The sequence below is a fragment of the Sinohyriopsis cumingii genome, chromosome 2, assembly GCF_028554795.1.
Source record: "Sinohyriopsis cumingii isolate HCF-2022 chromosome 2, ASM2855479v2, whole genome shotgun sequence".
In the NCBI taxonomy this organism is placed as follows: domain Eukaryota; kingdom Metazoa; phylum Mollusca; class Bivalvia; order Unionida; family Unionidae; genus Sinohyriopsis; species Sinohyriopsis cumingii.
Genome location: NC_142962.1, coordinates 36,576,856 through 36,648,944, shown reverse-complemented (window position 1 = coordinate 36,648,944; position 72,089 = coordinate 36,576,856). Strand labels below are relative to the sequence as shown.

The window sequence follows — 72,089 nt, the reverse complement described above, 5'->3', positions numbered from 1 at the left end:
TAAATTTCACTATTGTCTTTACGTATATATTAAATCTCTTGTTCTTTTACCACATCTCCGTGGTTCCAGTAACTTTGTAAGTATATTTTTAAAAACAGAATCGTTCAATCGGCACAAATAGATACACACACACACACACACACACACACACACACATATATATATATATATATATATATATATATATATATATATATATATATATATATATATATATATATATATATATATATATATATATATATATATATACATACATAAACACACACACATATACATACATACATACATACATACATACATAAACACACACACATACATACATGCATTATGTATGTGTGTGTATTTATGTGGCTATTTGTGCATATATACACATACACACACATACATACAATATATATATATATATATATTCCCAGGGGAATGTGTGTGAGTTATGTATGTGTTTTATTTTATATAAAATATTTGCTTTTTGTTTAAAACTTATGCTTGGTACGTTTAATCCTCCTTTCTCTAGCTTATATATATATATATATATATATATATATATATATATATATATATATATATATATATATATATATATATATATATATATATATATACACTGCATTGTATTATTCCATATAAAGTCTATAATGCATTATTCCATATAAAGTCTATAATCTTCCCCTCTATGACCTTCATCACTGCTTCAGTTGAGTTGACTTACATGTATGTTTTAGCAACCTGTATGCATACGCTCCATTAGACTTAGTGTTGTGTGTGACCAAATTTCAACCTGCTCTTATTTCTTGATTAGTACATGGTAGTTGAGATGAGTTGAGTTCCTCCCATATAAAATTATAATGCTCTTACATGCATTTTAATTAAATTAGGAGTTGGACTAGGGTGATTACCTCTCCAGTTACATATCAGTAATGTTTCTGTTTTATCATGATTATTGCTGACCCAGCGGCTTTTCCAAATTGTGTGAATTCATATTGTAAACGCTTAAAGAATTCGTCTCTGGTGAAGGTTGTGTAGTGGTCTACATGTAGCATGGTTTTGAATTCTCCCTCTCAAATTAGGTATTTTAATTCCGAGAATAATAATGTTTTATTAATGTTAATATTTAAAGATTCTATTGCTATAATATAGAGTATCGTTGACAAGGGGGCAACCCTGTCTTACTGATCTCTGTATAATAAATTGCTCTGTTGCTGTCCCATTTGTTATTTTAGATGTTATATTTTTGTACATGGCTTTTATCCAATTAATTATATTTATGCCGAAACCACATGATTCCAGTGCCTTAATGATGAAGCCATGCTTTATTCGATCAAAAGCTCTCTTCATCGTATAGAAACAAAACTCCTTCCCTCACTAGTTAATAAGTCAATTTTTGATCCACTCGATAATCTGATATTTAAACCCATCGCCCCACATCTTTGGTTTACATTATTGTATCTATGCAGGTTTTTATCCTGTTGGTAGTAATAATTTGTAGTCAGTATTTAGTAGTGTAATCGGTATCCAGTTTTTAATTTCATTCCTAGCTCTCTTCCCTTTATATATTAATGTAATTATCCCTTCCCTCAACCGTTTTTTGCATCCCCTCCCCTTTAAAAGTATATTATGTAGCAATTCTAGTAAGTCACTTAATTCGTTTTGAAATTTTATATAAAAGTCAGATGTAATCCCATCTGACCCTGGCGAGTTCCCTTTATCCGAACTGTTAATTGCTTTACGAATTTCATTTTCAGTACTAAACTTGTCACGGTGTTCTTTATCTTGTTCTGGTATTTTTTGGTAATTAGTTTTCCCTATGTAGTTGTTTATAATGTTTTTCTATATTTTGGGTCTTATTAATTGTATGCATAATACTCTTTAATGACTTAAAATATTTTCGTTTTTGTATGTTGGATTTTTTATTTTTATTCACTATTTTCTTTTCCCTACCTCTTCAGTTATATCCTTTGGTAAAGTCCTCTACCTTTTTTGTACCCAAATTTTCCCGCCTTTATTTTGATACGTTGAGTGTTATTTTATTCTAATTTGTTCCATTGTTTGATAAGTTTTTCCTCTTGTTTTAGGACCATTTTCCCACTATTTTACCATATTATTTCTCATTTACCGGTTGTTTCTGTATTTCTTAGTTTCTCTGTAATATTTCGAAATTTGTTTTATTCCCTTTTATATAATTTCCCAATTATCCATTATATCCCTATAACATTTTGTAGTGAGTTCTTTCAAGCCTAGATGAACAATGTGCACATACTCGTCGTCAAGCATGTGAACATTGTTCATGTTCTAGTCATTGTCCCCATTTGATTGTAAAATGATTGTTAATTCTAGTATCACTGGTTTATGGTCTCATTTTTCTTCTGTTAAAATCAAGCATGTTGTTACTACATCAACATGCCCTTCAGATATATTAAAAAAATAATCTAAAGGGCTCTCCTTATTGTGAGCATAATTGTATGTATATTCCCGTTTATTTCCATTATAGTATCTAAAAACATGTATTAAATTATTTCTTTTTAAAAGAGTATTGATTTGTGTAATTTTTGTAATATCAGAATTCAATATTCCTTCACTTTTATCTAGGTCGTAAATCCCCAGTTAAAGTCTCCTATGATGCATGTTTTAGTGCATCTATCTATATATCTATCAATCTGTATATATATATATATATATATATATATATATATATATATATATATATATATATATATATATATATATATATATATATATATATATATATATATAAGTTATGAAATTAATTTTCCTGGGGCTTCTTCCCCCAGGTGGAACATATATATTAAGAATATTCCACTCTTTTATATTTATGTGTAATAATCTTCCTTGAAGTTCATTTGATATTTTACAAAGTTCTAGGTTCAATCCCTTAGCGGTGCGTCGCACAATTGTAGCCACCCCAGATTTACTCTGTTGGGTGGTTACTGGTGAAAACTATGGCGTCTAAATCCTCAAGTTTTTTCACTACTTGCGCCGGCATACCCTGTGTCTCTTGCAATAATTATATATCATACTTTTTGAATTGTTCCGTAATTTTGTTAATTTTGTTATGTAAACCTTTGTTGTTCATAGTCGAGGTATTTAGGTTTAATCCCTCCATCTTGGCTATGTCAATGGAAATTTATTGTCTATGATGGGGATTGAGGTTTATTTTTTCCTCTTTTAGTTCTATTTCCGTATCACTGGGGTATAGAGGAACATCTCCCTTTCGCAAAAAGGAAGTAGGATCCTCTCCTCCCGTTTTGCAGACCTAGTATGTCATGCATTTGTCCCTCTCGCTATTACTCGTTGTAATACCTCAGCTGGTTTAGGTCTTTCATTTTCTGCAAATGATGTCTAGAATTTGACAGCCCCATGTCCTGTACGCGGACAGGATTCTCCCTTGATTTGTTTCAGCTAGGGATGTGGGTAAATAAGATTTATCCTTACTCCCCCACCACGCTCATCGTTCCCCTTATTGGAATTGGCCATAATTTTGTAAAAATGTCAAACTTGCAAGATCAAAATGAATATGAAATGTGAAAATATATAAATAGTACTTGTTAGAAGATAAATTGCAATTACCTAATTTAAATAATGGAAATATAAAATGTGATACCTTTCTCATACACAAAAAATAATGTAAACACAGAGTGTAATCCGCTCGTTGACATGACGTTCCGTAATGTGAAGATTTAGTTTTACAGTGAAGCATTTATACACAGACGATGCAGTCATACAGCATCTGTGCGCTGGAAATATTCGGTTTTTCCCATCGAAAGCACTTCGCACGTGCGGCACACGATGAACTGAACATACTGTTTCGAAATATTGCACAATATACATAAATCACCCTCGGGTATCGTTGTACACAAAACACGAAACCCGAGTACATGTATTTAATACATAAAAGAATTTATACCATTCCGTGACATATCCCTGTATAGAATCTACACATCTATAGATGTAAAAAGTAAAAAGTAACAAAACTATTCACAGTGTTAACCGTGTTTATTAGAATACATACAACTACGATATACAACAAGTAACAATGTTATTTTCACCATAAGTGTTGAAAGCTTTTACCCCTCTATAACAAGCACCCAATTACTGGGATAGCAAGGTTACTGCACCTTCCAGGTACGTTCATTTACTTTCAGTCAAACATATTCTAAATGGTGAACAAAAGCATGTCTTAGATGGACTTCTTCCTCTGAAATAAATGGGTTATACATTATTTATGTAAAACTTAGCTCTTACATAAAGGTAATTAGATAAGGATAGGAATGCAAGGCCAATTGTGACTGTGCAAATTCCCAGTCTATTTAAAGCAATGCTGGCTTTTATACTTGTCAGTGAGTCTAGTCAGTTGTGTCAACACCGCTGTATGCGTTTTCTTTATTGTTGCAATTGATCCTTGGTATCTTCGACTACTTGAATCGCTCGTGCTAAGTTATAACCGTCTGCTACACGATTTTCCCGCATGATGGGTTGTTGTGTAATATAAAAGAGTTCAAAATGTTGTCCTTTTGTAATACGTCGTTTGTAATCAATAATTATCTACTTACGTTCATTGTAGATATGGCATCCATTATCTGATAAACTGACCATGTTCATGAACGATAAACAATAAAATACACGTAAGAAACGCAGCTCATTTTATATTTACTTTTCTCCAATATCCCGCCATGTTGAACTACAAGTGGTGATTTTTTATTTTATCTGTTGAATAACACAACGGTGATTAAAAATTTAAATATGGTATTCAAGAACACCAATGTCTAGAATACCAATGTCTAGAACACCAATGTTTAAACACCAATGTCTAGAACACCAATGTCGAGAACACAAAGTATAGAACACCAATGTCTAGAACACCAATGTCAAACCTTGAGTCAAATTGTTTGCGTTGAAAGTTTTATTCAAATGTCACGCTTTTAAGTTGTGTTTGTTGAATAACACAGTCAAAGCTGAAAATTTTTATTTTGTATTTTGCTTTTAGATTTTAATTTGTTATGAACACAATGGTTGTTCAAATGTAAATGTTGTGTGTCGAGAATGCCAATTTCACAATTTGAAATGAATTGTTTGTGCTCGAAGTTCTTTTTCCTACGCCTTGAAATTCACATAAAAATGGAATATATTGTTTTATATGTACTCCTGTATTTATTCTAGCACCTCTTTATTATGTGATGTTGATTACATTTCACATACTTTATAATGCTGTCAGAACCGTCTGCCTAATCAAGGTCTCCTAAGATTTGTATGGTTTTTTAAATTGGGTAACTGTAATCTTTATAATGATACGCGGTTTTCAGGCTTTTGTGGATTTTAATTTTGTTTTGTTCATTTCTTCTTACATTGTTAGTCCCAAAGGAATACAACGTTGCATATAGATGCATCCTCGTAAGTATCACTAATATCAAATAAAATTAGGTTACTGTAATCTTATTTTTACCTTAAAGTACTTGTCTCAATTTATATTTTCGAGTCCATGAGACATAACAGTCATCTTCTGATGCCGGCATCTGCGTTCTCAACAAATAAGTTTTTTTTTATTCAACATTTTATCTAGGTATATTTCCTAAACTCTTTTCTAGAGTCTTGTCTTTCTTGTCATAATTATCACCCTATAATAATTCATTCAATAACATTTTACCAGCCCCTTTTTCTTTGGTTTAAGTTCACAGAAAAACTTAGTTAAAATTTTGGATGGTTTTTCGTTCGCAAATATTTTCAAAACTCCTTAATATATTCTCACCAACGTGGCATTGGACATTATAAAAAAAACAACACGACAATTCATCCTTTGACATGCTTGCTTACCCCTATAACCCTGGAGACTAGGTCACAGTGATATGAGGTTTACAATACGGGTTTGGTTAACATGTTTTCATTTGCCTATATTTTCAAAACTCCTGTAGGATTTCGTTCATCCTTGGAATAAGTCACAATGAAGCTAAGAATTCATTTGTTGACATGCTCACTTGCCCTTTGACCTTAGGGTCATGGTCACCAGTATAGAAAATTTGCATTAAAGCTATTGTTAAAGTTGTCTGTTCGTTTTGGCTTATATTTTCTGAACCACTGGATGAGTTTTATGCATACTTGAGTTAATCATTATGCGACACGCACTGTCACTCATTTGGTCTTTGGGTCACATTCATATAGAAAAGTTTGTTTTTCTGGATTCGGTTTTAGTTCCTAAAGCAATAATGAGGTTTGTTCATACAGCTGTTGAATGAATTATGAAGGTAAGACAATAAATAATGCGGCATGCTCTCTCCACCTTTGAGGATTGTGATCAAGGTTACACATTTTACATCACTGTGTTGGTTGTAGTCTCAACATGCAGACTATAGTTACTATTACTCCTGCTGTTACTACAAAGTATTAGCATTACTAATTCCACATCCAATACGGATGTGTCTGTTTGTGCCCCCAACCTCCCTCCTGCATCCCAATAAATTTGAATTAAAGTAGAGTCATTCCGTTGTACACATAATAACCAAGTTTTTAAAGAAAAATAATGTATCAAGCCGTTCATACATAGAATGAGTCATAACGAAGCTAGGACTTTGTTGTTTGACGTGTTGTTGTTGTTGGCTTGACTTCTCTTGCGAAGATTAGGAAGGGTTATGTCCATATCTATTGCATGCGCGCTGTTGGCTGACGAGCCCCATAAGTGACAGGCACGTCCGTCCACAGAGGCTGCATGGGAATGTCTGGGTTGTGGTGGGTGCTGCCGATGGTTCCCGGTTTTTTCTTCGCCATCGTTTTTCGTCTAAGATGGCCCGTCTGTTTTATTAAAACGTGTCCGCTGCCTGGTGAACTGTACGTCGCCAACTTTCACAGTCAGCAGCTTTTGATGCCCATTGGCGGTGATCGATGCCACAGGTGGTGAGGTTTTTTTTCAAGGAGTCTTTATATCTCTTTCGAGGTTCCCCTTTATCACGGTGGCCAGTTGACAGCTCACCATACAGTGCGATCTTTGGCAGGCGATGATCCTCCATCCTGGACGCGTGCCCTGCCCAGCGAAGCTGTATCATTATGAGCATGGCCTCAAAGCTGGTGATCCCTGCTTGTTTGAGGACTTCAGTGCTGGTGACGAAGTCACCCCAGTGGATGTTGGGGATGGTGTGGAGGCAGCGCTGATTGAAGTGTTCAAGGAGGCGGGGGTGGCGGCTGTAGGTGATCCAGGATTCGGCGCCATATAGGATGGTGGTCAGTACAATAGCTCTGTAGACGCTGATATTTATATCTCTCATCAGACTGGCGTTGTGCCAGACTCGCTTATAGAGTCTGCCGAAGGCGCTGTTTGTATTGGGCAGTCTGTTGTCTATTTATTTTCGATCTTGGCATCAGAGGATATCACACAGCCCAGGTAGGTGAACTTGTGGACTACGTTCAGCTCTGTCTGGTCAATGAAGATGTTTGGTGGTCGGTACTCTTCCTTGGGAGCAGGCTGGTGAAGTATCTCAGTTTTCTTTAGGCTGACTTCAAGACCAAAGAGCTGGCAAGCTTCTACAAAGTAGGATGTTGTCTAATCAGTTTTTCCAAGGTCTTGGTGTGGGTATGAAGAAGCCTTAAGTTGAAGAGGTTGCCATCAGTCCGAAATCGGATATAGATGCCATCTTCGTCATCAAGGTCTTCTGTTGCTTTTTGGAGCATCATGCTTAAGACGATTGAGAACAATGTGGGGGCTAAAACGCAGCCCTGTTTCACGCCATTTGTCATGGGGTGGGTCTGTGACAGGTAGTTATTGTTTCTGACTTGACCAAGCTGGTCTTCGTGTAGTTGGATGACCATGGTAAGAAACTTAGGATGACAGCCGGGCTTTTCAAGGATTTTTCACAGTCCAGTTCTGCTCACCGTATAAAATGCCTTCGACAGGTCCACAAATGTGATGTACAGTCTTTTGTTTTGTTCTCGGCATTTCTCCTGGATTGGTCTCTGGACGAACACCATGTCAGTTGTGCCCCTATTGGCTCTGAAGCCACATTGACTCTCTGGAGCATGTTCTTATGCGATGGTGGGCACCATTCTGTTTAGCAACACTTTAGCAAGAATTTTGCCTGCAATGCAATGGAGAGCAGAGGTATCCCACGGTAGTTTGAGCAGTCAGGCATTTCCCCCTTGTTTTTGTACAAGGTGATGATGAATGTATCTCGGAGGTCTTTTGGAAGTTTCCCTCGCTCCCAGAAGCAAACGAAGAACTTGTGGAGTTTGGTGTGCAATGCTAGGCCTCCTCTCTTCCATATCTCTGTGGGATACCATCTTTTCCTGCAGCCTTTCCAGTCTTCGGCTGTCCTGTTGCTTTTACAGTCGATTGCAGTGTGGGTGCCTCATCAAGTTCCATCTTAGGTGGCTGTAGTAGGATGCGATCAATAGCTGCCTCCTGGACTGTACGGCTAGTGCTGAAGAGGTGTGGAAGTGCTATGACCAATGGTTTAGGATAGATTCTCTGTCAGTGAGTAGCTCTTGGCCATCAGAACTCCGTAGGTGACTCTGTATTTGGAAGGAAGGACCATACACTGCTTTCAGGGCTTCATGGAACCCCTTGTAGTTACCAGTGTCAACGTACAACTTTGTTCTTTTTGCAAGCTTTGTACACCATTCATTTTGTATGTCTCGGAGACTGTACTGGAGGGAGCTGCAAATAAGGCGGAAGGCTGCTTTCTTCTGTGGACAGGACAGTTGTTCGAGATGGGCTTGGTACGCTGATCTCTTTTCGGCAAGCAGTTCTTGGATTTCTTGGTTGTTTTCATTAAACCAGTGTTTGCTTTTCTTAGTGGTGAATCCAAGGATTTCTTCTGAGGTTTGCAGAATGGCAGCCTTGATGTGATTCCACATCTCTTCCAGAGGTAGATCTGGCGGATAATTAAGTTCTTCAAGTCAAGACTGCAGGTTCTCTTGAAAGTCTGCCTTGACGTCTTCAGATAGCAGTTTTTGTTATCTGGAGCTTCCTTTTCGGGGTGCCTCCTTCTTGTCTGGGCCTGGGCTTAAAGTGGAAGTCGAGTTTGCATTGGACAAGACGATGATCTGTGTGGCACTCCTCACTGGGCATCACTCTGGAATGAATGACATCTTTTATGTTCCTCTGGCGTACTATGATGTAATCGATTAGGTGCCAGTGTTTTGATCTAGGATGCATCCAGGTAGTTTTCAGGCTGTCTTTCAGCTGAATACGGTGCTTGTGATTTCGAGCTGTAATTCTGCGCAAAATTCTAGAAACAGGCGCCCATTGTCATTGCAGCCACCCATGCCATGTTTCCCAAGGACGGCTTTCCAGGCTTCTGAGTCTCGGCCCGATCTGTCATTGAAATCTCCGAGGATGATTCTTTTGTCGTCTCTGGGATGCTCTTGATAAGACTGCACAGGTCAGCGTATAATTTATCCTTTTCAGAAGGATCTACTTGGAGTGTTGAACCATATATACTGAAGTGTGCGACGTGTTGTTGGTTCCCTAACGGGAAAGCATGGACATGATGCGGTCGTTGTGACCAGTGGGAAGGTTTGTTAACTTGGTAGCGATTGAGTCCTTCACCATGAAACCGACTCCAGAAAGTCGTTTTTCAGGTTTTGGTTTTCCTGACCAGAACAGGGTGTATCCAGCGCCGAGTTCTCTCAAACTTCCCTTCTCTGAAAGGCGGACTTCGCTAAGTGCAGCAATGTCAACAGAAAGGCGAGAGAATTCGTGTGCGATTAAGACAGAGCGTCATTCTGGTCTGTTGCTGTCGGTTGAGTCAAGCATTGTTCTGATGCTCCAACAAGCCAGTTTTAGTATTTTGGCACGACGTGAATCAGGTGGGGCATGCCTTGTTTTTTTCTGTTAACTTTCGACCACGTTGGAAGATGCCCGTTGGCTGTGACAGGACAACGGGGGGGGGGGTAAGGAGACGAGCTTTGGTTAGACCACCTTTTCTAGGCCGTTCCATGCGGAACAAGCAGTGCTGTCTCTAGAAAAGGCTGCTTGGTCACTCAGGCTGCTGCATGGTGATGGTGTCGTCTCCGGATAAACACCAGAGGGCCAAATGCCCGAGTCGCCTGCATGCAGGATTGGGACTACGGATTCCAGTGACATCTTTCACCTGCCGTTTTCGCCCCTTCCCCATCGATGCAGGGCTTGATAGAGTCGAACGTAAACAGTAGACAGTAGACAGTTCCTTGATGCCTGATCAATGGAGCTTTTAGGTTGAGTGCAGTCTGCGCAAACTGTCCCCACCCTTTAAACATGGGGGTCATCTGCTATGGCCCAGCTAGCCAGGACGGTGACAACGAGGTCCCCTAGCCGTAGGTTTTATATCGGAGTATCCCTCTCCTAGGCAGATCGCCAACCATGACTGAATATATCTTCCTTCCCTGCTATTTTGAACTATAGCTGGTCGGCCACAGCCGCAATCTACTAATACATATGGCGCGCCCTGGTCCCGAACACTTGGCCGTTGATCTGTAGAGACCTTGCGCCCTAGCCGCTGACTTCCCTGTAGAAGTTCATACGCCTAGTGATACAGTGTTAACATCACCCCCTCAGCGTCGTTTGGCCCGCCAGTTGAATCTGTGTACCGGGGTATGCCAGGAATGGTTCCTTCATGGAGGCAGACGTGAGAGATTAAGGAGATGGATGAGGACCAATTCGTCCTCCCATTCAGAGAGTGCAGCTTCCAGACAACAAATGTACTACCTCTATCTAGAGACCCCTATACCCCATTGTTTGACATGCACACTTGCTATTTGACCATACTCACAATGATTGGCATGCACACTTGCTATTTGACCATACTCACAATCATATACAGTTGTTTGACATGCACACTTGCTATTTGACCATGCTCACAATCATATAAAATTTGTATTAAGATTTATATTTAAGTTGTTTGTTTGTTCTTTTCTGCCAATAGTTTCTGAACCAGTGGCTGAGCTTTCTTTATACTAGGGGTGAATCGTTATGAAACTGATGACCGTCTGCGATACGCACTTTCGCTCATTTGATCATTGGGCCAGTCATATAGAAAATCTGCAGTACGGCTTTAGATAAAATTTTGCTTGATTCGCTTTTAATTCATAAAACCTTGATGGAGTTTCTTTATACATTTGATAAATGAAGTCTGAAGGTAAGATAGTTAATACTGCAGCATGCTTTCTCCATATTTGAGAATTGTTATTAAGGTCACACGTTTTACATCACTGTTTTGCTTGTGGTCTCAACATGCAGGTCCCTGCCTTTTTGTGCTCGAGGATTATACTCATCTTTTAATGAAAGGTTGTAGGAAGGTTGTGACAAATAAATCAGGGCACTTGGATTCGGGCATAATATTGCACATGATTGTACCATGAGCGGCAAATTTCTGTCTTATTTGAGCAACGGCCCATACCCCTCGGGCCCAGAACTTTTAAAATAGCGCGGTAGGTGGCGTAGCCAGCGCGTCAAGCCCCTCCCCCATAAAAAATGAATGCTAAGCAACAAAACGTTACTTATAGCCAGTGTTCTTTACAGTTAAATGGCCAAACGTAAGCCATGGAAACGCCTATAATCCAGAATCTTCCTTAAAATATACTTTTCTTTCCGCGACTGCATTTCGTGATAAAACGAGGTGTAGTTTTGATTGTCAGATACACGTTTAAAGTGATATGCATGACTGATATACGGTATCAAAAGCTACAATTTGACTAAACATAAAAACTGGAATTCTCGATAACGAAATGGAATTTCCATTTACCGCTTTGTAACTCGAAAGATTTTATATCAAACCTCTACAAAAATCTCGACATGCGAAATGAAACTTTCAGCACAAGTAATTTCATTCAACACGTGAAGTTGGAATTATCCACACAGAACATTGAAATTTCAACAACTGATGTACAATTCAAAAGTATTAAAATAAAATGCTGACGCGACGAAAACATTAAAACTCGTGAAATTTACATTTCTATATTTCAACACAAATTCTCTCCACGATGCTATTTTGAAAACATTTTTTCCTTATGAGAAACACAGTCTGCAGAAGTCTCTTCGTGAAACAAGACTGCTCTCATATATAATTTGGATAATGAAGATGCTGAATGCTGCATTTGCAATTTTCAACATCAGCCCATGTTCAAAATTCGTTTTGTTGTATGAAATATAATCTAAACACAAAATGAATGCACAGGAGTTTGATTGGTGTCTTAAGTAACTCGATTAGAGAAAAATTCATTGTAATTTAAATCAGAATTTCATTAAACATAATACTACACATTAGGTGTCGAAGCTAGTTTACCAACTATGAACAGTAATATAAAAATAAACTTAAACAATCTGACATACCTCGTATAATTTGTACAATTTTAAAAAATTCAGTTATTTATGTAACTAGTTATAAAACTCATTCTTAGCTAAACATATCATCCCCTACCTATTTACAATTTTTAAAAACAATTAAATTCAGATAAACCAGTTTACATTGTTTCTCTCTACAGTTACGTGAAGTGATAAATATACATGCATAATGGCTGACCAATATCCTCTTACAATACCCTTTTTACATGCATAAAGAGTTGAAATGCACAAGGAAAACATGTTTCAAAAGACCATGCAACACATACAGAATGTGCACACATATATGATTTATATTAATGCTATATAAGGATATATATCGCTTGAACGATCACAAAGCGCGAAGGCAAAAACTATGAAACACTTTAGGACCGAATAAGCAAAATATTCAACATGTAAATCTGATCCCTATATAATTATCGGTACAAAGCTATGGAGATAAGATAAAGGCTTCCATGAACAATTTGATATGTACTTCAGATATTTTTAATTCTACGCAGAATTTGGTAATTTGTGCAACTTTGATTGTTGTTTCTGTCCACAAAATGTGAGATATAGTTCAATTTACACATTTGTAATTTACGTAGAATAATATTTGCGTGTTTTACCAAAGGTTGATGTGTCCAAACTTTGTCATTCGCAACGATTCAGATATTCAAGCAATATTAACAGAAGTCAAAATTGCCAGTATCTTCTTTGAACAAATAACATTTTGAATATATTCGAAGATGAAAAGAATTTCTGCTTTAAAACCGGTTCAAGTTAGCTGATGTAAATTTAAAATACTAAACGACGCCTATCTTATTTATATTTATGTCATTATACTCGGACTTCTTCATTTTATATTCCTGGTTCCTCCAAAAAGCGTTGGAGATAATAATTACAGCTAGTAACCAGCAAACTTCCTTTTATAAAAATCGTAAGACATCTTGTACGTTGAATTTTCAGCTATTACAGCGATCAAATCATAACAAGCCAGACATAGTCATCTGCTAATATATATATAAAATTTGTCAAAAGAGCTACATGAAACATCAAAGTTCAAGCAAAAAATAAATGGGAATTCAGAACTTCCGAAAAGGATTTCTTCAATTGTGATTCACAATGATGATACTAAAAATGCATTATTTCAAGCCCTTGAATGACTCTTGCTTGAAAAGAGGTTATTTAAGTCAAAACTATGATAAATCTGCCTTTAGTGTGATCTACGGTGGCTTATATATACATCAGTTTCTTCAACCGGCAGTGATCTTTTAACTTTAACTTATAGGCATTACGTTTCATTTACATGTTTCATTGAAATTATAAATTGGTTTAAATAGCCGCTATCTTTGCCGATGGTGATGGCAGATGATGAAAACGGTGGAAGGAGCAGTCGAATCTCATGCGTTTTAATTGGAGTCAAGCAAGATCAAGTATAAGCAGAGCAAATGGTTTATTTAGCACTTATCTTTAACTCAGTCAAACAAGGTCGTTAAAATGACACGTGGTAATCAAATCACCCAATTGTTTACGTCAGATTCAAGCAGGTTTACTGCATTATGGTTTAAGCAAGAGTAGAAGTTGTTGTTGTTGTTGTTGTAGGGTTTAACGCCATTTTCCAGCACACGATAGCTATACATGGCCACCAGTATTAATGGTGGAGGAAGAACCTGGAAAAAACCCGGAAAGAACCACCGACCCACGAGAAACTATTGGCAAGTTTTCTCACATACCCACATTGGCCGCATCCGAGACTCGAACCCACGCAGAAGTGAGATGGCAGTGATCCGTAACGGAGAGCGCTTTAGACTACTCGTCCACTCGGGGCCCCACAAGATTAGAAGTAAAAATAACGTTAAATCCAGAACAACAAATTATTTCTTTGTATTTCATTTACGAATATTGACAAGAAAGGAAGAATGCATATGAATATGAATTATGTTTTGAAAAAATTCACATATATCTGACTAACTCATAATGTTCTGATTCCGTTCGAATCAATAATAAATCTTTTAAATTACAAATAATTGGTCAAAAGTAAATTGGGATACTATGAACAATTAATAGTTCGTATGGCCCCTTCTGTGTAAGTTTGACTTATATAAACTTAGATTCATTATTTAAAACCGATCCATTTTTGTCACTTTAAGGAATCTTCCAATGTATTTATTCAGCCCTACGTATTCTGGAGAATAACAAATGTAACTGTAAAAGATTGCAACTATTGACCATATCCTTTTGTTTGCCTGGCGTCGGATTCGGGGAAATTAGTATGGCCAAAAATGAAGATATCTGACGTATGTTACGTTCTTACCATGATACCTAGTTAATTATACATGAATAAGGTAACGTATAAAAATGTCGAGTTGGCGTACATTAATAAGACTTCCGACTCTAAAAGTGAACATTAAACATCAAGATTTGTCACAGAGAAATAACCTGAATCAATAGATCAGAACTCGTAACATTCATCAGTAGTTATACAATTTTAGTGCTATATGTATAAAGCATATCATTTGAAATTTAATCGTATTGCAAACATCTCAAAAATCTTAACAGATAGAAAGCCGCAGAAACATACAAGCGTATATTACTGTCATCCTTTGATATTATAAGGAATACGTTAAAGTTAATTTACTTCTGCGAGTGCAGTGTTGACTGAAAATTTATTTTACTACCGAGAATACCTCAAATGATGGACGACAAAAAAGGCATGTTTAATTTAAATAATTCAACACACTTTTGTAACATTTTTTAAAGTTAGGGACTGGAATTTTATTTCAAGTTTTACTGCACTCAGTTGAGAAGACGGAATTGTTTGCCTCATCGAACCAGTCTATGTTGGAATGCGGAAAACGAAACATCTGTCTAGAAACTGAATGGTACTACCAGTTATTGCACTCTAGCAAGAGTCCTCTCCCTTGCAAAAGTAAATCTATACTTTGAAACCAGTTGAGTTTTGATGTAGTTTCTAGTCTTGTACTCCTCTTTAAAATAAATTATTTAAGGAATATGAGCTTTAGGGTTAAGTATTGGAGATTGATAGAGTAGTTCAGTTCTTACACTGAAATCAAAGTGTTTCTGACATGTTCAGCCATTTATAAATAAAGCGGAATGTATATCACCAGACATGGTATTGCATATTGTTTTTAACATTTTTGGAATAATATCCAATCATGACACATTTAGTATTAAAGACAGTTGGTCTCCCACCAATTTCTCAATACAGGAAAGTAACTGATGTGCTCTTTATGTTTTGTTATATATCAAAGGAATTCAATGTGATTCAGTGTGAACATTTTCAGTAAGCTGGATACTTTCAAACCACCAAGCTTCAGATCCATATAGGAAATTAGATAAAATTGCCTGATCGAACAGTTTTGTTGTACAGTTTGTCATTTTATGTTATTTTATTTTACTTGTTCAACTTTGTATTTCACATCTTTTAACGATCGCAGATTTTTAGAATAAAGATAGTTCATATTTATTTAAAAAGCATCAGAATACAAATAATATTTCCACACAGTGTACATTTGAAACGAGTCAAATTACAAAGAAAAATTTGAGGTTTTCTTGGGATATGACTCCAAATAATACAGTATCATAATAAAATCAACAATTTCAAGTACATTTATGTGTCAGAAATTTATGTTTCTAGAGCAGTTCCTTTGCAATCATTCTCTCTTAGAAATTACTCCAGATCACTCCGAAACAGTGAAAACAGTTTCGGCAAAGAACCAGCACCTTGCCTAACACCAAAAAGAATTTTGAAAAGAACCAAAGCAAACATCACACAGGATTTTATATGTTGTTATAAATTGAGAATAATTGTAAAAGACTTGCCTTTATTAAACTCGACCAATAAAGAAACAAAATATTGTTTTCGTTTTTTTGTTTTTAGGTTTCTGATAATAAATCTAAAGAAGATTTGTGATATATTGTAGACCACCCAGCACGAATTCCTGTTTCAGTTATGTTAATATGATGTCAAGGTTGAGAAAACGTTTGATCCATGCATTCAGGAGAGCGGTGAAGAGCTTACTAAAACAACAAAAACTATTAATCACTCGGTAATCTTCGGATTTCAAGAGATCTCCTCTATGCTTATAAACCAGTCGTATGATACCTTAAAGATATGATTAGCAAATATAACCTTTTTAAATATGAATGCTTATTACGGAGACCATCATTAGCTTGTGTTATTTCTTAGAGCTTTAATACATTCAAAGATTTACGAATCTGTTCTCGGCGATTTCAGTACGTTATCATCGTCGTCCAAGTAAATGTCTACATTATTGAGATTACTGGATATGTCTTTATCAACGTTCTCATTGTAATCTCTTAAATGGTCATATAGTGTACATAGAGTAATGCTTGAATAATCGTCTTTTTCAATACTGCTAATTATTTTTTTGTATCAAGCGAATGACCAGACTGAGTTAGGTTTGTCCACATTAAACTATCAACGTACCTATGACCTTTGACTGGTACTTAGAAATACTCAATGACTGAAACAAAACGGAAAGTAAACCCTTATCATATCCACATCCGCATATCGTCCGTTTTGAAATGTCAAGTTATTTGTTACCCTCATTATTCAGTAATTTGTTTTTTTAAAATTGTAATTCTAGCCAGATAGTATTTTTATCTGGCAGGTGGGCTATTACAAAGTCAATTATCGGGAGATGAAAGCGTATATTTCTACGTAGTTTTCTGTTGTATGTGTTCTTGTATTAAAAGTTCCCATTATGAACACATACATATGTCACATGAGCATCAATGGTATTTTTCTTTGGAACATTGCAAATTTGTCAACAGTATTAAAGCGGGACATGAACCGCATCAATGATTGGGTTCTGTGAAGTGTCGAATTTTGATTTGCAGAATATTTAAGGTTGAATGCATTGAGCAATTAAAGTCTTATTGCATTTAAGCCAGAAAGTCTTTGTAAAGGGACACTTCAACCTTTCTTCCTTCATCTTCCCCCATGGTATTGTAAACTTCAAAGGGATAGCATTCCGACCCAGTGATTTTGACCGGGGTATCTTAACTCGGTCCTTAAAAAGTAAACATTTGAGCTACCAACCCTAACCGTTTGTTAGGAACCTATGACCACTTATCATATTTTCAAAGGGAAATTGTAACGTGCTGTCGTACACAGCTTTTGAGCTATCTAAATCTGATGAAAGGAATTATTTCTTTGGGAAAGATTAGGGACCATATCCTACGAATGGGTAGAATAAATTAGGGTGTACACTTTAGAGCAATCTGACTTTAGAGTGACGACCCTAGTCGAAATTCTTTAGTCTAAACATGTCCTAGAAGAGGAAACTTAGTCTCAACTCCGTCGAAGCATAAAAGTGGTAAGTGCTTTCCTCGTGAAACAAGGAAGGGACCAGGTGGTCGTCGTGTAAACAATAAGGCAAGTTTAGTGCTAGGACGCACAAGTCCTGAAAGAAAGAAAAAACAGCGACAAGGAACAGTTGCGGAGAAGAAGACGAGACAGTCCGAAGACAGGGGTACAGGGAAAGACGAGGACAGAATAAAAAGACCAGGAAGTCCATGAAGGGGCAGAACCTAGAGTTTAGGAATGATGAACCAGGAGACGTTGATATACGGTCAAAGTGAATGAAGGTGATGCAATCGATCGTGGACATTGCGCGCTTTTCACCTCTCGTTATGATGATGTAATAAATCCAAATTGGACACAATTTGTTATTTACTTGTCAAAAGAGGGCTCGTATTGTTTATTTCTTCCCCAGTTTTCTCGCTCAGTTCTCTGTAGAAATTCCATTCTTCTTTCATTCCCGCCGGGCTATAATATCGAGGGAGGTCATCCTTTGGATAACGCCAGCCAAACCCAATTAACCACCCCTTTTACCAAGAGGGGGACGTTACAGGTTCTCGTCAATTTGAGAAATGGACTTTTGAATTTTCATCAAGAAAATGTAGTATATGAGTAATTTCTGATTTTTGCATATAAAAGGCAAGAGTGCATTTTATAACAAAATCACATATATTACCACTTTTACGTATGTTTTAAGATTAAAAGAAAAATAAATTCATCTGAATTAATACAACCAAACCTGTCAAGTCTCATTACCACATATAATACCAACGGTCAGCATAAAACGACAAATTCGGAACAAACAAGTCTCTCTTTAAGTCAAAGAATGTTTACTGATACACATTTTAACTGCTTGTTATACGCGCCTGTAAAATGTATCGTTTTTTATTTCTGGAACTTTCCTCCACCATTAATACTGGCCGCCATTTATAGCCTATCGTGTGCTGAAAAATGGCGTTAAACCCTACAACAACAACAACAACAACATTTCTGGAACCGTACCTGTGTTACTTATGGATGAGTTAACACAACTGAATGTACACTCACCGCAGTCCTAAGGGGTGCTGCATACAACTGTTGTGTTGTCAGTGGATTAACTGGGCTCATTGGCATTGTTTTTGGTGCTTTAGCAGCAGAAGAAAGTTATTGAGTGCCAATGCAGTTGGAGTAAGGTGAGTGATATTCGCTGGCAGGGTAAGATCTTGGGCAGTAGACATAGGTGATGCTCCTGCTGTAAAACCTGAATGATGTTTTTTATCACCGCAGACCAGATATTATCTGACATGATTTCATTTCAATCCATCGATTAAATGCAGTGTAACTAATAAAATATACATTCCCGAGATAAATGTCGGTTTCCCTTATAAATTCGTCATTGGCTTTTAAAATATGTTATGATCACTTCATTGTCAAATGAAGTGATCTTTTCTATAAGGATGAAATAAGGAAATTATATTCACAACAGCGTCATAGGGAAGATGCAGAGAAGAACTTGAAAGTGAAGGGCTAAAACATAAGGTTAGCGCTCAGCCAGAGATGACTATTTGTCCAGACAAATATAATACGGACTCTGTAGCAGGAAATATATCAAAATATAACGCAGCTAAGAAACGAAACAAGTAAATGTTCAGCAACATTGTGTTGATAATTGGTCATGAATTGGATTCAATGATTCTGAAAGACGCTCTGCAGTCATTGCAATTACTATACTAAACTGTCACGGGTTGGAAATTCAGCTAGTTTATTGGTCAATGAAACCGAAACATTCAGCATTCAATTAACCAAGTCTAACGACTGAAGACTGTACAGTAGAGTGTATACATTATATATGTCACTACCCAACATGTACAGAAAATTTCTGAAGCTAGAGTTGTTGAAACACCATGAGGAAAGGTCATTTTGAAACCATACAAGAATGAAGTGAAACAAATAAAATAAAATGAGATCTCCCTTTAACAGAAACTCCACCCTATAACCATATTCTGATATGGAAAATACGAGGAAATGCTATAGAGAAGAACTGAGTTGTACTTCTTGCTAATTATAACAACAGACACAGGGCAAAATGCTTTGTCCTGTCAATTCACCAAATCTTGATAAAATAAGTTACAGAAAAACTGAAATCTATCAAATTTCTTTCCATTGTTACTGACAAAAACAATGATTGTTGAGTACCAGAGCACGAAATGGTGCATATAAGATAAAATGACAATAAAAAAACTTTACAATTTTTCAAAAAAGAAATTTACATTTTATACCTTATTTCTTTTCTTTTCTTCCTAAAATTAACATGCATACATCTTATAAAACTGAGGCAAGATATTTACAGTTTGGGACATTTGCAAAAGTGCAAATGAACATCAAACGAGTGGAAGCAATTTAAAAGAAACATATTTAATCAGCTAACAAAAAAATGATTCAAATATAAAACATGATAAAGGAAACGTATTCGAAAAGGTTAATAAGGAAGAAAAGGAAAAAAAATCGAGAAATTAACGGAAAAACGTTTAAAAAGGAGATACGATTAAGAAACAGTGGTAACACAAAAAATTAACACCTCTAGAATGGCAAATTAAGGTCATTTTAAAGTAAATCTATTTCAAGTCAAATAATTTAAAAAAACCTACATCCCAATCGCCCCTGGGCGATTTAGGCCCAGTCGATCACAGGGGCGCCGCGCGTTAGTAATTTTTAGACATGTATCTATATAGAGAAAGTAATATGGAAGAAGTTTGTAATCTCAAATCATATAAAACCTGTTTTAAAATTCATTTTCAAATGAAGAGCTCCCGGAAGGGGGCGGGTGGAGCGAAAATCGACTCCGCGTTTGCTAAGACCATTCCAGCTCCCAATATAGTCTCGCTGGCGAATAGTAAATCCGTCGTGTACATCTCGACTTCATAGGAAAGAGCGAGGATGTTCCGATTGGAAAACTATGTGAAGATAAATTATCATTAGTCCTAATTCTTTATAATTCCAGTATCTTGGGAAGTGGTATGAACAGAAGTGGCTTGCTCAGAGTTATATACCTCCAAGCGAATTGTTTCAGGATTATACTCACTACTATGTCCTCAACCCAAACAGCTCGATCACTGTATTTGCCAGTGGAAGGTATCAAATAGCCTTTAAATATGTCATTTATAGATGCAAGTATATATCTTTTTCTATTGACTGCATATATCTATATAGATGTTGTTTGAAATTTTTGACTGGGCACACCAACAAAAAAAAAAGGTTTCAGACGCAGGATTGAAAATCTGCCTTCAATATTTAGAAACATGTTGGCGGCGTGTAAGATTATTAAATCCTTCATTATTTGTTACAAAAGGGATGCGTTATTTATGAATTTCATCCAGAGGGAGTTAATATAAAATAGAAAATTTTAGAAGAGAACAAAAACTGTCCTTAAGCGATAAAATGAAATACGAATGAATAAATCATTTTCTTGTAAATAAAAAAGAGGTATTTATTAAAGAAAAGTAAAAGGTACCCATGTGCCTCATCAGACTTCGAAGCTTTCTCACACCTCATGTCAATAAATCACACTTTTCAAACTTAGAGGTACCGGATAGATTACTTTCATATAAAAACTTAAAACATGAAAGTAACGATTGATTGCTGAATGTCTTACTCATTATTATTCTATTTATTCCTTGGTCTCTTATTTAACGGCATTCATTCTGAAGACACACGTAAGCTGTTTTAGCCAGTAACATTAAAATCTTTCAGAAATCCCATAACTGAATATATGAAAAAAGTATGCTAAAACTTAAAATCTCTTGCTAATTAGCTGTTTTCTTCCGTTTCCACACTTGCAGATCCCCGGAAAACATCAGTATGTGTTTTCATTATGTGGCCCTGCTGGAACAAACAACAGTTCCTGGAAAGTTCAGATGCACAAGATATTGGAATCAATCATGTAAGTTCCTATTGAATGAATGATTTTGATACTAAACCTCAACATCGACAAATATGTATGCACTGGAATCAACTTAGGAGCGCTTTTGGTTTCGTTCGAGTTTGGTTCTTGAAGGAAACTTATGCTAAAGTTAATTTTTCTATATAAACAATATTAATAATATTTAAGAACAAAGAAGTTGCCAAGGACTCATTCGTGCCTACAGTTTTCACTTACGTTTTGGTACGTTTATAATGTAGGAAATCACGACTATCACTAATAATCATTTTTTTATACAGTGTTGTGCTCATTCTTATTACCTGGTATGAAAGATTCTAAACCATATGAAATCTTCAGATATTCAAATATAGTAATGGTTTGCGTTAATGTAATATATACCGAATTCTTATTAATTACTATCAATTTTAAAATAGCTTTCACTCACCACCTGTATCCTGTTTAAACTGTTTGCAGGCAAAATTCTTCTTCTGCTTATTATTATTGCTATTTTCCAGACTCAGATGTTATAGACTATTGGGTGGTGAATACGGACTATGATAACTATGCCTTCATATACGGCTGTGAGAAGCGGAATAATCAGGGACAGTGTACACACCAGGATTCCTGGGTGTGGAGTAGAACCCCTTCTCTCCCTGATAGTTATTGGGCACTGGTAAATAATTCCATGCAGGCCGTCTGTGTCAGCTATTCCAGCTACCTCGATACCCAACAAAAGAACGGTAAGTACATGTGCATAATTATTTTCATTTCTTTTACAAACTTCCAGACGTATTATCAGATTCCTAATGTAAACTGATCTCTGTTGTATGTTTTAAAGGTTCTTGGCAGTACTAACTATAAGAAAGCATAGCGGAGATAAATGGTAACATTTCTTTATTGCTGTCTATACATAATTACTCCGTACCGTCTGATATATCTTTATTAAACATTGCCTCTATTTGTATCATGATAAGGCAATGCGTTCCGTAGAAAAATTGGATTTGATTAAATAGTTCCTCTACCCCTGAGTTAATAAGAGTGTGCTATTCATGTCTCGTTAGCTGTTTGAGACATTTTCTTAAAGCTTGCCTTTGATGTGTACAATAGAATGGCCACACTTGAACTCAAATTTCGTGTGGACCGGGTGAGGGCAGGAATAGACACGGGTATTGGTAGTGGAAATAGTAATGCTAATACTTTGCAGTACCAGCAGTAATAATAATAGTAACTCTAGTAGTAGTAACATCATAATATCTACCTGGAAAGAAAAGGACGTTTCATTATTGAAAATTTTGGATATAACAAAAAATTCAATTAGGGGACACATTGCTGTATTCAGTCCTCCGCACCACCCACATTACATGTGATTTCATGATTTCCTTTGTTATCTCTCTCCCTCTCTCTCACTGTTTGTATATATATATATATATATATATATATATATATATATATATATATATATATATATATATATATATATATATATATATATTCGTTTCAGAGTGTACAGTGGGTAAGTAGCCTTCATGACCTTTCCATTCTTATAATTTTCAATCGTTAGATTATTGAAATGAGAAGGCGTTGTGCATTTTTCTACCATTACTCACCGAGTAATCAGATATCAACCTACCGATCTGATGTATTGTGACTGTCCTATCTCATGAGATTGATACAAAGTCAACATATTTTTAGTCACATTATAGGAACCTCAATATCTTAGCAGTTTTAAAGAAATGCTACACAAACTCATCCGTAAATAAATTATATTGACTTGATTTTCTTTTCATCTCTCTTTTCCTCTTAAATTGATATTGAAGCTCTGTTTTGTCCTAATATTGATAGTGAACCTTTCTGGAATTAAATACTAGTTAATAGTGTAGAAGGAATCGAAGATTTTAAGCTATCAGTTTCAAGTTTGCTATACAGTTCCCATGTTGCTTTGACACTTTCTTCTTTTCAATTGATCTGGTAATGCAATACACATAAATCCTTTACAGATTGTTTTCTTCAGTCATTCCAAGTCCAACCAAATTTCAACATCAACAAGGTGGGTATATGTGTAGAAGGAAACGTTATATAGAAATATTATCCCACCCTTAATATTACGGTTTTCTTGCGTGGTTAATATTTTCATCACATACACATTTTATGGATTATTGTTATTATTATTATTATTATTATTATTATTAAAGATTAAGAACTGATTTCCATACCTAATTTTGACGGTATTTATGACGGTGGAAAACGCGGTCGTGACGGGGAAAGAAATGCGATTTCTTGTCATATAATAAGAGACTACCAGAAAGATTATATTCTACCGCTAACATTGTCAATGTTAACAATACCAGTTGATCCATGGACCTCAGAAGCGTAAAGCGATTACTTACTGCATTCTATACAAGACAATTATTAAAATTATACGACTGTCTTGAAAACAAATATTTGTTTATCAGTGTTTTGATTGTGACTTTGTGTCCTTCCGCTTCCATAATATCCTTAATATAGAAACGTAGTTCCTAATATACTCTCAGTAGCGAGAATTTAGTCCATGGTTTCTCTCTTGACGTGTTGAGAAAGGCCCAGAATTTTCTGATTGGAAAATTGTGTTAAGGTAAATTGTTATTCGTCTCATTTATTTTATTCTTTCTTAATTGCAGTACGTTGGGAAGTGGTATGAACAGAAGTGGCTTGCTGAGAATTATATACCTCCAAGCGAATTGTTTCAAGATTATACTCACTACTATGTACTCAACCCAAATAGCTCGGTCACTGTATTTGCCAGCGGAAGGTATCAAATAGCCTTTAAATCTGTCATTTATCGATACATGTATACGTCGTTTTACTCTTGTTTCCATATATACCACGAACGGTTGTTTTCTCGCAATCGTTTGAAAGGGCATAGCAGACTAGTTTCAGACGCAAGATATAAAATCTTTCCTTAATAATCAGGTACATGTTGGCAGCGTGTATGATCATTATTATTGCATGTTTAATTGCGAAATGGATGAGTTATTTATAAATTTCCTCTAGAATGAGATTTTATAAATGAAAAAGTCGGAGGAAAGAAGGAAAACTGTATCTGACGATCAATTGAAACAGGAATGAATTAATAATATCTATGTGAACTGAAAAAAGTGTATTTATTAAAGAAAGCAAAAATTGTATCCATGATCCTTTTGTAATTTCGATGCTTGGTTACACCTGATGTCAATAAATCACACTCTTCAAACTTCCCGGTACCGGATAGACCACATTCTTATCACAGCTTGAAACAGAAAAACAGAAACCTTAAAATCTCCTGTGATTTAGCTGTTTTCCTCCGTTTACACACTTGCAGATCCCCGGAAAACATCAGTATGTGTTTTCATTATGTGGCCCTGCTGGAACAAACAACAGTTCCTGGAAAGTTCAGATACACAAGATATTGGAATCAATCATGTAAGTTCCTATTGAATGAATGATTTTGATACTAAACCTCAACATCGACAAATATGCATGCACTGGAATCAACTTAGGAGCGCTTTTGGTTTCGTTCGAGTTTGGTTCTTGAAGGAAACTTATGCTAAAGTTAATTTTTCTATATAAACAATATTAATAATATTTAAGAACAAAGAAGTTGCCAAGGACTCATTCGTGCCTACAGTCTTCACTTACGTTTTGGTACGTTTATAATGTAGGAAATCACGACTATCACTAATAATCATTTTTTTATACAGTGTTGTGCTCATTCTTATTACCTGGTATGAAAGATTCTAAACCATATGAAATCTTCAGATATTCAAATATAGTAATGGTTTGCGTTAATGTAATATATACCGAATTCTTATTAATTACTATCAATTTTAAAATAGCTTTCACTCACCACCTGTGTCCTGTTTAAACTGTTTGCAGGCAAAATTCTTCTTCTGCTTATTATTATTGCTATTTTCCAGACTCAGATGTTATAGACTATTGGGTGGTGAATACGGACTATGATAACTATGCCTTCATATACGGCTGTGAGAAGCGGAATAATCAGGGACAGTGTACACACCAGGATTCCTGGGTGTGGAGTAGAACCCCTTCTCTCCCTGATAGTTATTGGGCACTGGTAAATAATTCCATGCAGGCCGTCTGTGTCAGCTATTCCAGCTACCTCGATACCCAACAAAAGAACGGTAAGTACATGTGCATAATTATTTTCATTTCTTTTACAAACTTCCAGACGTATTATCAGATTCCTAATGTAAACTGATCTCTGTTGTATGTTTTAAAGGTTCTTGGCCGTACTAACTATAAGAAAGCATAGCGGAGATAAATGGTAGCATTTCTTTATTGCTGTCTATACATAATTACTCCGTACCGTCTGATATATCTTTACTAAACATTGCCTCTATTTGTATCATGATAAGGCAATGCGTTCTGTAGAAAAATTGGATTTGATTGAATAGTTCCTCTGCCCCTGAGTTAATAAGAGTGTGCTATTCATGTCTCGTTAGCTGTTTGAGACATTTTCTTAAAGCCTGCCTTTGATGTGTACAATAGAATGGCCACACTTGAACTCAAAGTTCGTGTGGACCGGGTGAGGGCAGGAATAGACACGGGTATTGGTAGTGGAAATAGTAATGCTAATACTTTGCAGTACCAGCAGTAATAATAATAGTAACTCTAGTAGTAGTAACATCATAATATCTACCTGGAAAGAAAAGGACGTTTCATTATTGAAAATTTTGGATATAACAAAAAATTCAATTAGGGGACACATTGCTGTATTCAGTCCTCCGCACCACCCACATTACATGTGATTTCATGATTTCCTTTGTTATCTCTCTCCCTCTCTCTCACTGTTTATATATATATATATATATATATATATATATATATATATATATATATATATATATATATATATATATTCGTTTCAGAGTGTACAGTGGGTAAGTAGCCTTCATGACCTTTCCGTTCTTATAATTTTCAATCGTTAGATTATTGAAATGAGAAGGCGTTGTGCATTTTTCTACCATTACTCACCGAGTAATCAGATATCAACCTACCGATCTGATGTATTGTGACTGTCCTATCTCATGAGATTGATACAAAGTCAACATATTTTTAGTCACATTATAGGAACCTCAATATCTTAGCAGTTTTAAAGAAATGCTACACAAACTCATCCGTAAATAAATTATATTGACTTGATTTTCTTTTCATCTCTCTTTTCCTCTTAAATTGATATTGAAGCTCTGTTTTGTCCTAATATTGATAGTGAACCTTTCTGGAATTAAATACTAGTTAATAGTGTAGAAGGAATCGAAGATTTTAAGCTATCAGTTTCAAGTTTGCTATACAGTTCCCATGTTGCTTTGACACTTTCTTCTTTTCAATTGATCTGGTAATGCAATACACATAAATCCTTTACAGATTGTTTTCTTCAGTCATTCCAAGTCCAACCAAATTTCAACATCAACAAGGTGGGTATATGTGTAGAAGGAAACGTTATATAGAAATATTATCCCACCCTTAATATTACGGTTTTCTTGCGTGGTTAATATTTTCATCACATACACATTTTATGGATTATTGTTATTATTATTATTATTATTATTATTAAAGATTAAGAACTGATTTCCATACCTAATTTTGACGGTATTTATGACGGTGGAAAACGCGGTCGTGACGGGGAAAGAAATGCGATTTCTTGTCATATAATAAGAGACTACCAGAAAGATTATATTCTACCGCTAACATTGTCAATGTTAACAATACCAGTTGATCCATGGATCTCAGAAGCGTAAAGCGATTACTTACTGCATTCTATACAAGACAAGTATTAAAATTATACGACTGTCTTGAAAACAAATATTTGTTTATCAGTGTTTTGATTGTGACTTTGTGTCCTTCCGCTTCCATAATATCCTTAATATAGAAACGTAGTTCCTAATATACTCTCAGTAGCGAGAATTTAGTCCATGGTTTCTCTCTTGACGTGTTGAGAAAGGCCCAGAATTTTCTGATTGGAAAATTGTGTTAAGGTAAATTGTTATTCGTCTCATTTATTTTATTCTTTCTTAATTGCAGTACGTTGGGAAGTGGTATGAACAGAAGTGGCTTGCTGAGAATTATATACCTCCAAGCGAATTGTTTCAAGATTATACTCACTACTATGTACTCAACCCAAATAGCTCGGTCACTGTATTTGCCAGCGGAAGGTATCAAATAGCCTTTAAATCTGTCATTTATCGATACATGTATACGTCGTTTTACTCTTGTTTCCATATATACCACGAACGGTTGTTTTCTCGCAATCGTTTGAAAGGGCATAGCAGACTAGTTTCAGACGCAAGATATAAAATCTTTCCTTAATAATCAGGTACATGTTGGCAGCGTGTATGATCATTATTATTGCATGTTTAATTGCGAAATGGATGAGTTATTTATAAATTTCCTCTAGAATGAGATTTTATAAATGAAAAAGTCGGAGGAAAGAAGGAAAACTGTATCTGACGATCAATTGAAACAGGAATGAATTAATAATATCTATGTGAACTGAAAAAAGTGTATTTATTAAAGAAAGCAAAAATTGTATCCATGATCCTTTTGTAATTTCGATGCTTGGTTACACCTGATGTCAATAAATCACACTCTTCAAACTTCCCGGTACCGGATAGACCACATTCTTATCACAGCTTGAAACAGAAAAACAGAAACCTTAAAATCTCCTGTGATTTAGCTGTTTTCCTCCGTTTACACACTTGCAGATCCCCGGAAAACATCAGTATGTGTTTTCATTATGTGGCCCTGCTGGAACAAACAACAGTTCCTGGAAAGTTCAGATACACAAGATATTGGAATCAATCATGTAAGTTCCTATTGAATGAATGATTTTGATACTAAACCTCAACATCGACAAATATGCATGCACTGGAATCAACTTAGGAGCGCTTTTGGTTTCGTTCGAGTTTGGTTCTTGAAGGAAACTTATGCTAAAGTTAATTTTTCTATATAAACAATATTAATAATATTTAAGAACAAAGAAGTTGCCAAGGACTCATTCGTGCCTACAGTCTTCACTTACGTTTTGGTACGTTTATAATGTAGGAAATCACGACTATCACTAATAATCATTTTTTTATACAGTGTTGTGCTCATTCTTATTACCTGGTATGAAAGATTCTAAACCATATGAAATCTTCAGATATTCAAATATAGTAATGGTTTGCGTTAATGTAATATATACCGAATTCTTATTAATTACTATCAATTTTAAAATAGCTTTCACTCACCACCTGTGTCCTGTTTAAACTGTTTGCAGGCAAAATTCTTCTTCTGCTTATTATTATTGCTATTTTCCAGACTCAGATGTTATAGACTATTGGGTGGTGAATACGGACTATGATAACTATGCCTTCATATACGGCTGTGAGAAGCGGAATAATCAGGGACAGTGTACACACCAGGATTCCTGGGTGTGGAGTAGAACCCCTTCTCTCCCTGATAGTTATTGGGCACTGGTAAATAATTCCATGCAGGCCGTCTGTGTCAGCTATTCCAGCTACCTCGATACCCAACAAAAGAACGGTAAGTACATGTGCATAATTATTTTCATTTCTTTTACAAACTTCCAGACGTATTATCAGATTCCTAATGTAAACTGATCTCTGTTGTATGTTTTAAAGGTTCTTGGCAGTACTAACTATAAGAAAGCATAGCGGAGATAAATGGTAACATTTCTTTATTGCTGTCTATACATAATTACTCCGTACCGTCTGATATATCTTTACTAAACATTGCCTCTATTTGTATCATGATAAGGCAATGCGTTCTGTAGAAAAATTGGATTTGATTGAATAGTTCCTCTGCCCCTGAGTTAATAAGAGTGTGCTATTCATGTCTCGTTAGCTGTTTGAGACATTTTCTTAAAGCCTGCCTTTGATGTGTACAATAGAATGGCCACACTTGAACTCAAAGTTCGTGTGGACCGGGTGAGGGCAGGAATAGACACGGGTATTGGTAGTGGAAATAGTAATGCTAATACTTTGCAGTACCAGCAGTAATAATAATAGTAACTCTAGTAGCAGTAACATCATAATATCTACCTGGAAAGAAAAGGACGTTTCATTATTGAAAATTTTGAATATAACGAAAAATTCAATTAGGGGACACATTGCTGTATTCAGTCCTCCGCATCACCCACATTAAATGTGATTTCATGATTTCCTTTGTTATCTCTCTCCCTCTCTCTCTCGCTGTTTATATATATATATATATATATATATATATATATATATATATATATATATATATATATATATATATATATATATATATATATATATATATATTCGTTCCAGAGTGTACAGTGGGTAAGTAGCCTTCATGACCTTTCCATTCTTATAATTTTCAATCGTTAGATTATTGAAATGAGAAGGCGTTGTACCTTTTTCTACCATTACTCACCGAGTAATCAGATATCATCCTACCGATTTCATGTATTGTGACTGTCCTATCTCATGAGATTGATACAAAGTCAACCTATTTTAGTCACATTATAGGAACCTCAATATCTTAGCAGTTTTAAAGAAATTCTAAACAAACTCATCAGTAAATAAATTATATTGACTTGATTTTCTTTTCATCTCTCTTTTCCTCTTAAATTGATATTGAAGCTCTGTTTTGTCCTAATATTGATAGTGAACCTTTCTGGAATTAAATACTAATTATAGTGTAGAAGGAATCGAAGATTTTAAGCTATCGGTTTCAAGTTTGCTGTACAATTCCCATGTTGCTTTGACACTTTCTTCTTTTCAATTGATCAGGTAATGCAATACACATAAATCCTTTACAGATTGTTTTGTTCAGTCATTCCAAGTCCAACCAAATTTCAACATCAACAAGGTGGGTATATGTGTGGAAGAGAAACGTTATATATAAATATTATCCCATCCTTGATATTACGGTTTTCTTGCGTGGTTAATATTTTCATCACATACACATTTTATGGATTATTGTTATTATTATTATTATTATTATTATTATTATTATTAAAGATTAAAAACTGATTTCCATACCTAATTTTGGCGGTATTTATGACGGTGGAAAACGCGGTCCTGACGGGGAAAGAAATGCGATTTCTTGTCATATAATAAGAGACTACCAGAAAGATTATATTCTACCGCTAACATTGTCAATGTTAACAATACCAGTTGATCCATGGACCTCAGAAGCGTAAAGCGATTACTTACTGCATTCTATACAAGACAATTATTAAAATTATACGACTGTCTTGAAAACAAATATTTGTTTATCAGTGTTTTGATTGTGACTTTGTGTCCTTCCGCTTCCATAATATCCTTAATATAGAAACGTAGTTCCTAATATACTCTCAGTAGCGAGAATTTAGTCCATGGTTTCTCTCTTGACGTGTTGAGAAAGGCCCAGAATTTTCTGATTGGAAAATTGTGTTAAGGTAAATTGTTATTCGTCTCATTTATTTTATTCTTTCTTAATTGCAGTACGTTGGGAAGTGGTATGAACAGAAGTGGCTTGCTGAGAATTATATACCTCCAAGCGAATTGTTTCAAGATTATACTCACTACTATGTACTCAACCCAAATAGCTCGGTCACTGTATTTGCCAGCGGAAGGTATCAAATAGCCTTTAAATCTGTCATTTATCGATACATGTATACGTCGTTTTACTCTTGCTTCCATATATACCACGAACGGTTGTTTTCTCGCAATCGTTTGAAAGGGCATAGCAGACTAGTTTCAGACGCAAGGTATAAAATCTTTCCTTAATAATCAGGTACATGTTGGCAGCGTGTATGATCATTATTATTGCATGTTTAATTGCGAAATGGATGAGTTATTTATAAATTTCCTCTAGAATGAGATTTTATAAATGAAAAAGTCGGAGGAAAGAAGGAAAACTGTATCTGACGATCAATTGAAACAGGAATGAATTAATAATATCTATGTGAACTGAAAAAAGTGTATTTATTAAAGAAAGCAAAAATTGTATCCATGATCCTTTTGTAATTTCGATGCTTGGTTACACCTGATGCCAATAAATCACACTCTTCAAACTTCCCGGTACCGGATAGACCACATTCTTATCACAGCTTGAAACAGAAAAACAGAAACCTTAAAATCTCCTGTGATTTAGCTGTTTTCCTCCATTTACTCACTTGCAGATCCCCGGAAAACATCAGTATGTGTTTTCATTATGTGGCCCTGCTGGAACAAACAACAGTTCCTGGAAAGTTCAGATACACAAGATATTGGAATCAATCATGTAAGTTCCTATTGAATGAATGATTTTGATACTAAACCTCAACATCGACAAATATGCATGCACTGGAATCAACTTAGGAGCGCTTTTGGTTTCGTTCGAGTTTGGTTCTTGAAGGAAACTTATGCTAAAGTTAATTTTTCTATATAAACAATATTAATAATATTTAAGAACAAAGAAGTTGCCAAGGACTCATTCGTGCCTACAGTCTTCACTTACGTTTTGGTACGTTTATAATGTAGGAAATCACGACTATCACTAATAATCATTTTTTTATACAGTGTTGTGCTCATTCTTATTACCTGGTATGAAAGATTCTAAACCATATGAAATCTTCAGATATTCAAATATAGTAATGGTTTGCGTTAATTTAATATATACCGAATTCTTATTAATTACTATCAATTTTAAAATAGCTTTCACTCACCACCTGTGTCCTGTTTAAACTGTTTGCAGGCAAAATTCTTCTTCTGCTTATTATTATTGCTATTTTCCAGACTCAGATGTTATAGACTATTGGGTGGTGAATACGGACTATGATAACTATGCCTTCATATACGGCTGTGAGAAGCGGAATAATCAGGGACAGTGTACACACCAGGATTCCTGGGTGTGGAGTAGAACCCCTTCTCTTCCTGATAGTTATTGGGCACTGGTAAATAATTCCATGCAGGCCGTCTGTGTCAGCTATTCCAGCTACCTCGATACCCAACAAAAGAACGGTAAGTACATGTGCATAATTATTTTCATTTCTTTTACAAACTTCCAGACGTATTATCAGATTCCTAATGTAAACTGATCTCTGTTGTATGTTTTAAAGGTTCTTGGCCGTACTAACTATAAGAAAGCATAGCGGAGATAAATGGTAACATTTCTTTATTGCTGTCTATACATAATTACTCCGTACCGTCTGATATATCTTTACTAAACATTGCCTCTATTTGTATCATGATAAGGCAATGCGTTCTGTAGAAAAATTGGATTTGATTGAATAGTTCCTCTGCCCCTGAGTTAATAAGAGTGTGCTATTCATGTCTCGTTAGCTGTTTGAGACATTTTCTTAAAGCCTGCCTTTGATGTGTACAATAGAATGGCCACACTTGAACTCAAAGTTCGTGTGGACCGGGTGAGGGCAGGAATAGACACGGGTATTGGTAGTGGAAATAGTAATGCTAATACTTTGCAGTACCAGCAGTAATAATAATAGTAACTCTAGTAGTAGTAACATCATAATATCTACCTGGAAGGAAAAGGACGTTTCATTATTGAAAATTTTGGATATAATGAAAAATTCAATTAGGGGACACATTGCTGTATTCAGTCCTCCGCACCACCCACATTAAATGTGATTTCATGATTTCCTTTGTTATCTCTCTCCGTCTCTCTCACTGTTTATATATATATATATATATATATATATATATATATATATATATATATATATATATATATATATATATATATATATATATATATTCGTTTCAGAGTGTACAGTGGGTAAGTAGCCTTCATGACCTTTCCATTCTTATAATTTTCAATCGTTAGATTATTGAAATGAGAAGGCGTTGTGCATTTTTCTACCATTACTCACCGAGTAATCAGATATCAACCTACCGATCTGATGTATTGTGACTGTCCTATCTCATGAGATTGATACAAAGTCAACATATTTTTAGTCACATTATAGGAACCTCAATATCTTAGCAGTTTTAAAGAAATGCTAAACAAACTCATCAGTAAAGAAATTATATTGACTTGATTTTCTTTTCATCTCTCTTTTCCTCTTAAATTGATATTGAAGCTTTGTTTTGTCCTAATATTGATAGTGAACCTTTCTGGAATTAAATACTAATTATAGTGTAGAAGGAATCGAAGATTTTAAGCTATCAGTTTCAAGTTTGATATACAATTCCCATGTTGCTTTGACACTTTCTTCTTTTCAATTGATCAGGTAATGCAATACACATAAATCCTTTACAGATTGTTTTGTTCAGTCATTCCAAGTCCAACCAAATTTCAACATCAACAAGGTGGGTATATGTGTGGAAGAGAAACGTTATATATAAATATTATCCCATCCTTGATATTACGGTTTTCTTGCGTGGTTAATATTTTCATCACATACACATTTTATGGATTATTGTTATTATTATTATTATTATTATTATTATTATTAAAGATTAAAAACTGATTTCCATACCTAATTTTGGCGGTATTTATGACGGTGGAAAACGCGGTCCTGACGGGGAAAGAAATGCGATTTCTTGTCATATAATAAGAGACTACCAGAAAGATTATATTCTACCGCTAACATTGTCAATGTTAACAATACCAGTTGATCCATGGACCTCAGAAGCGTAAAGCGATTACTTACTGCATTCTATACAAGACAATTATTAAAATTATACGACTGTCTTGAAAACAAATATTTGTTTATCAGTGTTTTGATTGTGACTTTGTGTCCTTCCGCTTCCATAATATCCTTAATATAGAAACGTAGTTCCTAATATACTCTCAGTAGCGAGAATTTAGTCCATGGTTTCTCTCTTGACGTGTTGAGAAAGGCCCAGAATTTTCTGATTGGAAAATTGTGTTAAGGTAAATTGTTATTCGTCTCATTTATTTTATTCTTTCTTAATTGCAGTACGTTGGGAAGTGGTATGAACAGAAGTGGCTTGCTGAGAATTATATACCTCCAAGCGAATTGTTTCAAGATTATACTCACTACTATGTACTCAACCCAAATAGCTCGGTCACTGTATTTGCCAGCGGAAGGTATCAAATAGCCTTTAAATCTGTCATTTATCGATACATGTATACGTCGTTTTACTCTTGCTTCCATATATACCACGAACGGTTGTTTTCTCGCAATCGTTTGAAAGGGCATAGCAGACTAGTTTCAGACGCAAGGTATAAAATCTTTCCTTAATAATCAGGTACATGTTGGCAGCGTGTATGATCATTATTATTGCATGTTTAATTGCGAAATGGATGAGTTATTTATAAATTTCCTCTAGAATGAGATTTTATAAATGAAAAAGTCGGAGGAAAGAAGGAAAACTGTATCTGACGATCAATTGAAACAGGAATGAATTAATAATATCTATGTGAACTGAAAAAAGTGTATTTATTAAAGAAAGCAAAAATTGTATCCATGATCCTTTTGTAATTTCGATGCTTGGTTACACCTGATGCCAATAAATCACACTCTTCAAACTTCCCGGTACCGGATAGACCACATTCTTATCACAGCTTGAAACAGAAAAACAGAAACCTTAAAATCTCCTGTGATTTAGCTGTTTTCCTCCATTTACTCACTTGCAGATCCCCGGAAAACATCAGTATGTGTTTTCATTATGTGGCCCTGCTGGAACAAACAACAGTTCCTGGAAAGTTCAGATACACAAGATATTGGAATCAATCATGTAAGTTCCTATTGAATGAACGATTTTGATACTAAACCTCAACATCGACAAATATGCATGCACTGGAATCAACTTAGGAGCGCTTTTGGTTTCGTTCGAGTTTGGTTCTTGAAGGAAACTTATGCTAAAGTTAATTTTTCTATATAAACAATATTAATAATATTTAAGAACAAAGAAGTTGCCAAGGACTCATTCGTGCCTACAGTCTTCACTTACGTTTTGGTACGTTTATAATGTAGGAAATCACGACTATCACTAATAATCATTTTTTTATACAGTGTTGTGCTCATTCTTATTACCTGGTATGAAAGATTCTAAACCATATGAAATCTTCAGATATTCAAATATAGTAATGGTTTGCGTTAATTTAATATATACCGAATTCTTATTAATTACTATCAATTTTAAAATAGCTTTCACTCACCACCTGTGTCCTGTTTAAACTGTTTGCAGGCAAAATTCTTCTTCTGCTTATTATTATTGCTATTTTCCAGACTCAGATGTTATAGACTATTGGGTGGTGAATACGGACTATGATAACTATGCCTTCATATACGGCTGTGAGAAGCGGAATAATCAGGGACAGTGTACACACCAGGATTCCTGGGTGTGGAGTAGAACCCCTTCTCTTCCTGATAGTTATTGGGCACTGGTAAATAATTCCATGCAGGCCGTCTGTGTCAGCTATTCCAGCTACCTCGATACCCAACAAAAGAACGGTAAGTACATGTGCATAATTATTTTCATTTCTTTTACAAACTTCCAGACGTATTATCAGATTCCTAATGTAAACTGATCTCTGTTGTATGTTTTAAAGGTTCTTGGCCGTACTAACTATAAGAAAGCATAGCGGAGATAAATGGTAACATTTCTTTATTGCTGTCTATACATAATTACTCCGTACCGTCTGATATATCTTTACTAAACATTGCCTCTATTTGTATCATGATAAGGCAATGCGTTCTGTAGAAAAATTGGATTTGATTGAATAGTTCCTCTGCCCCTGAGTTAATAAGAGTGTGCTATTCATGTCTCGTTAGCTGTTTGAGACATTTTCTTAAAGCCTGCCTTTGATGTGTACAATAGAATGGCCACACTTGAACTCAAAGTTCGTGTGGACCGGGTGAGGGCAGGAATAGACACGGGTATTGGTAGTGGAAATAGTAATGCTAATACTTTGCAGTACCAGCAGTAATAATAATAGTAACTCTAGTAGTAGTAACATCATAATATCTACCTGGAAGGAAAAGGACGTTTCATTATTGAAAATTTTGGATATAATGAAAAATTCAATTAGGGGACACATTGCTGTATTCAGTCCTCCGCACCACCCACATTAAATGTGATTTCATGATTTCCTTTGTTATCTCTCTCCGTCTCTCTCACTGTTTATATATATATATATATATATATATATATATATATATATATATATATATATATATATATATATATATATATATATATATATATTCGTTTCAGAGTGTACAGTGGGTAAGTAGCCTTCATGACCTTTCCATTCTTATAATTTTCAATCGTTAGATTATTGAAATGAGAAGGCGTTGTGCATTTCTACCATTACTCACCGAGTAATCAGATATCAACCTACCGATATGATGTATTGTGACTGTCCTATCTCATGAGATTGATACAAAGTCAACATATTTTTAGTCACATTATAGGAACCTCAATATCTTAGCAGTTTTAAAGAAATGCTACACAAACTCATCAGTAAAGAAATTATATTGACTTGATTTTCTTTTCATCTCTCTTTTCCTCTTAAATTGATATTGAAGCTTTGTTTTGTCCTAATATTGATAGTGAACCTTTCTGGAATTAAATACTAATTATAGTGTAGAAGGAATCGAAGATTTTAAGCTATCAGTTTCAAGTTTGATATACAATTCCCATGTTGCTTTGACACTTTCTTCTTTTCAATTGATCAGGTAATGCAATACACATAAATCCTTTACAGATTGTTTTGTTCAGTCATTCCAAGTCCAACCAAATTTCAACATCAACAAGGTGGGTATATGTGTGGAAGAGAAACGTTATATATAAATATTATCCCATCCTTGATATTACGGTTTTCTTGCGTGGTTAATATTTTCATCACATACACATTTTTTGGATTATTGTTATTATTATTATTATTATTATTATTATTATTAAAGATTAAAAACTGATTTCCATACCTAATTTTGACGGTATTTATGACGGTGGAAAACGCGGTCCTGACGGGGAAAGAAATGCGATTTCTTGTCATATAATAAGAGACTACCAGAAAGACTATATTCTACCGCTAACATTGTCAATGTTAACAATACCAGTTGATCCATGGACCTCAGAAGCGTAAAGCGATAACTTACTGCATTCTATACAAGACAAGTATTAAAATTATACGACTGTCTTGAAAACAAATATTTGTTTATCAGTGTTTTGATTGTGACTTTGTGTCCTTCCGCTTCCATAATATCCTTAATATAGAAACGTAGTTCCTAATATACTCTCAGTAGCGAGAATTTAGTCCATGGTTTTTCTCTTGACGTGTTGAGAAAGGCCCAGAATTTTCTGATTGGAAAATTGTGTTAAGGTAAATTGTTATTCGTCTCATTTATTTTATTCTTTCTTAATTGCAGTACGTTGGGAAGTGGTATGAACAGAAGTGGCTTGCTGAGAATTATATACCTCCAAGCGAATTGTTTCAAGATTATACTCACTACTATGTACTCAACCCAAATAGCTCGGTCACTGTATTTGCCAGCGGAAGGTATCAAATAGCCTTTAAATCTGTCATTTATCGATACATGTATACGTCGTTTTACTCTTGCTTCCATATATACCACGAACGGTTGTTTTCTCGCAATCGTTTGAAAGGGCATAGCAGACTAGTTTCAGACGCAAGGTATAAAATCTTTCCTTAATAATCGGTACATGTTGGCAGCGTGTATGATCATTATTATTGCATGTTTAATTGCGAAATGGATGAGTTATTTATAAATTTCATCTAGAATGAGATTTTATAAATGAAAAGGTCGGAGGAAAGAAGGAAAACTGTATCTGACGATCAATTGAAACAGGAATGAATTAATAATATCTATGTGAACTGAAAAAAAGTGTATTTATTAAAGAAAGCAAAAATTGTATCCATGATCCTTTTGTAATTTCGATGCTTGGTTACACCTGATGTCAATAAATCACACTCTTCAAACTTCCCGGTACCGGATAGACCACATTCTTATCACAGCTTGAAACAGAAAAACAGAAACCTTAAAATCTCCTGTGATTTAGCTGTTTTCCTCCGTTTACACACTTGCAGATCCCCGGAAAACATCAGTATGTGTTTTCATTATGTGGCCCTGCTGCAACAAACAACAGTTCCTGGAAAGTTCAGATACACAAGATATTGGAATCAATCATGTAAGTTCCTATTGAATGAATGATTTTGATACTAAACCTCAACATCGACAAATATGCATGCACTGGAATCAACTTAGGAGCGCTTTTGGTTTCGTTCGAGTTTGGTTCTTGAAGGAAACTTATGCTAAAGTTAATTTTTCTATATAAACAATATTAATAATATTTAAGAACAAAGAAGTTGCCAAGGACTCATTCGTGCCTACAGTCTTCACTTACGTTTTGGTACGTTTATAATGTAGGAAATCACGACTATCACTAATAATCATTTTTTTATACAGTGTTGTGCTCATTCTTATTACCTGGTATGAAAGATTCTAAACCATATGAAATCTTCAGATATTCAAATATAGTAATGGTTTGCGTTAATTTAATATATACCGAATTCTTATTAATTACTATCAATTTTAAAATAGCTTTCACTCACCACCTGTGTCCTGTTTAAACTGTTTGCAGGCAAAATTCTTCTTCTGCTTATTATTATTGCTATTTTCCAGACTCAGATGTTATAGACTATTGGGTGGTGAATACGGACTATGATAACTATGCCTTCATATACGGCTGTGAGAAGCGGAATAATCAGGGACAGTGTACACACCAGGATTCCTGGGTGTGGAGTAGAACCCCTTCTCTTCCTGATAGTTATTGGGCACTGGTAAATAATTCCATGCAGGCCGTCTGTGTCAGCTATTCCAGCTACCTCGATACCCAACAAAAGAACGGTAAGTACATGTGCATAATTATTTTCATTTCTTTTACAAACTTCCAGACGTATTATCAGATTCCTAATGTAAACTGATCTCTGTTGTATGTTTTAAAGGTTCTTGGCCGTACTAACTATAAGAAAGCATAGCGGAGATAAATGGTAACATTTCTTTATTGCTGTCTATACATAATTACTCCGTACCGTCTGATATATCTTTACTAAACATTGCCTCTATTTGTATCATGATAAGGCAATGCGTTCTGTAGAAAAATTGGATTTGATTGAATAGTTCCTCTGCCCCTGAGTTAATAAGAGTGTGCTATTCATGTCTCGTTAGCTGTTTGAGACATTTTCTTAAAGCCTGCCTTTGATGTGTACAATAGAATGGCCACACTTGAACTCAAAGTTCGTGTGGACCGGGTGAGGGCAGGAATAGACACGGGTATTGGTAGTGGAAATAGTAATGCTAATACTTTGCAGTACCAGCAGTAATAATAATAGTAACTCTAGTAGTAGTAACATCATAATATCTACCTGGAAGGAAAAGGACGTTTCATTATTGAAAATTTTGGATATAATGAAAAATTCAATTAGGGGACACATTGCTGTATTCAGTCCTCCGCACCACCCACATTAAATGTGATTTCATGATTTCCTTTGTTCTTTGTTATCTCTCTCCCTCTCTCTCACTGTTTATATATATATATATATATATATATATATATATATATATATATATATATATATATATATATATATATATATATATATATATATATATATATATATTCGTTTCAGAGTGTACAGTGGGTAAGTAGCCTTGATGACCTTTCCATTCTTATAATTTTCAGTCGTTAGATTATTGAAATGGGTAGGCGTTGTGCAATTTTCTACCATTACTCACCGAGTAATCAGATATCATCCTACCGATTTCATGTATTGTGACTGTCCTATCTCATGAGATTGATACAAAGTCAACATTGTTTTAGTCACATTATAGGAACCTCAATATATTAGCAGTTTTAAAGAAATGCTAAACAAACTCATCAGTAAAGAAATTATATTGACTTGATTTTCTTTTCATCTCTCTTTTCCTCTTAAATTGATATTGAAGCTTTGTTTTGTCCTAATATTGATAGTGAACCTTTCTGGAATTAAATACTAATTATAGTGTAGAAGGAATCGAAGATTTTAAGCTATCAGTTTCAAGTTTGATATACAATTCCCATGTTGCTTTGACACTTTCTTCTTTTCAATTGATCAGGTAATGCAATACACATAAATCCTTTACAGATTGTTTTGTTCAGTCATTCCAAGTCCAACCAAATTTCAACATCAACAAGGTGGGTATATGTGTGGAAGAGAAACGTTATATATAAATATTATCCCATCCTTGATATTACGGTTTTCTTGCGTGGTTAATATTTTCATCACATACACATTTTATGGATTATTGTTATTATTATTATTATTATTATTATTATTATTAAAGATTAAAAACTGATTTCCATACCTAATTTTGACGGTATTTATGACGGTGGAAAACGCGGTCCTGACGGGGAAAGAAATGCGATTTCTTGTCATATAATAAGAGACTACCAGAAAGACTATATTCTACCGCTAACATTGTCAATGTTAACAATACCAGTTGATCCATGGACCTCAGAAGCGTAAAGCGATTACTTACTGCATTCTATACAAGACAAGTATTAAAATTATACGACTGTCTTGAAAACAAATATTTGTTTATCAGTGTTTTGATTGTGACTTTGTGTCCTTCCGCTTCCATAATATCCTTAATATAGAAACGTAGTTCCTAATATACTCTCAGTAGCGAGAATTTAGTCCATGGTTTTTCTCTTGACGTGTTGAGAAAGGCCCAGAATTTTCTGATTGGAAAATTGTGTTAAGGTAAATTGTTATTCGTCTCATTTATTTTATTCTTTCTTAATTGCAGTACGTTGGGAAGTGGTATGAACAGAAGTGGCTTGCTGAGAATTATATACCTCCAAGCGAATTGTTTCAAGATTATACTCACTACTATGTACTCAACCCAAATAGCTCGGTCACTGTATTTGCCAGCGGAAGGTATCAAATAGCCTTTAAATCTGTCATTTATCGATACATGTATACGTCGTTTTACTCTTGCTTCCATATATACCACGAACGGTTGTTTTCTCGCAATCGTTTGAAAGGGCATAGCAGACTAGTTTCAGACGCAAGGTATAAAATCTTTCCTTAATAATCAGGTACATGTTGGCAGCGTGTATGATCATTATTATTGCATGTTTAATTGCGAAATGGGTGAGTTATTTATAAATTTCCTCTAGAATGAGATGTTATAAATGAAAAAGTCGGAGGAAAGAAGGAAAACTGTATCTGACGATCAATTGAAACAGGAATGAATTAATAATATCTATGTGAACTGAAAAAAGCGTATTTATTAAAGAAAGCAAAAATTGTATCCATGATCCTTTTGTAATTTCGATGCTTGGTTACACCTGATGTCAATAAATCACACTCTTCAAACTTCCCGGTACCGGATAGACCACATTCTTATCACAGCTTGAAACAGAAAAACAGAAACCTTAAAATCTCCTGTGATTTAGCTGTTTTCCTCCGTTTACACACTTGCAGATCCCCGGAAAACATCAGTATGTGTTTTCATTATGTGGCCCTGCTGCAACAAACAACAGTTCCTGGAAAGTTCAGATACACAAGATATTGGAATCAATCATGTAAGTTCCTATTGAATGAATGATTTTGATACTAAACCTCAACATCGACAAATATGCATGCACTGGAATCAACTTAGGAGCGCTTTTGGTTTCGTTCGAGTTTGGTTCTTGAAGGAAACTTATGCTAAAGTTAATTTTTCTATATAAACATTATTAATAATATTTAAGAACAAAGAAGTTGCCAAGGACTCATTCGTGCCTACAGTCTTCACTTACGTTTTGGTACGTTTATAATGTAGGAAATCACGACTATCACTAATAATCATTTTTTTATACAGTGTTGTGCTCATTCTTATTACCTGGTATGAAAGATTCTAAACCATATGAAATCTTCAGATATTCAAATATAGTAATGGTTTGCGTTAATTTAATATATACCGAATTCTTATTAATTACTATCAATTTTAAAATAGCTTTCACTCACCACCTGTGTCCTGTTTAAACTGTCTGCAGGCAAAACTCTTCTTCTGCTTATTATTATTGCTATTTTCCAGACTCAGATGTTATAGACTATTGGGTGGTGAATACGGACTATGATAACTATGCCTTCATATACGGTTGTGAGAAGCGGAATAATCAGGGACAGTGTACACACCAGGATTCCTGGGTGTGGAGTAGAACCCCTTCTCTCCCTGATAGTTATTGGGCACTGGTAAATAATTCCATGCAGGCCGTCTGTGTCAGCTATTCCAGCTACCTCGATACCCAACAAAAGAACGGTAAGTACATGTGCATAATTATTTTCATTTCTTTTACAAACTTCCAGACGTATTATCAGATTCCTAATGTAAACTGATCTCTGTTGTATGTTTTAAAGGTTCTTGGCAGTACTAACTATAAGAAAGCATAGCGGAGATAAATGGTAACATTTCTTTATTGCTGTCTATACATAATTACTCCGTACTGTCTGATATATCTTTACTAAACATTGCCTTTATTTGTATCATGATAAGGCAATGCGTTCTGTAGAAAAATTGGATTTGATTGAATAGTTCCTCTGCCCCTGAGTTAATAAGAGTGTGCTATTCATGTCTCGTTAGCTGTTTGAGACATTTTCTTAAAGCCTGCCTTTGATGTGTACAATAGAATGGCCACACTTGAACTCAAATTTCGTGTGGACCGGGTGAGGGCAGGAATAGACACGGGTATTGGTAGCGGAAATAGTAATGCTAATACTTTGCAGTACCAGCAGTAATAATAATAGTAACTCTAGTAGTAGTAACATCATAATATCTACCTGGAAGGAAAAGGACGTTTCATTATTGAAAATTTTGGATATAATGAAAAATTCAATTAGGGGACACATTGCTGTATTCAGTCCTCCGCACCACCCACATTAAATGTGATTTCATGATTTCCTTTGTTATCTCTCTCTCTCGCTGTTTATATATATATATATATATATATATATATATATATATATATATATATATATATATATATATATATATATATTCGTTTCAGAGTGTACAGTGGGTAAGTAGCCTTGATGACCTTTCCATTCTTATAATTTTCAGTCGTTAGATTATTGAAATGGGTAGGCGTTGTGCAATTTTCTACCATTACTCACCGAGTAATCAGATATCATCCTACCGATTTCATGTATTGTGACTGTCCTATCTCATGAGATTGATACAAAGTCAACATTGTTTTAGTCACATTATAGGAACCTCAATATATTAGCAGTTTTAAAGAAATGCTAAACAAACTCATCAGTAAAGAAATTATATTGACTTGATTTTCTTTTCATCTCTCTTTTCCTCTTAAATTGATATTGAAGCTTTGTTTTGTCCTAATATTGATAGTGAACCTTTCTGGAATTAAATACTAATTATAGTGTAGAAGGAATCGAAGATTTTAAGCTATCAGTTTCAAGTTTGATATACAATTCCCATGTTGCTTTGACACTTTCTTCTTTTCAATTGATCAGGTAATGCAATACACATAAATCCTTTACAGATTGTTTTGTTCAGTCATTCCAAGTCCAACCAAATTTCAACATCAACAAGGTGGGTATATGTGTGGAAGAGAAACGTTATATATAAATATTATCCCATCCTTGATATTACGGTTTTCTTGCGTGGTTAATATTTTCATCACATACACATTTTATGGATTATTGTTATTATTATTATTATTATTATTATTATTATTAAAGATTAAAAACTGATTTCCATACCTAATTTTGACGGTATTTATGACGGTGGAAAACGCGGTCCTGACGGGGAAAGAAATGCGATTTCTTGTCATATAATAAGAGACTACCAGAAAGACTATATTCTACCGCTAACATTGTCAATGTTAACAATACCAGTTGATCCATGGACCTCAGAAGCGTAAAGCGATTACTTACTGCATTCTATACAAGACAAGTATTAAAATTATACGACTGTCTTGAAAACAAATATTTGTTTATCAGTGTTTTGATTGTGACTTTGTGTCCTTCCGCTTCCATAATATCCTTAATATAGAAACGTAGTTCCTAATATACTCTCAGTAGCGAGAATTTAGTCCATGGTTTTTCTCTTGACGTGTTGAGAAAGGCCCAGAATTTTCTGATTGGAAAATTGTGTTAAGGTAAATTGTTATTCGTCTCATTTATTTTATTCTTTCTTAATTGCAGTACGTTGGGAAGTGGTATGAACAGAAGTGGCTTGCTGAGAATTATATACCTCCAAGCGAATTGTTTCAAGATTATACTCACTACTATGTACTCAACCCAAATAGCTCGGTCACTGTATTTGCCAGCGGAAGGTATCAAATAGCCTTTAAATCTGTCATTTATCGATACATGTATACGTCGTTTTACTCTTGCTTCCATATATACCACGAACGGTTGTTTTCTCGCAATCGTTTGAAAGGGCATAGCAGACTAGTTTCAGACGCAAGGTATAAAATCTTTCCTTAATAATCAGGTACATGTTGGCAGCGTGTATGATCATTATTATTGCATGTTTAATTGCGAAATGGGTGAGTTATTTATAAATTTCCTCTAGAATGAGATTTTATAAATGAAAAAGTCGGAGGAAAGAAGGAAAACTGTATCTGACGATCAATTGAAACAGGAATGAATTAATAATATCTATGTGAACTGAAAAAAGCGTATTTATTAAAGAAAGCAAAAATTGTATCCATGATCCTTTTGTAATTTCGATGCTTGGTTACACCTGATGTCAATAAATCACACTCTTCAAACTTCCCGGTACCGGATAGACCACATTCTTATCACAGCTTGAAACAGAAAAACAGAAACCTTAAAATCTCCTGTGATTTAGCTGTTTTCCTCCGTTTACACACTTGCAGATCCCCGGAAAACATCAGTATGTGTTTTCATTATGTGGCCCTGCTGCAACAAACAACAGTTCCTGGAAAGTTCAGATACACAAGATATTGGAATCAATCATGTAAGTTCCTATTGAATGAATGATTTTGATACTAAACCTCAACATCGACAAATATGCATGCACTGGAATCAACTTAGGAGCGCTTTTGGTTTCGTTCGAGTTTGGTTCTTGAAGGAAACTTATGCTAAAGTTAATTTTTCTATATAAACATTATTAATAATATTTAAGAACAAAGAAGTTGCCAAGGACTCATTCGTGCCTACAGTCTTCACTTACGTTTTGGTACGTTTATAATGTAGGAAATCACGACTATCACTAATAATCATTTTTTTATACAGTGTTGTGCTCATTCTTATTACCTGGTATGAAAGATTCTAAACCATATGAAATCTTCAGATATTCAAATATAGTAATGGTTTGCGTTAATTTAATATATACCGAATTCTTATTAATTACTATCAATTTTAAAATAGCTTTCACTCACCACCTGTGTCCTGTTTAAACTGTCTGCAGGCAAAATTCTTCTTCTGCTTATTATTATTGCTATTTTCCAGACTCAGATGTTATAGACTATTGGGTGGTGAATACGGACTATGATAACTATGCCTTCATATACGGCTGTGAGAAGCGGAATAATCAGGGACAGTGTACACACCAGGATTCCTGGGTGTGGAGTAGAACCCCTTCTCTCCCTGATAGTTATTGGGCACTGGTAAATAATTCCATGCAGGCCGTCTGTGTCAGCTATTCAAGCTACCTCGATACCCAACAAAAGAACGGTAAGTACATGTGCATAATTATTTTCGTATATTTTACACACTTTCAGACTTATTACGAGACTCCTACTGTAGTTTTTAAAATTTCTTCGCTGTACTAACCATAAGAAAGCATAGCGGAGATAAATGGCAACATTTGTTTATTGCTGTCTATCCATAATTACTCTGTATTGTTTAATATATCGTCATAATCTCTTTGGATTATGAGGTCTCATTGCGTGTTACCGAAACGTGGGCTTTGTTGAATGGGTCCTCTGTCTTTCTCTCTTTTTTAAATAATTATATGCTATTTATGTCTCGTGAGTTGTTTGAGACATTTTCTTGAAGATCGGTTTGTATGTCTTCAATGGAATGTCCATGCTTGAATTCAAATTTTATTTGGGTTTGGCTGGAGCTGAAATAGGCGTACGTATTTTTTATGGACTATATAATGCTAATACGTCATAGTACCAGCAGGAGTATGAAAAGGAACTCTGTTTTATGTGGTAATGTTGATTACTATGTAGTATCTTCATATTATCTTCCGTGGCAGAATGGACATTTTAGTTTTGGTAATTTTTGCATATATATTCGTTTCAGAGTGTACAGTTGGTACGTAAACTTCATAATTTTTCCATTCTTATAATTGTAATCGTTAGATTTTTTAATGAGAAGGGGTTGTTTATTTCTTCTACAACCATTTGCTGAGTAATCAGAGATGATGAATTGTTGATGTTCTTATGAGATGCATAGTGTCATTGTTTTGTTCATATCAAATAATAATTAGTATTTGAGCAGAGTTTAAACAAACTGATCAGTAAATACTTCTTTTTTACTTTATTTTATTTTTATCTCTATTCTGCTTTTAAATTGATATTGACTCTTTGTAGAAGGAAACCTGAGTGCATAAAGTTTTGAACTATATTTTCAAGTTCGATGCATATTTTTAATATCGTATTATACTCTGCTTGTTATTTTCAGTTTTGCATTAAATCTATTACAGATTGTTTTGTTCAGTCATTCCAAGTCCAGCGAAATCTGAATATCAACTCGGTGAGTAAATGTGCTATCACGATATCTTTAAGAAGAGAATTCTCCTCCCGAATTTTTCTGTTGTTTTTATACGTTTTGATCATCATGTGAATTATTATTATTATTGTTCTTATTATTGTTGTTGTTGTTGTTGTTGTTGTTATTATTATTATTATTATTATTACTATTTTATTATTATTATTATTATTATTATTATTATTATCATGCATCAGTAATTGATGCCTTTCATTATTTTGGTAAAAATATTTTTTTCTTGGCAACTTCTCAGCATGTTTAAACTTGCTCCCCATTCAATTCTCAGTGTTATTTATCTTTTGTATAATTGAATATTTATCTTTTCTAGATGTAATGTTCTGAAGTGCAACCCGTAATCCCACGTGTTTTGTGCTTGTTAATGTATATCTTACTTATTTTAGGTAGGAACATACCGTTTACTCTGCATTTTGATTGCATTTGATTATTATTAGTGTAATTAATATGTGTTGACGGATAACTTTTCAAATTGAAATCGGGGTCTTACATGTCATTACTACTAGGTAAAATCGATAAATTTAATTTTACGTTTGTAAATGTGCCATATTTTTAATACTCCTGACTTAAAATGTGTACGGATTGCTTCATTATTCACACGTTTCTGTCGCTGAAGTTGTCTCAATAGTATGAACGCTTATCTTTGTGTGGCTGGAATTTATATTAACTGAGGGAATATACAAAGGTGCTGATATTAATACTGATGGCTTGCTGAATCAGATATATAAAAAAACGTACTGAGGGATGGCGACGGCACTTGGAGCTGCATAACATGTTGAGAAACCTACAGTGTGTAGTCCAGAAAATTATATATTCTAATCAGTTAGTGGATACCCTATGCATTCTAGTAATCGAATATCAGTCCACTGGGAGGTGTGCTGTCTTCCGGCAATTAAGATAAGCCACATAATTCCATACAACGGGACGCGCCATTTTTCTATTCTCGTGAGTCAGCGAAAGTCGATGGTACTTTCAGTGCATGCCGCCGTGGTTGCCGTATAAATGTGAGCCGTTAAATCCTCTGATAACTCCAGAGTGTATACTAGTCTGCATTTAAAACGGACACATTAAGGTGAGGACGGTTTATCATATGGTAGTGATGCGCTGGGGATATGCCTCGTTCGAAATCCAACTATTCCATTAGTAACCCTTCTAATTTTTATTTTCTTCAGTCCGTGCCTTGGTCCTTGTGATTTTATACTTCTCGGCTTGATCCAGGATGAACTAAAATTATTCTCAGATATATGTTCCGAAATTGTGTTGTTTTTTTTCTCGGCTAGCACGGAGAGTTTTGTCGTGCTTTTTAGCAGGTAGCAGCTAAAAGTGGTAACGTCATGGTCAGTCGCAATGGGGACAGATGGGAAGCAGTGATAATAGTAGACTGTATTCCAGTCCCCGCTACACCAATTCTCAGAGATATAGTTTGTCAGTGTAGTGTCAACGCCATCCACCGCGTTTAATACTTAGTTATACTTTTCGTACAAATACGTTATTGTTCAGCCTCTGAACTTAAGAAAGTTTCAGCTTATCAGAATTTTGTAAAGCAGAAAATTTGGATATATGTGCATAGGGATATTATAATTCTCAATGAATAGCACAATATAAAAATTGAATTGATTCAATTGGGTGGGAGGATTCGATTATATGCCATCACGCGATTCTAACCTTCCGCGGTAGTGTATGGCAGTGATAAAGTGTACAAAAAGCATTGTTTTCTTAATGTTGTTAGTGCCAATAATGGCAGCCTTCAACACGCCCGCCAACACGCTCGCAAAAATTACATGCAGTTTGAAGTCTGTTCGCAGGTTTTGTGATTGCTTGTTTTGGCTAATCTTTTCCATTGAGGCTATCCCCAGTGGACATTGTAGTTTACAAATCATAACGGGCACATTTTTTAATTAGGTAGATGAATAGCTTGATATTGCATACTGAATGAGCAGCTGTGTGGCATATTCTGGTTATATAGCTCTAGTTTTCAGAGTTCTCAGCCACATATATGGCAGTCTATCCCTTCCTGAAACCTCTTCATAAACACCACCTCCGCAGGATTTCAGAGCGTCTCTCAGGTCTCGTCTTGTCTCGCTTCTATGTACCTAATCATTTTAGTCCCAGAGTCGTAAGACCAGCATAACACGGATGCTTCATAAACTTTACAGCAACAGATACATAAATAAAGCTACACGGAGACTAGTCATAGATTTTCTTTGGGATGCTTTTATTTTGATTGCCGACACGGCCTTCCAGTGTCAAGCTTAGTGCTTCGAAATCCTCATAGATGATATATGAGATATCCATCAATCAGTAACGATTCTAAAAGACTAGAATGTTCTGAGCTGCTTCGTTACGGTCACACTAGCACTAGAGTGTGAGACAGACTGGCTTAAGATGTGTAGGCATTGGAGGCGTAATATGTTGGTATATCATATGATGGGTCTTTTGTCGAGACATATTGGCTTTTGTTCTCTGCGGTTTCAACTTCGGCCCCTGTTGTACTGACAAGCAGTAATGGGTCCACAATACATGACCGATCAAGTCAAGGCCATTTTTTCAAACAAAGACAATTAACCTGGTTAGTTTCGTTGCGTCGCTCAAACATGACAATGTCACTAACCTTAACAGGAGAGTCCGTGCGTATAATGTCAAGCTCACTCAGGTGCAGTTGGTTCTAACCTGGCCTGTGAACATGTATATCGTCTGCTGGGTATAGAGCCGACAGAATAGCTAACTCGAAACAGCGATCGTCGGTGTTTTTCACATTAATAACAGGCCGTTGCGGTATAAATATAGGCCTTGGAAAGCTGCTTTGACCACAGAATGGATGGTACTGCGACATTCTAAAGTCAAGCGCTTGGACATATGTGAAATGCCAAGCCAGATGCCTCATGTACGATGTAATTGTTTATGTTTATAGGTATGATGTCGTTAGTTTGGGCAAGCCGCTGCTCGATTTCATCGATGCGTAGATAAGCTACGGCGTCGCTACAAAACCGATTGTCACATTTGTGATTGCCATCTCAGCTTATGTATCATAAATCTTTTCTAGGCCACGTATGACTTTCTCCAGCTGTGCCATAATGAAGGAGTTAAACCTGAGCCAATCAAGATCTCTAAGCTCGCTTCACAGGATATCATGTACGCACGATAGTCTTTCACAACAACACTGTTGGTTCTACCCTGCCGCTACACAAAGTCAGATAGCTGTAGATGTCTTGAGGTGTGGGGGTAGAATGGTTAAAGAGCACTTACGCTATATAGCCCAACCATCGCTTCTTAGTCACTCTCGGTAGTCTGCCCTCTCAGGAGCAGCTCATTCAATTTTGTGATTTTCAGACATAGTGCTTCGCTGTGTCAAGTGTTATAATAACAGAACAATTCTCGACATAGATTTTATTTTGTTGTATTAATAATAAGTGTTATACGTATAATCGGTATTCTCTAGCTGATTTATACCCTGACGGAAGCTCATAAACGACTTTAGGAAAATGGTTTTTTCTGCTCTCTTCATATCATTTGGGGTATTATTATCACCACAACTCACATGTATCTTATAATCTATCCAAGTTCCGTCCCTCACTTCAAACATTGGTAGATTCTGTATTCTTATCCAAATTTTGCAATATGAATAACACAATGCTCATCAGGTTTTCCCCACACACCAGTTCTAGAGATTTAATCGTGCACATGTGAAAGAGAACGGTTCTTTAGGCTTGCTGACGATTCCTAGTCAGCAGTAGTGCATACAGCGCCACATCATATTCACTATGGGTTGTCATCTGCCGTCTTTGACGCAGCTCTTTCCGCGAGTGATAGTAAACATAATACAGTACGTATCTTAAGCTTTACATGAAGCGTAAACAATTCTCTAAATAAATATGTATGATTGCCTATAATTCCTGAATCCCTTTATTATAATGTTTCTTTGTTGTTTTACAATCCTCGTGCTTCTTGCTGGATTGTTGCGACCAAACCCACACATATTCGTTAAATGGTCCATGTTGCAGTACCACATTTCCATCAATCGTCGACTATATCATCTGCTCAAGTCTGCCGTATGCATACATCAATACTCAACAGTTTTCTCATAGAGCTCTTTACGCCATAGTTTCAGCAAAGCGCACTTGTTTTCCCTTTGAAACACCAGCTCTGCATTAAGTGTTGTATCATTTTCCCCATAATTCTTTCAATAACAAATCAGCTATCTAGCAGGATGTAGGTTCATTATTGCCGCTCTGAAGTAAGTATTAAATATAAAATTAATACAAGTGTTTTCTTCAGACATAGAAAATTAAACGATTGCTGGAAATGTCTATTAGACGCCATTCATTCATTTCAGTAAACGATCCATTAACTTTCGTAACACTGTGGTGAGTGATCGAGTGATCTTATCCGTTCACCTATGCAGAATGTTGACATCTCACCTCTGTCCGGGTGGGTTTGAGTCTCTGACTCAGTCAACGTGTGTATGTGAGAATGCTTTGTGATCCATTTCAGCGATCGGTATTTGTGTCTATTTTATATGTGCACAGAGATTGGTGATGCATTGTTGTGCAGAAAAAGAACTGCAGGATTTCTGGTTTCATACCTTCGGTGTATGCAGTAGTTGAACTAAGTTTATAATCTCTGGATAGGAATATTAAGCTTTTAGCATGTGATCATAGACTGTGATATTAAACTTCAGCTCTATTTTGTCAATCAAAACACTTTAGGGCCCCGAGTGGCCGAGTGGTCTAAAGCGCTGTCCGTTACGGATCACTGCCATCTCACCTCTTTCTGCATGGGTTCGAGTCTAGGATTCGGCCAATGTGGGCATGTGAGGAAGCTTCTCGTGGGTCGGTGGTTCTTCCCGGGGTTTTCCCGGGTTCTTCATATCACCATCAATACTTGCCGACATGCATAGCCTATCGTGTGCTGAAAAATGGCGTTAAACCCCACAACAACAACAACAACAACAACAAACTTTGGTTCGTATTCCAATCGGAAGACCTGATACATGAATAGTAGTATAGCTTCGCTCTATTACTCTGCGAATATATACAGCCAGTTCGATCTTAAGCAATCCCCCCCCCCCATGGCCATAGATCTTGTGGTAATAACTAATCTCCATTTTGGGGAATTGGTAAGAATTGTTCCTGCCCAACATTTTGCAAACCCTTTACTTTCGACATATAAGGTACTTTCGCCTTTAATTCTGCCTAGAGCAATGATCCCTATAGTTGCGACTCTCTCACTTCTATTAAGTGTCTGATATCATTTTTCTCGTTCGCTTCAAGGAATTGTTTTCATTCTCCACCTGGATATAGATTTTCAAATAGGAATTAAACGCATGTGGTACTCATCCGTTCTCCGTGCTGGTGTATGCCATAACGGCGGCTTGTTAAACTGGGGGTGCGTTGGGATGCAAAAAGAAAAAGAAGAAGAAGAAATATTTTCTCGGGTCTTCCTCCACCAGATATACTGGCCGACATGTATAACCCATATTGTGCTGAAACAATGCGTAAAGCCCACACCAAAATAATACAACGAACTTGAAAAATTCTTGTTTGTTGTGTGTTATATTTTGTGTATACGCAACATTTTTAAAGACAATTTATTACGAACAAGTATTTTTCAATCTGTCCCCTCCCACGCTTCGTATAAATTTTTCCCTAATGGTCAGCCTTAATAGACACCTTTCTGCTTAATAGCAGTTATCTCAGTGGGAACGGACCCAGTCTTTTCTTCAATGATTGGATACAAATATAGGACTTGTTCGCACTTCAGAAACCCATGAGGTGTTATCATCTCGTACATTGCAATTAGACTTTCGTTATACTTTTATTAAATTTTGTATTTATTATGCAGTACCTCGGCAAATGGTATGAACAAAAATGGGTGCCGAAGTCCTACATCTGTCCGGAAAAACCTTTCGAGGATTGCACACACAACTATGTCTACAACAATAATGGATCTGTTACAGCCTATGTCAATGGAAGGTAAAACATACGAAACGGCAATGATGCAACATGGTGCATTTTCGCATGTCAGAATAAAAACCAAGAATATTATAAGCAATAATATTTACTAAAAGCATTGAAGAAATTAATTTTTTAAAATTATACAGGTCATTGCGGGCTTAACGAATGCGTTTTCTGACGTGAACTTTACTAAAACTGGAAATTTGCGAGCAGCACGATTGCGATGCTTCTTTTACTTATGGGGACTCCAAGGCAGTATTACACTCATTGCAAATAGTAGTGCTTCATGATGGATGTTTTGGATGAAAGTAAGCAAATGAATTGGATGACTGAAATGCCACAAGGATACCCGACTACGGAGACATTATCCACAGTCACACGTTCAAGTTAGTCTTGTTCTGTAATTTGGGTCTTAACAGCGGATATCTTAGACTTTATTTGCCTAATTCTCATGTGAAGAATATGGAAAGTCTTATATTCTTGAGTGAAGTTTTGGAAAATTGCCAGTTATATAATGCAAAAGTAATGATTATACGCAAATCACTGTTTTCGAAACCGTTTGCGGGAGCACTCAGGAATATTTTTAAATCCTGGTGTTATGCCTTCTAGTTCTATATCTTCTAAAATGTTTTAAAGACAGTAAATTGTGCATGAGCGCTATATTCTTACGTCGTATCTGTCGGGATGTTTACTTAAAGTTTGCCCAAAATTACGCACAAGAAACGAATAGGACTAGATGTTGGCATTATTCTGTAAATTGTAAGAAATGTTTAAGGCTTGTTTATTTCTTAATCTTGACAGGGATTCAGCAGATTTGCCCTTCAGTTATACGATGCTGTTGGAGACGACAGGTACACTTGGTAAACTCCGGAGGACCTCTTACGTCAATGCGACAAGTAAATATATGGCTAATGAAATCTCCCAGAAATCGTATCGAATGTGCTTTGCATTTAATAATTTGTCACACAGTATATATCAGGGTCTATATTTCTTTGTCGTCTAGAACCATTTCTCTTATCTTCTTTCTTTGATGGTTATAACATGTGACCAATTCATGTATACTTGATACATGATCACCACATATTTTTGAAAATTGTTGTCATTACTTTTTTTAATATATTTTCGTTTAATATTAAGTGCCCATGTGAAATGCAACGTCATTCCAGTCGTCATTTCGTCTTATGCTATTTTACAATGCTGCAAATCAAACTTGAATCATACATTCACTTTAAGTTTATGTGTCACGGTGCACCCATACTTATGCTCATCGTAATGTATCATTTAGCTGTTCCTATCACGAGTTTCTTGTTTTTCCTCCGTTTAATCAGTTTTGTCCTTGCTCCTTGATTTATCGGGAAATGGATTTTTCAGTCTTTCCTTTAACGGTTCTCTTTGTAAACATAAATATTTGTTTACTTTTTATAACAATTTAGTCCTCGATCATTTTGATTTGTCAATATATTTAGTGTTCATTTATGATTTAGTCTCTTTAAATCATATTTCTATATTTTCACAAGTTTCTTTACAATAGCGTCCGTAGTGTCTGATTACTGGGTGATGATAACTGATTATACTGGGTACGCCGTTGTGTATGGCTGTCGGGAGCGAAATGCGTGGGGCCAATGTACATCCCCGGACTCATGGATCTTGAGCCGGACTCCACAGCTCAAGGTTGACCAATGGACAATTGTAAATGGAACCATAAAGAATCTATGCTTGCCTGAAGCAAAGTTTGCAGCCACACAGCAGATCAAAGGTAAACATATGTCATACAGTGGTCTAATAAATGTCCGAAAATTCATCTTGTCTGGGACGACGAGAAATGTAAATGAAACTTACAATCAATAAAAATGCAAATGCAGATTCATGCACGCAGGCAGCCAGAGAAGTAAACAGGTCCAAAACAAAAGAAAAAAAAATAAGATTTAAAGTTTACATTAAATGTTTACATTTATTTAAATTCAAGAAGTAAAGAAATGTGAACATATTATGTTATTTATTTTTATTCAAAGTAACATAACAGGTACAAACTTTAGAAAACATTGATTTGAAAAATGTATGTAAATTAAATGGAAAGGGTTCAAGACATTGTTAGTAGTATACCAAGCACATGTTAATTAACAAATATAGCTAGCTTAAGAGCTTCATAAATCGTCAATAACCAACAGGACAAAACACCCAGTAACTGGTCATCTTTTGCTAAAAATGTTTTCAAATATTATTAAATAAATATATTCAAAATATTAAATATTCATTTCACATTCGAAACATGCTGAGGTGATAAATATTAGACCAACAATGAGGTCTCTTAAAACACGAACTCCAACATTAAATGCTTTCGAGCATTTGATTTAAAATATAAAGAGAAACATTTTCATCTGAATATCGAATTATTTTCGACCCTTCTAACTTTGAAGTTACTGCTGACGATTCATATTACAGAAGGTGCTGAAACAGTTGTAAACCGAACTTTGCAGTCTGTAACGAACACCTTCGCTTTCTGACAAAAAATACAAAATTCAAAAATATAATTACATCTTTTCAAATCGGTACCGACCCTATATTATAGATTCTTTTAGAAGTTTAAGATCCCGTATTAGGCGACCCCCTTTTTTTCTTAATTGAACAACTTGTAGCTATGCAACAAAACAGAACAATATATACAAGATTGAGTTACAAGATGAGTGCTTAAATGTATGTCCTTGTCAAATGGAAGGGATATGCTGGGGCACATCTGACAACAGTGCTGATAAATACATACAGTTTGTCATTTAAAAGTTTAAACTGTAAAAATTATCTGATAGATTAAAGTCATTTTAAAATTTTGTACGACAAAAATATTATCTTAAATAAGTCTTTAAATGTCTTTTGGTATTGTAACTATGTCCTAGTTAGCAATAAAACTTTAATCATTATCAATAACAGAAAACAATTGCAAGCAGGTAAAAACAAGTTTTATGAAATTCTGAGAGACGGAAATGTAAAATAAAATTGTTAGTTCCCTGTCCCACAACATTAATTTGTTGGCCCCTAATAGTATTGGGTACACCGTGGTACTTATCGCGCTATGTTCAGAAATACTGCGGTATACTGCAGTACAAATTGTTTCGTGATACCTAGGTCTAACAATAAATATAACGAAAGAGTGAAAACAGAGCGTATTTCTAAAACTGGTGCTATTGGGAAATTAACCTAAAATATTTTTTTTCCACATAAAGCAAAGGATTCGCCACATATTTCATAATAGGAATTTTGCTTTTGTTTCAGACTGCAGTGCCAAAGTCGCAAGCTCAAGTAAACGTTCTGTACATGTATGCCGAAGTGTATATACAAAACCTAAAGGGAAAATAATTGATTATAAAAGATGTCTTCCTACCTGACGTGATTGCTTAAATATTGGCGTTAGCAGGTTTGCTTGAAATAATGCAAAACCTTTTCGAGTCGAAAAATCAATTTTATAAGCATCGCTTATATTAAATTGTGCGAGTAATTCACTTTAATTAAATCCAATTAATTTGTCAATTTAGCAAATAATCGTTTCATTTTTAATGCAGTGTGATTATATTTTATAGTATCCTCAATTTATTTTTACAAAACATGACTTGTCTTGACTGGATCGCAGCTGTAAACAATTATGGGGCATATTATATTTTATCGCCTTAATTCTTTGCCTCTCTGTCGATTCTTCGGGTTAATGCATGTATTTTGATACCTTAACTTAGAATGTACTTTTGATTCATGTGTCCTCATCTTCAGTGTTTAACTCCCCACTTGTTATGATAATTATTTCTAAAATTATCAATAAATTATTTATTTCAGGCCAAATAATGATGTATAACATAGCTCCAATCTTCGCTCTGGCATTTCTTACATGTGGTCTTGTTGCATGCATGCTGTGAAGTCTCTTACGATCTTAGTTGAATAGGTGTGATATAGGTGATCGTGAACTACGTTTGACATCGATCATAAAAACGGCGTTGAGCTGTCTGAAGACATACTTTCATAAAAGCATGCCAAACTATTCCCGTTTCATATCGGTATACTTTCTCACATAAGGAACTACCATATTTATGGAAGTTAAATGACATAGTTAATAAATTTAGCAGAGAGAAACAATTAAAAAAATAACATTAGTGATTGACAGGTTAGCTGTTGCAGCTCTTTTTGAAAAAAGTTTGACAATTTTCCATGTGCCACTGATATATTGAAAATTAGAAGGATACGTTTATGACATGGGCTGTGTCAGTGTAAAGACCACTTTAAGTATCAATTAAATTTTAAAAACATTCAAATATTAGAAACTCCGCCTTTGCTGGGTTATTTCTAGCTTTATAAACGTATTTTACATCAATATTTTAAAATAAAATCTCCAGTACATCAGATGTCTTACTGCAAATTTTACACAACCGGCACTTTCAAAGTGAATTAACCAAATAACCAACATATATGTGATGTACTGTGAATTTTACACAACCGGCACTTTCAAAGTGAATGAACCGAATAACTAACAGATATGTGATGTACTGTGAATTTGTAGATATAAAGATCCATACATAAATATAAACAAATTTTCCATATATTTAATAGCAGTCTGTTTTTGGTCTCTGTATTTTTCCAAGAATCCAAACAAGCTTGTATGACGTCTCTTAGTTGGCTCTTTTCTCTTTACTATTGTTTCAAAGGCTCATTTTACCTGTTGGACAATGTTGTGATTGAAGCATTTAATTATTTCCAAATATTAAAAAGCAAACTAATATTAATTTCTATAATCTTCTAATTCATTCATTTCGTTTATAAAGAAACAACTAAAATATTCTATCAGAGAAACTATATATAAAAACAGAAGACGTCGATCTTGCAACTTAATTGCCTTAACATCCCTATAATGAAATGTTTACAGATACGATCTATAAATGATTCCACGCCATTTACCGAAGCTGCAAACGCTCTGCACAAAGGTCAAATGAAAACGTCATGGGTGTGATGGATTCACGATATAACTTTATAAAATGTTTCTTGAAAGATATTGGGCAGTTTCTAGTGTGAGCCATTAACTTTGGGTGTGAACTATATTCCATTACAAAAGAAAGGGTATTATATGCATACCGCAAATCGATAAACCTATGCAGAATATTACAAACTGATGGTCCATCTTACTTCTAAATGTATCAAAGTTGCTTCAGGTAAACGTTTCTTATCCAGGCATCAAATATTTTGTAATTCTTAATGTTCAAGTCTGAAGTTTGCTTGTGTCGAGAAAAGGCTGTACACAGTGGGATCCACTCCATCCACATATAATTTATCAAAGCGAGTGGAGACCTGACACCACATAATAATACAAAACAATGAAATATATGGGGAATTTAAATAGGTAATAAAACCTATCTTTATTATATGTACGCTGACGATACAATGATTACTCTGAATGATTCGGAAAAATATATAATGTCTACTTTATATTTTATATAAAATATTCGAATATCTCTCGTCTTCGTATAGATATAAAAAAACCAGGTAGTTTGGCTAGAAAGTTGAACAGGTAGCAACATAAACGCTTTCAAGAATATAAGCTTTATAAGGATTGTACTGAGTTCTCTGTTATGGGTATAAAGTTTTCAACTTACTTGGAAAATATTACAACTCTTAATTATCCACCTAAAATTCGTAAAACTCAGACCATGCTGATTCAGTGGAATAAGAAGTATTTTACTCCATGTGGCAGGATAACTGTGATAAAATGTTCAGCTATCTCTAGAGTTAACCATCTTCTATGGTCATTACCAAACCCATCCAAATAAGCTGCTAGCGAACTAAATATACACTTGGCATTGGCCAATGGACAAAATCAAAACAAAATAATATTACCGTGCAGGGTTATCCTGGACACGGGTGGGTTAAATATGATTGGCATATATACGTTTGTGGATGTGTTGACAACCGCATTGCTTAGTAACATTGTCTGATGGAAACGTTTGCTTTTCAGTATCAAATATTGAAAGCATATCTTCGCTTATAAGTCGAGTCAAACTGAAAATAACAGAGATCCAGATCTTCCGCAGCAGATTGGAGTCTATAGTTTGCGATTGAATGCGTCTTATAAGCATGTAACGACGGTATTATCTTCTTATTTGCAATTGATTTTATCAAATCAATGAAATATTATCTGTGACAGCTGAATTTGTTTTCGAAATGCAGATATGGTTTAATCCTTATATTGCAAAAGATAAAAACAGTTTGTATCAAGATTTGTGAATGATTTTATTAGTGCGGATGGTCCCTAGAGTTTTGTTAGTTTTAAAACAGACTTACTATTTGTATTAATGGAATTGATTTTCAAAGCACATTTATTCATATAAATGTAAATTTAGTATCAATTACGCTTCATATCTGCCCCCCCTTTCATAAATATTGAAACGTATTCCATTACCGGAAAAAGCATATATTAAAACCTGTTTGGAAACAATGGAGTATCGACATCCATAACAAAATAAAAGTTTCAATTTGGCAGTTTAAAATATGCCATTGTACTAATGTTAAGTGGATGAAGCTGAAAATATGACATAAACGTTAGCCTCTGAATTCATTTCTCAAAAGAAATATAATTATCCAAAACGAGCTCTGCTCTTTTTATATCTTACATACATAGATAATTTTCCATATATTTTGGGATTGTCACATAATCAAGATTTTTATAAATGATATTTTACAATGGATAAAATGTACAAGAAGTTATGCTAATACATTTGAATTTACAAAAAATATAATCTTATGAATAAATAACAAACCTCAAGCAGATGATATAATTATTCTAATAATTATAATTGCAAAACAATATATTTATAAAAGCAGATTCAGTACAGACATTCCAGGTTTGTCGCCTTTTCAATACAATTGTTGTTTTCAACTTTAAAATTAAGCTCAAATAGAAGCTGTATATGTGAAAAGTTAGACAAAAGATGGATATTGTACAAACAGTTAACAGAGTCATAAGCTATGTTATTGGAAACATATATGTGTATATGCAAAAGTATGTGTAAATCTATATGTATATGGCTTGATGTGTATGTATGTATGTATGTATGTATGTATGTATGTATGTGCATGTTTTGCGAATGAATATTCCGATATATGCATAGTCTCATTTGTTTTGTAGAAATGTTAATATTTCTACATGTTATCTTTATATAGAGAGAAAGAGAGACAGAGAGAGGGGCATTTCACTTTACTTCTTTTTCTTCCTTTTTGTATCTTCTTTTTTTGCATAATTAAGTGACCGAAATATGTATAGAACTGTGTGTAAAAAATGTTTTATGGTTAAAATATTATTTTATCAATATATAATTATTCAATGTATGTAACATCTATCTTTATATCAGTGAAACTTATTAAAAACAACCTAAGTTTTATTTTTAACTTTTTTGAGTAGTCTAATTAGAGTGCTCACTGTCAAATCAGTAGTTTTCATACTTTCCTTATTTTCGGGATTTCTCAGACTCTTAGAAGATGTTAAAATTTATTGACATTTGATATCTTCGTGACGTAATTTATATTTTTGTCTGAATGCATCCTATTCCTACACAAATCCTTACAAAAGAACTGTTTGTTTCCTGAATCAGTAATTATTTGTATTTTAATTTAAATTGAATATGGATTTTGTTTATTTAAATAGCATTTAGGCGACGTGTTCATGTGTTTATTTAAATAGCATTTAGGCGACGTGTTCATGTGTTAGCCCATCGGATGTAATGGTTTTGAGCTGGCAGAGCTACCTGACTCAAGGTCACATTGCATTATCGTGATGATGAGACATCAGCAAAGCATCTCATGATAGTTTTCTTCCTGAATGAATAAGCAATCCATGTATATCCAACTCAATTCAGATTCTCTTTGAATCCATGTATATCCAACTCAATTCAGATTCTCTATGAATGAATAAGCAATCCATGTATATCCAACTCAATTCAGATTCTCTATGAATGAATAAGCAATCCATGTATATCCAACTCAATTCAGATTCTCTTTGAATCCATATATATCCAACTCAATTCAGATTCTCTATGAATGAATAAGCAATCCATGTATATCCAACTCAATTCAGATTCTCTTTGAATGAATAAGCAATCCATGTATATCCAACTCAATTCAGATTTTCTTTGAATGAATAAGCAATCCATGTATATCCAACTCAATTCAGATTCTCTTTGAATGAATAAGCAATCCATGTATATCCAACTCAATTCAGATTTTCTTTGAATGAATAAGCAATCCATGTATATCCAACTCAATTCAGATTCTCTTTGAATGAATAAGCAGTCCGTGTATATCCAACTCAGTTGAGATTCTCTTTGAAAGAATAAGCAATCCTTGTATATTGAAAACAATTAAGATTCATTTTGATCACGCATTTTTTAATCCTTCACAAACTTTGTTTTATCATAAGATCCTTTCATAAATTCACGGAACATACCCGAAATTATTCTCTGACCTATATGTCGTTAGATCATCTTTTAAAAGTGCGGGTATTGTTGATTCATTTTGAGTTATACACATGTTATAATCACTAATACCATCAAATTTAATGTATTTCATGTAATTATTAATCTCGTCATTTTCAACAATTTGTCAACTTATTGAAGCAATCATACATCAATCACTTACATAGATTTAACACAATGAAACCGCCGTAATTTGGTTTAGCTAATTTTTGTTAAGCTTTAGTTTTCTGTATTCTTATTTGTTTTGCAAAGTTCAGGGTGACTCCAGTACCAATTTACAAGATAAAACCTGGTTTGGATTGGATTTAGCGAAAACACTGAAAGCGATTTCGTGAACGAGATGTTTACTTATCATACATTGGAACGATGAATGAATCGGACACCATACTCGTGCGCACTAAGTTCAAAGGTGGATTTAGCAGAATGTTGCGCATTGTGTTCAACAACTGGAAACGATATCGTTCATTACTGGAACCATTAAGACCATGTAAGTTCAACGGGTACTCAGACAAGAATCACCGTGTGTAACTTACAAACAATCTGACATATGGATCTATCACCATGGATGATCAATGTTAAGAATTTAAATACAAATACGAGCAATATTTCATAAATTACCAAGGGTATCAAAGCATATAATTTGTATAAAAATCTAAATAATTATTAATCCAGAAGTAGTGGACACGTATCATTGAGTTTAGCTTATATAGTGGTACTGAATTATTGATTTCATTAATAGTGATATTGAATATTAATTAAGAATTAAGCATGTGTGGATCATGGTGTCCTTTTGAGGATCACGGTGTATTTCCGGTTCTATAGCCCTCTTTGAATGGTCAAGAAGTCGCCAAACATGGCCAGCCCCACCCAGTCTGCCGAATGATTCCTCAAGAGCCTGGCAATCCCCGGCAGACCATTTGGTCCTGAAGCTGCGAAAATCGAATACCGTCATGCAGCAATAGGTAAATCGAACGTATTATTTTAAAATCGCTAAAAACGAAAATACCCTACCCTCAGGTAGCGTTATACGCAGTAACTAAACCCGAGTATATTTTCGTTCAAATATAAAGCATTGACTTTAAGTACACACTATTCCGTGATAATATCTTCTCTAAAAAAAGTGAAATCACGTATAGAAAATTATGGAATATGAATAAAACCAATGAATACCGAAACTTATTGTTTACAATACTAAAATTACAGGGCAAAAGCTCTGCAAATCACACCCTTGTTTCAGGTAATCTGCTCGTACATTTTTCCGAACCTTGAATCGTCGCAATTTTGGAACGATATGTAAATCTTGCTTTGGCGACTTCCGCTTTGTTAAACGATAAGAAAGGCTTATGGTCTGTTTTAAGTACAAATTCCCTTCCGATAAGGTACGTGTGAAAATTTCCTATTCCCCAAACCATTACCAAACAGTCGTTTTCTATCATGGAGTAGTTTAGCTCCCGAGACAGCAATTTTCTTCAGCATTTTGTAACTTTACGCTCTCTTGTTCATACAGCAAACTCCTTCTATCGATTCAGTTTTGGCAACTTTAGGATTGGTACACTGATCAATTTTCCTTAAGATCGTTAATAGCTCTTTTCTGAAACGAAGCTCAAAAACCTTGAGTTTGTCAACGGACTTGCTATAGCGGTGAAATTTTTTGGAACGAATTTCCTGTATAACCAACCCAGGCTCACCTGTTCTGTCTATAAATACCTATGGATACCTATTTAAAATCTCCCTCCCTTTTAGTTCACTACCTGAATCGGCCTTGATGATCGGCGTTCATACTACGTTTAAAACTACTTTTTTCCATGGTTTTATGGCAAAGATCGTACGTTCGACAGAATTGTGATATGTCGCCATCAGTAACACATGTGCGCCCACTGCTTGTACGTACCACGATACTATCGGACGAATGATCTGTCTGCCTAAACATATACCGGAGCGCACCGTCATCGTGACATATTTGTGCGCGCCTGAGAAATCAGAAGGTGGAACAAAGAGATCTACTGATCCCATTTGAAGTTTGCACAGTATTTTGCATGTGACGAGTCACAGCAACGCACCAACGATATATTATCTTGAAACGGAACAGAAGGAGCCAGATCTATAACGCCACGTCACTAACGTTCTAGGTCACTGCATTGGTACGATGCTAATTTTATTTCACAGTCAACGTGCTTGAGACACTCACTAGTAACTTGGAGGTGCTGTTGTCTGAGGAATGGTGATCCGAGCGAAAACAACTCTGGACAGCTGCAACACACATTCGACGCGTGATACGGCCAAGTAAGCGAGGTTTGGTTACTCGATGCGATCATCGATGACCCAGACATGTTTTGGATGTGAAGGTGTCAATCCTTGTACGCTATGGACGGTTATCGCGTAACGCAGACACCTGTTGGACGATTTATGAATGCTCGATTTGTATCCTGCGGTTGGCTTTAGTGCTGGCTCAAGTTCGCTCAGTGCACGTATACGATGCCGTTGAGGATGGGCGTGAGAGTTTCGTCAGTGTCAGGTATGTTCACGGGTATACTGACGACGAGTACTCTATGGACGATACAACAGGACACTGTTGGTGCCTTTGCTAGATTATTATCACGATGATGTTATTCACTGGCGGAATAATCTGCGCTCCCTGTACTCTAGTAATCAGTTATGCAAAACACCATGACGGAGTACTCTAAATTGCCAACTATATATTTGAACTGGAAGATGAGCTATGAGAGCAGTGTAACAATAAATTCTATCTTTCTCATTAATGGAATCAAAACAATACAACTTTAAAAGGTTAATATCTATCCTGTTTTCCTCGTTAACTAACCATACCCACTTAATTGCAAGTAAAAGAAAGAACGAACAATTTAGCAGAACTAATACATGTAGAGAGATTTGTAAAGCATTAACAACTATGCAAATTTGCCCAGAGAACAGATGCATAAACCTTTGAAAGCTTGACTAACAAAATAATAGATTCTTTGTCACCCTTTAAAGGGTCCGTACATGTGTGTGTGTGTGTGTGTGTGTGTGTGTGTGTGTGTGTGTGTGTGTGTGAAGAAGACGATAACTTAGCTTTTGGCGTTAAATTACAAAAGTTTACAAAGTTTATACATTCAATCATCACATATTTCTTCACACATAATAATCAATTTTTCGCTCCAATCTCTGAATATAGCTGTGGGCGTTATTTCAGAAATGTGCATGAGAATATAATTTATATTTAGGATCATTTACTGTAATTACAATAATCGATCTTTTTAGGACATGTATTTTAATATTCCACTTACAGAAAGGATGTGGTTTAATCAGAAATAGATTTCATGTTGACTGTGAAAATAAGCTCAAAAGATAGGATCAATTATCTTAACAGCAAAAAATATGTTGACAAAAAGCAGGAATTCTTTCATATCTCTAATTGACAAATTACACTGGTCTACAAGTTTTAGAAATCGTCTGCTTCAGAGATAAAATGTGATATTTATTTTGGATTTTGATGAGCTGAATTCAAATATGACAATTAAAGTAACGGATTGGTTGCTGTTTCCAAGATATTTAATAATAGTAATAATGAGGACTTTGTATAGCGCCTACTCTTTAGAAGCTCTAAACGCTTTACAACATTAGACAAAAACACATATAAGATAAAAAAAAAATATAATAATATTATTACAAAAACAAACAACATGAAATTAGAAAAACATTAAAAAATAAAAAAGCATGCTGAGAATATTTCAGGTAGGAAACATTATTAGGTTTTTAAGTTTGTTCTTGCAGTCGAAATAAGTGAGTTTTGAGAGCCCTCTTGAATGTGATCACTATGTGTTTGTGTCTAAGTTCAGTGGGCAATTCATTCCACGTTGCTGGGCCCTGGTATGCAAAAGAACGCTGTCCATATGACTTTGTTTTCATACTGGGAATAATGAGTATACGATTGTCAGAATAGGAGCGTAAGTATCTTGCATGTGTGTACACATGGGTAAGGTCAAATAGGTATGTTGGACTAGAGTCCGACAGTGAAATGTAGCACAGAGAACAAATTTTGTGTTTGATTCTAGATCGAATGGATAGCCAGTGTAAGGTACAGAGCAGCGGGGAGGTGTGCTCTGATCGTGGTACTCTAAGTATGATCCGAGCAGCTGTCTTTTGAACTTTCTGAAGTTTCTGGAGCAGATATTGAGATGAACCAGACAGAACTGAGTTACAATAGACCAGTCTTGAAAGTACTAATGAACACACAAGTGTTTTAGTGGCATCAACTGAAAGATATTTGCGAATTGAGCTGCTGCGTCTTGGCTCAAGATATGCTACCTTGCATATGTTCATGACATGTTGGTGCAATGTGAGAGTACTGTCCAGAGTAACACCTAGTTTTGTACTGATTGTGTGAATTTAATGTTGGCGTTGCTGATATTTATTATTTGAGGTAAATGATGTGAATGAGAAAGTCTTTGTGTAGTGATCAGAATGGCCTCGGTTGTATCATCATTCATCTGCAGCTTGTTACAAGTCATCCATGATTTCACATCAGAAATGCACCTCTCTACACCTTGGATGGTAGCATCAACTTCAGATGGGTGGCTAGCTTTGTATATTTGGGTGTCATCAGCGTACAAATGGTGAGGCACGGGATGATGATCTATGACACTTGAGAGCGACTGAGTGTACAGAATGAAGAGAACAGGTCCAAGAACAAACCCCTGTGGAACACAACAACATAGATCAACTGGGCTGGAGTTTATTCCATTTGCAGATACAATTTGTGTCCTGTTGACCAAGTAGGACTTGAACCACAGTAAGTCTGTATCATGAACGCCAAATACATGCTGGAGACGGTGAAGTAATATATCATGGTCTATGTTGTCGAATGCTGCAGAGAATCAAGGAGGGTGAAGACTGTAATCGTTCCGCTATCCAACGCAGAGAGAATGTCATTAACTACTTTTAGAACAGTTGTTTCAGTACTGAGGCAAGGGCGATATGCAGATTGTACATTGCTAAAAAGACTGTTTGAATTTAGATTAGATACAAGCTGGGATAGAACAACCTTTTCTAAGATTTTTAAAATGAATGGGAGATTAGAAACTGGGAGGTAGTTCTTTAAATCGTTATGGTCTAGTGTTGGTTTCTTCAGCAGAGGCTTTACAATGGCAGTTTTGAAAAATGATGGGAATTCCCCAGATGAGAGAGAGGTATTAATAACATCAGTTAGTGAAGGCAATACTGGATCTAAGCACTCAAGCAGCAGTGATGTTGGAATTGGATCAAGTTCACATGACTTAGGTGCACTCTTCATCACGATTGTACGTACGAAATCCATAGAGACAGGTTCAAATGCTGCTAATGGTTGCCGCTCAAATTCTGTATCCCAACTGTGTGGTGACGACGAGTCAGTTGAAATTGTGTTGTCAAGCTTATCTCTAATGGTTTGTACTTTGTCACGGAAGAAATTTGCAAACATGTCCGGAAGGTCGACTAGAGAGAAGGTAGTTGGAAGTGGTGTTGATTTGTTCCTTGACATTAGCTTCTTAGTAATCTCGAAGAGCTCTTTGCAGCTGGAACTTTCCATGATCTTAGTAGTGTATTGGGCTGATTTCGCTGCATGGATTATATTTGTGACATTCTTCTTAGCGACTTCATAGATTTACTTATGAATAGTGAGTCTAGTGAAAAGCCAGAGCCTCTCAGCTTTATGGCGGTCTCATTTAGCAGTGCGAATCTGGTCCCGAACACTGCTATACCATGGAGAACACTTTGGAATTGATACTCTGCACTTGGTAGCTAGGGCATGTTTGTCAAGTAATGAACGCAGGCAGTTATCGAGTTGTTCTGCGGTTGGAGGTAAGCAAATTGTTAGGTTAGCTTAGATGTCGTGCATTAGTTTGGTTCTATTTATCATACGGAGGTTTCTCTTAGTAGCAGATAAAGGTGGAGGGTTAGAGACTGATACGTCAAGATGGCATATAATGCAGAGGTGATCTGATGCAAGGTCATGGGATACCAGGGAGGACCGTAGAATGTTACATCAGGTCTATGAAGAATCCAGTCTAAAATGTGACCATGTTTATGGGTGGGTTGGTTAACTGACTGTTTGAGGTTGAAAACATTAATGGAATCTATGAGTTTTGATGCATTTGAGTTTCCGGGACAGTCAAAGTGAAGGTTGAAATCTCCAAGAATAATCAGGTTGCCACCTATCGAATTACCATAGTCCAGGAGATTCGGAAACTGCTCCAAAAAGAGAGAGTCATCCAGCTTGTTTTTTCTACTAGGAGGAGGGCGGTATAGGCAGAAAAAATGTACTGACCTTTGCTCCAGTGTGAGTGTGGTTTGGACTAGTTCAAACGATGTGTGGTCGAAATTGAATGTTGTGGTGTAGTTAAGACGTTTTGTCATGGAGTTCTTTGTGATGACAGCAATTCCACCTCCGCGAGAATTACGGGGGAACGACTTGATGGAGTAACCAGTGGGTGTTAGATCCGCACACTTGGGGTTATTGCCTGATGTTTTTAGCCATGTTTCTGTCAAGAAAAATATGTGAACATTTTGGTCGTTGATAAAATTAACTATTTCTGTGCGCTTTTCCGGTGGTCCTACTGACTGGGCATTGAATAATGGAATGCGCAGAGGTATTTCTTGGATAGTTGACACAAAGGTTGACGAATTAATTGGAATTTGAATTAGGTTATCTAAATTAACGGTCGATATTTTTTTTAATGTTTGTGCTGAAATAAGGGAGATAACTGGAATTCTTCTTGCTGTTCTACGCCGGCCAGCTTTGAAACAACGTTTCTTTTTTCGCTTCTGTTTACATTTAGGTAATGATGAATGTAGTCCCAGTTCGTTTAGTCTAGAGCACAATGTAGTGTGGAGAGCCAAGGAGTGATCATTTAAAGCAATTAATGAGGGTCCATCGTAGCATAAACGGGTTGACTGGCGAGTATCACGTGATGGCGGTTTGTTCAAAAACAGTGGAGCAAGACAGCTGAGGAAAAGTCTAATTATTCTCGTTTCCAAAACAAGTGATGAAGAAACACGTACCAATTTAACAGCCAATACATAATGAACACAGTAACGAAGATGAAAACAGGCAACAAGCACAAATATCATGAAAACGGCACTAAAAAAACGGAACAGCTGCTTCAAGCCGGTTAAGCGATAGCGGCCATCTTGTCATGTATTTGAGCTTTTGCATTATACGTCTATGTATATTGTTCAGATAGTAGAGTTTTAATCATAAATTTTAAATCTAGGTATATTCGTGTGTGTATGGTAACTTTACATGACAATATTTCACCTGTCCTGTTGATGTAACACTTTTTAAAAAAAAAAAAGAGCAAAAGGGTTATATAAATAAATGTTTTATTAAGCAAACGGCGAAAATCTATTATGTATATGTAAGTACATAGTTTAGTCCATATGCAGTGTCTAGTCGGCGCTTCTTGGCTTGTCGCTTGTATTCATTAAATGGAGCTATTATCACTGTCCAATAATACTCTACAAGGATTGGTGGGTTCCATTTGCCATGATAACGTTCAGCTATCGTTGCAATGTCTTGGTGAAATCGCTCGCCGTGCTCGTCGATCACTGCTCTGCCGTTCCATGGGAAAAAATCTGGATGATAGTTCAAAAATGTATCTTTAATATTATCTTGCAACCAAGGCTTTTGTATGCCTTGAAGAGGTTTTCCACCGACTCCCTATAGTTGTTTGCCCTGGTGTTTCCGAGCAGCTTTGTTTACACTAACTGGAAGTCTTTCCATGCCGTCTTATCTCCATTGTTCAAACAAGTATGGGGCATCTCTGCTCACTTTGGCTAAACCGTAATGTGTCCCTTTACAAAATCAAAACACTGACATATAAGAGAGCACGACACTGCACGATTTTTTGAGTTGATGTAGGGCAATTTGTTCAGCAGAGTGATGTAGGCTTAGTTATGACTGCATCATCCATGACTTCCAGGAATAACATGATGCAATTCATGCAATATATGACGCAATACCAGCTTCAGATTGCATCGCTGATTGTTTTGCTAAAAAGCAAGTACTGTCCGAAACACAGTCATTCATTTATTCATAGATCTAGTCAAAGATGTATTTTAGTCATTTCTGGTTTAAAATGATATCCCTGCCCTTTATAACTCACTTATCGTCCACCATTCCCAAGTCAAGAGTCATATATACTGACCCACTATTATATCTTTAACATCATTTTTGTTCTCAGTGACCCAGAATTGGTCATGTTTGACTACATTTATTTCGGAAGCATTTTGGCTGTAGACCAGTACACGTTTACGGTCTGGATAGGATTGAAAACAATTTCAATTACTGACTAATAACACTTTTCATATGATGATAGCACCGACATGTAAGCAAGATCTTTGTTGAATATATCTGACAAAATTGGAACAACTTAAATTATTTCATAATTTATTAGCCCAGTTGTGCCACCATAGTATGTTATCGGACAATTATTTTACTCCAACTGAAACGGCATAAATAGCCTACATGCGTTCCAGTACCGCAAAAAATAACCAGCCCAATATAAATCTAAATTACTATAGCCATGTGATAAATTCATATCCTTGAAACATCAAAAGTAGACATCTTAATTTTTATTTATGTCGATTTCAGATGCCTTATTTGACAGGATAGTCTGGGACGTCCGTGTTGCTATTTTAGATTTAACGCCATTTCTCAGCGCAAGACAGGCTGTAAATGGCGGCCGTTATAATTGGTTGAGTAAGAAACCTGGAAAACACCGGTAAGAATCACCTACGCACGGGAAGCTACTTGCATCTTTCTCACATACTCACAATAGCAGAGCCTGAGATTCGAACCCACACGGACAGAGATGAGATGGCAGTGATCGGTAAAGGCGCAGCAACGCACCACCGATATATTACGACATTTCACAGATTTGGGTATCCATTAAAAAATTTACTCTTTCAAAATACCATAATAATTTCGAAATTTTATCACATTATTAGCAAACATTGTCATGTACAAGTATTTATACCGACACCAATGGATACGTCAGATCCTATGTTTGTGGTCAGTCTCTTCGGGTTGTTTTAGTACTAACTTAATATGTATGTTGCAATATTGATACCTCAGTCTTAATGCCACCTTTAAAGATGCTCAGAATTTAATTGCTTCTTTTAGCATAAATAATTAAATTATGTCCCATAAAGCTGTATTACCCACCAAATGGCGAATCTAAATATCACAGAACCAACGGGAGAGCTATGGATTGCAAGTGATTTTAATAGCAAGATCACAACAATTTTACTTAACTTCGTTTGAATTTTAAAAAGCAACTACCAGTTCCCCCACCAACACCCCCCAAATTAGTACGAGTTATTTTTAAGAGAGGCAATTAATTACAGTTAACAGTGATTGTCTGACCTTCATATGTAATTAAAACATTCAGGAAGGCAAAAACTTTACGCTCAGTCAAGGACATAGGTCAAGCACAAAATCAAATAAAATATACCTAATCAAATAAAATATACCTAACATTCTAAGTGTTATGAAGTGCTGTTGTCTTCTGTGATAAATATTTTGTCTTTATATTCGCAGTTTGTAGCAGAATAAAAGAAAACTGGTACCAAATGAACAATAGTCAGAACAAATTTTCCCGGCACTAGCTCAATGATCTGTAGCTGTAGTGAGAAAGAAAAAACATATTAACTTACAGCCCTTCAGTTCATATATTAAAATTACGAGAGAGAGAGAGAGAGAGAGAGAGAGAGAGAGAGAGAGAGAGAGAGATTTCTTTGTTATGACAAATTGCTGAATGTGGAAAAAAATGTAAATTACACAAATGATTCTTCATAATTTGCCACCAGACATTTATGATAGCCTCAAAGGACCCTTATTTTTATGTAAACTCACAGCCTTTCATATGCGTTAACGAGATGAAAAGATACCGGGCTTCTTGCAATGTATAAACATCACAAGGCAAATTTTAATCAATTTTATTGATTTACAGAACTCTTTGACAATAAAGTTTTAATGACACATTACACAGTCCGCCTCGACGAGGCTTTTCGTGGTCTCCAGTCGCCATGCAGAAAACAAGCTAATTCCATAGTAATCGTAACATGTAAAATATTGGTCATTTCATGACAGGGCATACAATACATAAAACAATAAAGAATATTCCGTTTGTGATATCAAAGTAGACAAACCAAAATGAGTTAATAAAAAGCAAAGAATTTTCATTGTTAATGAAATCAGCTTCATAAACTATTAATATTGTCTACCCAAGAAGCCAGATTTTACAGGGTGGAGACAATATACATTTTATATATTGAGAATAATATTTGACAGTGTTTTACTTCTTTCAAGTTCAAAGATTAC

The 72,089-nt window shown here is 35.3% G+C and overlaps 3 protein-coding genes and 5 long non-coding RNA genes across 8 annotated transcripts; all 8 read left to right on the top strand.

Annotated features, from left to right (window-relative positions):
- The first annotated feature begins 20,607 nt into the window (after positions 1–20,607).
- Positions 20,608–22,280, top strand: LOC149804643 (uncharacterized). The gene is made up of 3 exons (XR_016413979.1): positions 20,608–20,759; positions 21,467–21,567; positions 22,062–22,280. It is a non-coding gene; the product is annotated as an uncharacterized LOC149804643 (long non-coding RNA).
- Positions 22,281–23,548: 1,268 nt separating this feature from the next.
- Positions 23,549–29,896, top strand: LOC149804642 (retinol-binding protein 4-A-like). Its single transcript, XM_089933158.1, has 9 exons — positions 23,549–23,593; positions 24,204–24,334; positions 24,884–24,984; positions 25,479–25,703; positions 26,947–26,996; positions 27,604–27,734; positions 28,284–28,384; positions 28,879–29,103; positions 29,877–29,896. The coding sequence occupies exons 3-9, from the start codon at positions 24,903–24,905 to the stop codon at positions 29,894–29,896; spliced, it is 834 nt and encodes a 277-aa protein (XP_089789284.1). The 5' UTR covers positions 23,549–23,593; positions 24,204–24,334; positions 24,884–24,902.
- A 450-nt stretch (positions 29,897–30,346) lies between these two features.
- On the top strand, positions 30,347–33,013 carry LOC149804641 (retinol-binding protein 4-A-like). Its single transcript, XM_089933149.1, has 5 exons — positions 30,347–30,420; positions 31,038–31,168; positions 31,718–31,818; positions 32,313–32,537; positions 32,868–33,013. Exons 3-5 carry the CDS (start codon positions 31,737–31,739, stop codon positions 33,011–33,013), a joined length of 453 nt encoding a protein of 150 aa, XP_089789275.1. The 5' UTR covers positions 30,347–30,420; positions 31,038–31,168; positions 31,718–31,736.
- A 719-nt stretch (positions 33,014–33,732) lies between these two features.
- LOC149804640 (uncharacterized) lies at positions 33,733–35,953 on the top strand. The gene is made up of 4 exons (XR_016413978.1): positions 33,733–33,845; positions 34,460–34,590; positions 35,140–35,240; positions 35,735–35,953. It is a non-coding gene; the product is annotated as an uncharacterized LOC149804640 (long non-coding RNA).
- Positions 35,954–37,152: 1,199 nt separating this feature from the next.
- LOC149804639 (uncharacterized) lies at positions 37,153–39,373 on the top strand. Its single transcript, XR_016413977.1, has 4 exons — positions 37,153–37,265; positions 37,880–38,010; positions 38,560–38,660; positions 39,155–39,373. It is a non-coding gene; the product is annotated as an uncharacterized LOC149804639 (long non-coding RNA).
- A 1,220-nt stretch (positions 39,374–40,593) lies between these two features.
- Positions 40,594–42,814, top strand: LOC149804638 (uncharacterized). Its single transcript, XR_016413976.1, has 4 exons — positions 40,594–40,706; positions 41,321–41,451; positions 42,001–42,101; positions 42,596–42,814. It is a non-coding gene; the product is annotated as an uncharacterized LOC149804638 (long non-coding RNA).
- A 1,183-nt stretch (positions 42,815–43,997) lies between these two features.
- Positions 43,998–46,218, top strand: LOC149804637 (uncharacterized). Its single transcript, XR_016413975.1, has 4 exons — positions 43,998–44,110; positions 44,725–44,855; positions 45,405–45,505; positions 46,000–46,218. It is a non-coding gene; the product is annotated as an uncharacterized LOC149804637 (long non-coding RNA).
- Positions 46,219–46,651: 433 nt separating this feature from the next.
- LOC149804636 (retinol-binding protein 4-B-like) lies at positions 46,652–60,643 on the top strand. The gene is made up of 6 exons (XM_089933141.1): positions 46,652–46,706; positions 47,204–47,253; positions 53,125–53,255; positions 54,039–54,133; positions 54,769–54,993; positions 56,505–60,643. Exons 1-6 carry the CDS (start codon positions 46,652–46,654, stop codon positions 56,615–56,617), a joined length of 669 nt encoding a protein of 222 aa, XP_089789267.1. The 3' UTR covers positions 56,618–60,643.
- The last annotated feature ends 11,446 nt before the right edge of the window (positions 60,644–72,089 follow it).

What these genes read in the sequence shown, in the direction of transcription:
- LOC149804642 (XM_089933158.1), top strand. Translation starts at nt 24,903, where the DNA reads ATGTGTTTTCATTATGTGGCCCTGCTGGAACAAACAACAGTTCCTGGA. An exon ending in AAGATATTGGAATCAATCAT is followed by an intron (nt 24,985 to 25,478) that starts GTAAGTTCCTAT and finishes GCTATTTTCCAG; the next exon opens with ACTCAGATGTTATAGACTAT. An exon ending in CAAATTTCAACATCAACAAG is followed by an intron (nt 26,997 to 27,603) that starts GTGGGTATATGT and finishes TCTTAATTGCAG; the next exon opens with TACGTTGGGAAGTGGTATGA.
- LOC149804641 (XM_089933149.1), top strand. Translation starts at nt 31,737, where the DNA reads ATGTGTTTTCATTATGTGGCCCTGCTGGAACAAACAACAGTTCCTGGA. An exon ending in AAGATATTGGAATCAATCAT is followed by an intron (nt 31,819 to 32,312) that starts GTAAGTTCCTAT and finishes GCTATTTTCCAG; the next exon opens with ACTCAGATGTTATAGACTAT. An exon ending in CGATACCCAACAAAAGAACG is followed by an intron (nt 32,538 to 32,867) that starts GTAAGTACATGT and finishes TAGCTGTTTGAG; the next exon opens with ACATTTTCTTAAAGCCTGCC.
- LOC149804636 (XM_089933141.1), top strand. Translation starts at nt 46,652, where the DNA reads ATGCTAATACGTCATAGTACCAGCAGGAGTATGAAAAGGAACTCTGTT. An exon ending in GAAATCTGAATATCAACTCG is followed by an intron (nt 47,254 to 53,124) that starts GTGAGTAAATGT and finishes TTTATTATGCAG; the next exon opens with TACCTCGGCAAATGGTATGA. An exon ending in AGCCACACAGCAGATCAAAG is followed by an intron (nt 54,994 to 56,504) that starts GTAAACATATGT and finishes CTTTTGTTTCAG; the next exon opens with ACTGCAGTGCCAAAGTCGCA.